Below are 60,948 nucleotides of genomic sequence, written 5' to 3' on the forward strand. Positions count from 1 at the left end.
ATAATTTCATCAACAGACTAAGCAACATAAATACCGTTACAACAATAGAAAGCCTTAAATCTTCTATCAAAAAGAAATGTATCAAAAAAATTAAAGATTAACGATAACTAACCAATGAACCGAATTTAACAAAGGCAATGACATGTGAAGAAATGCCTCTCACTTTGGAAACGTAGGCGAATGTACTCTGTCATGCACCATCAACTTGAAAAAAATTATAAACAGAGAGAAACCTGAATTCAAAATTCAGTTGTTTTTCTCTTCAAAATTGTTTCGTTTCTTTTTTCTTTTTTTGGAAAAAATCTAAGCACTAATATAGAGTGGAAAAGGGAAAATGCACATACAAGCTTTGATATTTCTGAAAAAATGAGGGGATATTCCTAACGTTCATAACCACCTATATATGCTTGGACTTGTCTGTGACTTATCCACAAAACAAGATGTACATATTTCTGGTCAAGCTGCAAGTGTGTGCGTGTTTTTGAAAAGGGTAAAAATTGGATATACAATTTTCTCGTGACACTTATAAAGTGAAGAGTCTGTGCAAGTGTCAAAAGCCAAAGTCATATAAGTTTTGTATTTTGTTCGGCTTGTAAAGATTTCCACTTTAGAAAATGTGAAGTATCACAAGTTATTATCACAAACAGAAGTGGAACATAGGGGCTTGCAAGAAAGAAAATAACCCAGACAGTTGGTGTCATCAAGAGTGCTAGAGACGGTACCCGAACTTGCTTGCTTGCTTACTTGAATTAAAGTGATTTTCATTCTAATGGAGCATGTATCACTGGTTTAATAACGCACCGCGTGATTTTTAATTACTCCTGGGGAAGGAAAGAGAACCTCATCCCCCAGGCTTTTAAGTACTCACAGACTATTTTTAAATTTAGCCACTCAGGTGTAGGACTAACTAGTCCTTAACAACCTGACTGAAAGGCTTTAAACATGAGTGGGAATTGTCTCACCACACACTCATTTTTCTGTCCGAGCTTGGTAAAGGAGGAAAAAGGTGCTCAGCAAGACAGCCATGGATGTTAAGTACTCACCAAAACGCTAGCCCGTACTTATTTCAAATCAAGTCGTGTCACCAAAAAAGACGACGTGTACGACATTAAAGGCATTGTCAAACGCAGAAACGGTAAAGTGGGCAAACGACGTGTCAAAGAAGTCAAAGTACGTTGGAAAGGATATCCGCCCAGTTTTCATTCTTGGATCGACGCTTCGTACGTCATCGACTATAAAAAGAAGTGACCATCATTCCCTTTCACACAGATTCAGCTACTGCGATCACTCCTTCACCCAATTCTTCTCTGCAAGATTTACAAAAACAACCCTTGTGGGTGTGGTATGGAGAACGTGTGCCTAAAACGCAAATCGTCTTTTTCTGAGAAACCTTCGTGGTGTATTGTGTCATCGGTGCAGCCATTGCCAATCTGAGTTTGCAACAAGGAGACAAACAATTGTGGACCATAGTATTGAGCAGTTGCATCAGTTACCTGCTTCCTAATCCCTCCCTGAAATTCTCCTCGAACGGGAACAACGGGAACCTTGTGTCCAGTGTCAGTGTCAGTCACCACTGCAACAACAGCCCCATTTTGGGCGGAGACACTCCTCTGACTTCCAGTAACACATCGGAGAGCCACAAATCTCTGGAATTATGAGCATTAACAACCAATTTTACTTAACCTTACCCAGTGACAGTTCTATGGAGGTGTTTCCCAAGAACACGTTGTGCTGTTACACGGTCAAATTACCTCAGACAATCCAGTTAGATCACGAAGCCCATTGGGAAGTGGCTTTAGTGGAAATCATTCACCCAACACAAATCAAAAACATCACCGAAAAGCAAAACACTTTCGAGGTGGAAATCCTGAATGCCCAATTGGAGGAAGAAATCAATAAAATCGGGTTTATAGGGGACACAAGACCAGTCAACAATCCAGCCTTCTTTATCTACACCTTGAAAATTCCTTCAGGTTATTATTTTAGTGGTGAACATTTGGTGGACACTATTGCGGACAGGTTCAACTTAGCCTTTGGCAAATCACTGAACAGAGCCAAAAAAAGTGTGAAGATTGAGTACCATAAAGTGGCTCATCGTCTCATGATCAAATTTCAAGATACGGACACACTGTCCCTCAGGTTCAATGGTAGTTTGTTTGAAATTTTGGGTGGACATGCAGAAATGGTCGCAAACAATTTGAGCCCCAAGATCAACAGTAATATGGATTTTTACAGAGCTTTTGGAAACCCGGTAGAACTGAACCAAGGACTTAATTTGATCTTTGTGTATTCCGATGTGGTGGAGTACAACGTGGTGGGACACACCTCTGTGCCGTTACTGCGTGTCATTCCTTTCAAAGTGCATAGTACCACAAACAATGACCAGGAAGGTGCAAACACCTATTACGTACACCGTGAATTTGTACATCCTCACTATTTGCCCGTCAGTAAGTCGTATTTAGACACTGTCAACATTTCTATAAAAGGAGATCTGGGACAAAATATTCCATTCTCCAAAGGGAAAGTTACAGTGAAACTCCATTTTCGAAAACGGTTTTCTAACGAATTGTAAGTCAAGACAGCGAGGAGGGACATTTTCACCCTATAAAATCCGGCCAGATGCGTGTGGAATTTCAGTTTGCAGAAAATCTACGCGCAGATAATACGGTGAACGTCATCCTGTATGCTGAATTTGACAATACGATATAAACCAACAGTTTGAGAGAAGTCATTCTAGACTATTAAAAGTCATGGAAGACTTTTATCAATGTTTATATAGTAGGGATTCTTTGGACATGGAATGTGAAGATCCTGAGGAAGGAGAACCCCAAGACAAAGACGAAGAAGTCATCATGATGAAGTCTAGATGGCCAGAACAAGAATCACATTTAGTTTCCTGTTATGCTATAGTCTTGACAGAAAAAAAATTAAGGAATTGATCAAGAAAGATTGCTATGGATGTCATAACGATCATCCCAGTCAAATTCAACACGATAAATGCCTGATGCTGAGTCAAGAAGAAAAATTGGACGAGTATCTGGACGAAGCTTGGAGTCTCATCTCGGAAGAAGACGTGTTACAACAGATGTATAAAGGCTTGCGTGAATATTATTGTCCTCCATTAACAACTCAAGAGATCCATCGCATCGAAGCTCTCTTGGATCAGAGTTGGGAGACAAGGCGAAGAAACGGTTACTTGTCAGACATTTTCAAGCAAAAAGTCAGGATCGAATTGATCACTTATCATTACCTGTGAAGAAAAAACCCACACAAAACAGGGATACCTGGGAACTTTATTACCTTCTGAACCACAGTTCGTACACGGCTTCTTGGAATCCTGTCGTCTGTGCTAAAGATGAACTCCCTCATCGCACACCTCAAAACCATCAAGCTCTTGTGATCAACACGGACGACAGTCATCTCCCAGGAACCCACTGGGTAGCCGTCTACTTTCCTCAAGAAGGATGTGTGGAATATTTCGATTCGTACGGATTGCCCCCTTTGGAAGACGATATCATTGACTTTATGAGAAGAAATGCTCAGACCACCCGATTCAATAATGTGAAATTACAAGGCACAGATTCCTTGGTGTGTGGACAATATTGTGTGCATTTTCTGCATCATCGCAGACTGGGTTATTCTTTAGAACATTTAGTGACTTATTTTGATCGTCATTCTTCTAGAAACGATGAGAAAGTAGATCGATGGTTTTGTGACCATTATGCTTATCTTTTGCCTCTAACTAGGAAACGTAGTGTCCATCAATGGCCTAATGACTTCCAATAGTGGAAATCACAATTTCATTCATAACGTTGTCAGCCCTGTCCAAAATAATGTGTTAGTTGAAAAAAAATGTTTGTGATTTGAAAAAAAATGTTTGGTGTTATATTGTTAGATTATTGTTAAAAATGTTAGAGTTGTTTATTAGTGTTAAGTAATTTTGAATAAAAATGTTGTGTTTTGAAGAAAAAAATGCTTTTGTGGTTTGTTTGGCTATAGGAATCTTGATTCATGCTCATTGACTTCTTACTATCCCTCTCATGACACTCATTGAACGTTGCGGCTCGAAAACCGTGGAGGGATGTTTTCCTTCACGTCCGCGCTTTGACTTTAAAGCCAGGGTAGCCTCCAGTCTAACCATCCTCCTACGAAGATGTGCTCAAGATTAGCCAAGCTGAACGAAGCCTATGTGAATTTGCATAGGGTCATGACAAGTCTGATACCGAGACCTGAAGAGATAGACAATATCATAATGTTGAAAGTCACTGAAGACCTGAAGGAAGAGCTCTTCATGGAGGAATTCAAGAAGGAGAAAGAAGAATGGACGGAGAAGTACAGACTTCATAAACAGCAGAGAGAGCAGCAACAGCAGCAGCAGCATGAACCTGACAGAGGCTTTGTCAACAGTTGTATCGACACCAAAGAGTTCTTCTTCTCTTTCCGAAGAAGCAGACCTTATCCTGTGAGAAAGCCTGTCGTCAGAGGAGGCCGCCATCTTATAACCTAAGCGATCGCCATAGCTTCAAGTTCCCCCCCCCAAAAAAAAAAAAAATTCAGGGCTACCCCATACTCTCGAAAAGAAATAACATTCCATTGCCTATGATATGTTAGTCAGTTAGAACAAAAATACAGAAGTGAGTCTCTCAGCACATGATTTCTTTATCTTGGTTAGAAAGTGTGACTCTAAGTCCTTCGTTTCCGTCGCTTATCAAAATTTTAAAAATAGTAATGTTCTGTAAAAAGTGAGTGAGTGTTTCTTTTAGGTCTGTGCGTTTTTTTTGTTGGTGATAATATGGATAATGTAAGTTCGGGTACAACGAAATTAAAAGAATTAGGCCCAGAACTCGATGTGGAGGGAAGAAATATACGCAACAGCAGCGGGAGCAAGAAATGCAGACCTAGCCAGTTAGCACTCCACCCACCTCGAGAACACAAATAACATCTAGTCAACAATCGACTATACCTAACAAACAACCCTCCCCGGAAAGAGTGGTGGCAAAACAAAGGGCCAATTATGTTAGACAAACGGTATGGCAAACTCAAATGTAATTATAGGAGGCACTACGTTCTTTTCTCACTCCGATACTACAGGCAATCTCAGCTGAAAGAACAACCACAACAACAATAACAGCGACAGACACCATAGCAGCGGATTTGAAACTATCTACCTCAACTGAAGAATTAGTATCAGAACCAGAAGAGGAAATTGAGGCGGTTGAGGAGGAGGAGGGGGACGCTGACCCTCGTTGAGAAGTACACCGAAATGGGGCTAGATCAAACATTGTAAGACGTCAACAAAGCAGGGCAGTTTATTAGAGCCATGCAATACGTTGCCTACAAATCTCTAGACACCTTTACACCAAGACCTTCTAAATGGGGATTATGGGTTAGAGTTCTTCCCCAATTCTACAGACAAGCCTACACTGGATACCCCCTCAGTCAACTGGTAGAAGCCGCTGCTTACATCGCCGCCCATCATGGCTACGCATTTCCTGATATCAAGAATCATGAGACTAGGAGTGCGGGAAAGAACGTGAAAGCAAAAGAGAGACGTGTTACCTTCTAACAGAAAAAACAGCCTTTTTTAGGGCTCCAAAAGGTTGCTTTTTATTAAATAGGGAACCATATTTGGCTTGGTATCCCTCTTTGACTAAACTATTCTCGAAACAAACTTGACCCATTGGAACACCGCAACAAACTTAACTTTTTAAACCTAACAGTGACCAAACTGGTATATGTCGCTTAGACATAATAATTTAAATAAGATCAGTATGGCTATTTTTATGTACACTAAGTACTAATATTAGACAGATATGTTAGGAAGTAGGAAATTTAACAAACTCGTTAGATTTGAACTAATTGCACAGGTGGTTAACACATTATTGGTACTTTTTATTGTCCATTAGCAAAAACGGGACTTGATTTGAAATAAGTACGGGCTAGCGTTTTGGTGAGTACTTAACATCCATGGCTGTCTTGCTGAGCACCTTTTTCCTCCTTTACCAAGCTCGGACAGAAAAATGAGTGTGTGGTGAGACAATTCCCACTCATGTTTAAAGCCTTTCAGTCAGGTTGTTAAGGACTAGTTAGTCCTACACCTGAGTGGCTAAATTTAAAAATAGTCTGTGAGTACTTAAAAGCCTGGGGGATGAGGTTCTCTTTCCTTCCCCAGGAGTAATTAAAAATCACGCGGTGCGTTATTAAACCAGTGATACATGCTCCATTAGAATGAAAATCACTTTAATTCAAGTAAGCAAGCAAGCAAGTTCGGGTACCGTCTCTAGCACTCTTGATGACACCAACTGTCTGGGTTATTTTCTTTCTTGCAAGCCCCTATGTTCCACTTCTGTTTGTGATAATAACTTGTGATACTTCACATTTTCTAAAGTGGAAATCTTTACAAGCCGAACAAAATACAAAACTTATATGACTTTGGCTTTTGACACTTGCACAGACTCTTCACTTTATAAGTGTCACGAGAAAATTGTATATCCAATTTTTACCCTTTTCAAAAACACGCACACACTTGCAGCTTGACCAGAAATATGTACATCTTGTTTTGTGGATAAGTCACAGACAAGTCCAAGCATATATAGGTGGTTATGAACGTTAGGAATATCCCCTCATTTTTTCAGAAATATCAAAGCTTGTATGTGCATTTTCCCTTTTCCACTCTATATTAGTGCTTAGATTTTTTCCAAAAAAAGAAAAAAGAAACGAAACAATTTTGAAGAGAAAAACAACTGAATTTTGAATTCAGGTTTCTCTCTGTTTATAATTTTTTTCAAGTTGATGGTGCATGACAGAGTACATTCGCCTACGTTTCCAAAGTGAGAGGCATTTCTTCACATGTCATTGCCTTTGTTAAATTCGGTTCATTGGTTAGTTATCGTTAATCTTTAATTTTTTTGATACATTTCTTTTTGATAGAAGATTTAAGGCTTTCTATTGTTGTAACGGTATTTATGTTCCTTAGTCTGTTGATGAAATTATCTATAGCAAAGTGCTCAAGATTTTTCAGTTTTTTTTTATTATTTCAAGCCCTACAAAAGGAGACCAAGTTTGTCTTCAAAGACGATTGAAACTCTAAATTACACGGGCGTGAAGGAAGACATCGTTGTGTTCATTCTAATCATGCTTGCCGTATCTCTTTGTGTTTTAGAGGTCATATTTCTTCTTAAGTAAATACATGCATCAATAGACAGACAGATTGGGTCATCATCCTTGAGGTTCACTGTACTTTCGGTTCTTTACTTCATACAAACCCCAAATTTATTAGTTTGAAGAAAAAAAAAGATAACATGCCCCACAATACTGTAACACGTCTGTTCTGACTCTACCGATGTGAGTGTGAGTGTTTATGTTAAAATGTTTAAGTGAGATATAAAAAATGATCAGCTTGAAAACGCGAACCAATACTGTGACGCTCAGTATTTTGATGTGGTAAGAAGAAATGGCACAACACACACAAAGAGGGCTTCTAAGTTCACATGTCAGTCTGTCTGCACTGTAATGGTAACAACGCAAGAACATAGGGATTATTATGCCACACAGTCCTAGAACAAAACAATGCATCACCCGTTGTAAGCCATTTCATTGGCTATACTTATTTTCTTACCGCGTTCACTTCGAATTGACTTGAGTAGCTATTCAGACAGTGACGAGAATGGCCATGCTTTACTGGGTCTATCCTATAGGCGATTTATAAAAAAAATATTTTAAAAAATTGAACTAATGCACGAACAATCGTACCATGGGCGATCCCATGGAAATTGTATCCGCCTTATTGCAAAATACATCAACATTTAATTTAACCGTGCAGATCGCTAGAACAAACCTCTGATAATATACATTTTAGAGATCGTTTCGTCTTGACTACAAAAGTTTTACGCACTTCTTGAACTCATACATTTACGTTGTAGGTGTAAGCCGTCATTCTCAGTTTTCTGGAAGTTCGTTTTTGCGTTTCTCAGATGTGATACTATTTTTTATGGACCGAACGAAATTTCTTTTGGCGTGAATCAGGACTCGTGGTTTAGTGGCATAAATGGAGAGCATTGATTAAAGCTCAGTTATGTCGTCTTCGAAATCGCTGACACGGATTTGAACTAACACTTCAGGTTTTGTGTGAGGCGATACGGTACATCATTGCCTTTTACTTTCTCAATGAAATCGTTTCATCTTATTGCAAAATTACATTTGACTAGGTTTCATACGCAGCAGGTCCCTGTATATAGGGAGAGTGTCTTAGCATCAAGTATTCATTCCACTCTCAAACGATCAAGAAGATGGAAGAGTCAGCTAAAAGTCATACGAAAGCATAATTCACATGCAAAAGTGGCAACAAAACTTACTCTTTTGGTCGTTCATTTGATGAGAATCATACGAAAGTGTGTAAGTGCTAATGAAGTTTGCTATATCTGCAAAGGTAAATGGGTATTTGTCTCCAGAATACCTGCTTCGTCTAAGAAAGAGAGACAAAAGTCAAGATACCTAATATCGTTGTCGGGAGAAAGGACACTGGGATTCAGAGTGCCCTACGAGAAAGAGAAGAAACAGAAACAAAACGAAACAGAGAAGAGGGATTCAGAAGAAGAAGAAATTGAAGATGATGAAGAACTTGTGCCAGTAAAGACATGGAAATGGAAAAATTGACAATGTGAGCCGATGCGTTGGCCCTGATGTGAAATTTCATACTACCTTCTAAAAGAGAATAGACCAGAAAGAAAACGTAAGTGTATCTTAGTCTTGACATTCTATAATAAGGATGGCGTGATTTGTTTTTTACTCACACTTTATGAAATTGTGCTCTTTCACCTATCTCTATCCCTTTGGAACATGTTTTTTTTAGAATTAAAATGAAAGGATGTTTTCCTTCACGCACGCTCTTTAAGCATGCAATTCGGTAAACAATAGTCAGTCTATTCATCCATCATTTTGTGTCTTGATGTTTCCTAAATCACACACTGATGCCATAAAATAACGGGTTAAATGGGTTTTGTAGTGTTGGGGTGGGGTGGGGTGTAGGTGATTGGCAGAATTGGTCATTGCAGGTAAGGGCTTAGGCGCTTTCAAAAAGCTTTTTCTTCTTCACTGTGTTGATGGAATATAATGGGCTATTTTCTTCATTCTATGTTGATAGTATATATATAAAGGGTTATTTCTTCACTCCGTGTGGATAGTGTATAATGGTTTTCTTCTTCCCTCTGTGTGGTTAGTATATTATGGCTCTTTCCTCTTACCTCTTTGAGGATAGTGTAATATTGGGTTATTTATTTCTTCCCTCTGCGTAGATTGTAGATATGGGGTTTATTTTATTTACATCTCACCTCCGTGTGGATAGTAGGTATGGGATTTGTATTCTTCCTTTTCCATGTGTAGATAGTATATTTGGGGTTGTATTATCTCCCTTCTGTGTGGATAGTATATTTGGGGTTTGTTTTTTCCTCTTCCCTGTGTGTGTGTGTGTGTGTGTGTGTGTGTGTGTGTGTGTGTGCGTGTGTCTCTGTGTGTGTGTGTATTCGCGTACGATGTGTAGATCGTATATTTGGTTGTTTTTTCTTCTTCCTCCCGATTGTAGATCATATATTTGGGGTTTGTCCGCGTTAGCGACGTTGTGTGGATAGTATATTTGGGAATTGTATGCGTTCGGGTACGTTTGTATGGAAAGTATATTTGGGGTTTGTATGAGTTCGTGTACGTTTGTATGGATAGTATATTTTGGGGTTTGTATGCGTTTGCGTACGTTTGTGAGGATAGTATATTTGGGGTTTGTATGCGTTCGCGTACGTTTGTGTGGATAGTTTATTTGGGGTTTGTATTATCTCCTTTCTGTGTTGATAGTATATTTGGGGTTTGTTTTCTCCTCTTCCCTCTTTGTGTGTGTGTGTGTGTGTGTTCGCGTACGTTGTGTAGATCGTATATTTGGTATTTTCTTCTTCCTCCCGAGTGTGGATAGTATATTTGGTGTTTGTATGCGTTAGCGACGTTGTGTGGATAGTATTTTGGAGTTTTTATGCGTTAGCGACGTTGTGTGGATAGTATATATGGGGTTTGTACGCGTTAGCGACGTTGTGTGAATAGTATATTTGTGGTTTGTACTTGTTAGCGACGTTGTGTGGATAGTATATTTGGGTTTTTATGCGTTAGCGACGTTGTGTGGATAGTATATTTGGGGTTTGTATGCGTTCGCGTACGTTTGTATGGATAGTATGTTTGGTTTTGTTTTTTTCCTTTTTCCTCTGTGTATGTGTGTGTGTGTGTGTGTGTGTGTGTGTGCGTATGTCTGCGCGCGTTCGTTGTGTGTATGTGTATGTGTTTGTGTATTGGTCTCTGTTTGTTCCTATAAAACTCACTTTATCCCTATCAAATACACTCTACCTACCTATAGTAGCGCGTATTCAGGTCAGCCACTTGCAACACTATTGCCACTTATCCCCTAATGTTCAGTACAGTGACGTCACTGACGCTGGAAATTTTGAGACTATAAATATGGACTTGGGGATTTCCACAGGTTGTAGCTATACATATGTATTAGAGTTCATAAACAGGAACGTCACTCAAGCTGAGGCTATAAAAAGATAGTGGGATTTTCCAAAGGAATAACCCACAAGTTGTAGTATAAATAGATAGTGAGATTTCATAGGAATTTAAGCTGATTATAGCTATAAATAGATACATGGGTGTTTATCCACGATCGTCACACAAGTTGATATTGTAAGTAGTTACTAATTTTATCCATTTTAGTCTAAACCATTGTTACTTAATTTTCCGGGATATGTTTATTTCCCTTTAAATTCTGGGACAATTTCGTCATTTTAGCGTTACTTTTAGTCACATCCATTTTGTCGTTGAGCATTTTCTTGATTATAGCTATTTATAGCATCATTACAATTATGCAAATTTTTGAACACCCCAGCAAGATTTCAGGTCTTGGTAATGCTTTATATATAAATCTCAGGCTTGTACTAGTGTATGTATGTCTCTGTCTCTGTTGTGTTTGACCCTCTACCATCATTGTCCCTAGACAGTCCCACCATGTTCAATTCCCCTTGACGCTATAGAGACCCACCATGTTCAATTTCCATATGTTAAATTCCCTTGAGGCTATATCCCCCCACGGGTTTCCGTAATGTTAAATTTCCCATTGTCCCTAGACAGTCCCACGATCTATTCCCCATGTTAAATTCCCATTGTCCCTAGACAGACCCACACTATAGTCCCCTGTTCCATTCACCTTGTCCCTAGACAAACCCAAACTCTATTCCCATGTTAAATTCCCATTGTCCCTAGACAAGCCCAAACTCTATTCCCCATATTCAATTCCCCTTGTCCCTAGACAAGCCCAAACTCTATTCCCCATGTTAAATTCCCATTGTCCCCAAAGTGCCGGGCCAGTTTTCCCCATGTTAAATTTACATAGTCCCCAAAGTGCCGGTACCCTGTTTTTAATGGTAAGTCCCATTGTCCCTGAATCGCCCCCATATACTACTGACATAGTAAGTATCATACAAAGAAATGTCTATGCAGACGTTGCATGTATGTATTTAAATCTCAGAAACTGTTCACCAGTTATAACATTGACTGTAGTGGTATCAGTGAAAAACTACAGCGCAGAATCATGCCAGAGCCCGGTAAAAGCACTGTCAAATTTACTGAAGAACAGCAAAAGATGAAAATCCCGTACATCATCTACGCGAATGTTGAATAACTGAATGTTTTAGTGGCAGACGCTCATACTCCCATCTCTGATAATGATATCGATCAGACTGTGCAAATCGCTGAACAAGTCCCATGCGGGTTTTGTTATGTAGCAGTTCGATCTGACGGATGTATTGGTGCAAGAGTTTGTAAAATGATGTATTTGTGGTATAATTTCAAAGTGCTTTCTTTCTTAGTCAGCGTGACACATAAATGTTAAGGTTGCTAGATTTGTGGCTCAGGGATAGTACTGCCGTATTTGGTGTCTTTTATTTCCTAGATTTTCTTGACTTCATCTTTATTTTATTATATTTTATATTTTTTGTATTTGAAACTATAGTTGATCCTTTATCAATGACCATGCACAATAGACATTTCATTATTTTAAAAGATTCTAGCCCCCCCCCCCCACATGTTTATTGTAATTAAATTTGCATATTTGTTAGAACATTGTTAATGTTTTCTTTTTTAATGTATGAAATGTTAAATAGTGGTTTTATATTGAGTGAAAGGTCACCCGCATACCTCACTCACACACGCACACACACACACACACACACACAAACACACACAAACACCTCTTTATTTGATATAAAAATCTAATTAACGTGGTAATACAAGTAGGTCAGCTTAAAATTCAGCGTAACAATACAACAAATATTTACACAAATTAGCTTTCAAAACACCTTCGGCATTTGATTAGGTTCTCAAAGAAACACTCGCGGATATATGTGTTACGGTAGGTTGACATAGTTCACGTTAAGAGAGGGAACAATATAACTTTTTGTCAGGAACTATCAACTGATGGAGTTTGTGTCCGTGATGATGATTCCATCGCAAATGGCTTTGCCAGATACTATGAGGACATTCACACGCCGAATTTTAACCATAGTTTTGAGGGAAACTTTTATGAATTTATAGAGAGAGAATTAAATCGGGGTCTACAGGACGGAGTAAGCCATATAGAGGCCTTACAGACCAGTATCAGTTTAAACGAAGTAAGAGAAATCATTAAAAGTCTAAAGAAATCAAAAGCATCGGGCCATGATCAAATTTTTAGTGAACGTTTGATCTATGGCAGCGACTCCCTCATCGAGTGTATGACAATTTTATTTACTCGGATGATTGATCAATCTTACGTACCTGTAGATTGCAAAAACGAGTTAGCAATACCACTGTACAAAGGTAACAGAAAATCAAAGAATTCCCTCGAAAGCTACAGGCCTGTTACTTTACTGCCTGCTATTTACAAAACCTTTGAGAAAATTATTCATGAACGTTTGGTAACTTGGCTCAAAGATACTAATTCTAGTATACCCAGTTCACACCAACATGGTTACCAAAAAGGTTTAGGCTGCACAACAGCGAGTTTTATGCTGTTGCAATCAGTACAATATAATGTAAACATGGGTTCACGGGTTTTTGCTGCTTTTCTTGATACAAAAAAGGCATTTGATACCGTGTGGCACAAAGGACTGCTTTTTAAATTATTCACGTTGGGAATTACGGGTAAATCCCTTTTGATATTTTCTAACATGTATACAAATTTACAGAGTAAAGTTCTTGTAAATGGGCTATTTTCAGATTGGTTCTCAATTGGCCAAGGAGTGAGACAAGGGGGTGTTTTGTAAACCTTGATGTACACAATATTTATAAATGACTTGCTGCTACAGTTAGAAAATAGTGGATTTGGAGCAAAAGATTGGATCCTTAGCTGTGGGAAATCCAACCCTAGCTGATGATATTTCACTTTTGGCTATATATCCTAGCAATCTACAAAAGCTGTTAGATATAGCATACGACTACAGTAATAAGTGGCGATTCGAGCTTAGTGTCACAAAGTCATACATTATTATTTTCGGTCCCCAATACAATAATTATATCAGTATGAAATGGTATCTTGGCCCGTCATGTTTGCCGGTTACTGATTCGGCAACACACCTGGGTCACCGGATTAACTCAAAGCTGACGTCGCATGACGCAATACTCGATCCATGCAAAAAACGGGAAAAATCTTTTCACGATCTGTTTGGTATTGGCATTATACCGAATGGTTCAAATCCTTTGATTGCTGCAAATGTAATTAAAAAGGTAATTTTCCCTTCAATTTTTATGGAAGTGAATTATGGTGTAACATTTCAAAAAATGATCTCGTTTTATTGGATAAAACTCTGAGGTATTTTGCCAAACATTTGCAAGGTTTTCCAATACAAACAAGATCAGGCATTGCCCTGGGAATGTTAGGATGGACATCAGCGCAGTCCGAAATTGATAGCAGATTTTTTTTTTACACAGATTGTGTTTGATGCCTAACAATGTACATAATAAACGTGTGTTAAACGTTGCATTATTTCACTTCATTTTGAGCGAATGCGTGTCAAGCTACGGGTTAATTTCAAATTTATATTATACCTCAAAGAAGTTTGACTTGCTCGGGTATCTAACTGATTATTTGCATCATTCTGAAATTCCAGATAAACATAATTGGAAAGAAATTGTAAGGTCAAAAATTGTTGGTCTTGAAAATAGCCTCTGGAGAGTTCGTATGTCTAATCAAGCAGATTTTGATAGATTCTCTTCGATACACGAATACTTACGACCTGCCTCAGTGTGGCAGTCGGCTAAAACCAGACAACATACTAAGGTATTTACATATGTAGCTAAACTATGGGCTGCTGTTCCACAAACACAGCTTGATATGTGTATTAGATGTGGGAATGTTTATGCAGACTTGATACTTCATTGTTGTGTTAGTTGTCCTTATATGTGGAACTTTATAAATTCTTTCTGGGATTTCCTTACTGATAAATTTCCCCTGAGCCTGCACATTACGTTGTTTAATGCAGAAGATGAGCTGCAACTACAATATCTTTTAGGTAAAAGATTACCATCAGGAGTAACCGACAAAGAAAACCCCAAGCTTTTCGTCCTGTAAGCAGCATACTTTGTCATGCAGTGTGCAGTTATCTTCTGTAAATAAGGTACTGAAACTTGCAACTTATGCAGTTGACGAATACTTTTTTGACTGATAATGTGTAAGAATTTGTATTATAATATATATAAAAAAATTGTTTGTTTTTTTAAAAAAATAAATAATATTTATTGATTGTATTCAGATGATTTATTCTTATATCATGTAATCTTCCATGGAAGGAAATAAAGATGATGATGATGATCAACACACTTAAACCGAACTAAAAATCTTATTTAATTGGTATTTATTTATTATAGTGCTGCCTCAGTTAAGCGTTAGTGACATTTTCATTATCAAAATTTCGTTGCATACGGTTATTTACGGTGTTTGGATAGACATTCTAACAAAATACATGCCATCGTATTACAAATTGATAATTACGTAACGTTGATTAAAATTTACAGGTCATATCAACCGTTTTCGACGATAAAATGAGCAATATATCAAGGTTTCAATACCAGTTTTGACAAGGATTTCCTTCATGTTTAAACAATAGGGGAAAATTTGTTGGTACTTTCTAGTGAAAAAATGGGATCCACAACTGACACCTCGTTTTGAACGGGTTCGCGAGTTATCAGGGAGCGGGTTATCGAGGGAGTGTTTTGCGTGTATGTGTGTGTGTATATATATATATATATATATATATATATATATATATATATATATATATATATAATTGAGAAGATATGGTCTTATACAATGCAATACAATTATATCAACATTCAATATTTACATTCTTACCTAAACATTTTGCGGGATATATTAGGTCTAATAGGGAATCTAGGCAAGCCGATGCATGTGCATTACATATCTCGGGTCATGACAGAGATACGACGCAATAACATTTAAACCGAGTTGTTATCAATAATAAATGAATAATCGATTTCTCTTGCTTGCCAAAATGCAACTACAATAAACTGGTTATTTAACTTCCTCTGTCCAAGGTAAACGTGTTTATTGCTACATGAGAGAATGTCGTAGCAATCACTACTCTTTCCATTTCTTTTGATTCGTGTAAGTTTAACTAACTGAATAATTAAAAAAATGGAAGTAATTTAAGAACCATATTCCTGGTCAACAGAGTACACTTCTTGTCCACGACATTTAAGAACCACATTCCTAGTCAACAGAGTATATTTCATTTCGAGATATTTTTGGGGGGGTCATGTTTGCAATTTTATTTTGGGTAGTAAAATAGTATTTAGGCTTAGAGCAGACTGCATACCAGAGATGTGGATGAGTAATCGTCAAACAAAGCCTAAAAACGTGTTTTATTGAGCACAGCGATGTTACGCAGAGTGAGAGGGCGGGACACAGAGCCTTTCACGACAAATATTAGTATGGGCGGAATCAAGCTGTGGGTAGCTTTCAGAGGCGATGACTGGGGGTTTTGTTTAGTGGATGCATAAAAGGAGTGTTCGGGCACAGCTGGTGCCAGAAGGCTTTTCAAGACGAATAATGGTTGCCTGGGGTTAATGGTATACGGGACATAATGTTTTTTGGACGAATAATAGAACTTTTATAGCAGGGTGATGGTACATGCGGGGGTTATCAAGCTTGTTAAGATGGGTAAATGACCAATCGGAATGTTCATTACTGGGGACATTTTGACGATTATTGATGCTCGTCTAATATCAGTGAGATTCATAGGTCGAGTATTAGGTAGGGGAAAGTTTGAAAAGACGATGGTTGCTTGACTCTATGTGACATGGAAATCATTCCTTGACGATTTTAATGCTAGTCACGAGAGTTTTATTTAGGACGAGTAATACTGCGTTTACTATAAAGCGTTTTTATATGGATACAATAGGTTTGACTACCAGGCTTTGGTATGCAAGCGCCTTATGCCATTTTACTTCTAGAAACCAATTTATGCCGTACGGTGGTACGCGTACTTCGTCCTAGACGAAGAGGGTTCCGTATGCCAGGTTGGAGTAGTCGTCTTTACGAACTATTTTCGACGAGCGCTATAGCAAACGAGTCATTATCCTCAGAAGGGGAAAAATACAAATCCATGACACTGTTGGAATAGCGGGGCTTATTTGAGGTCGAGGAGAGAGCCATAAGCAGCATTGACAATCTATGCCACTTTTGCCCATTGTTTTGTAGGGTTACCATGCTTTCATTTACCCCATTTTGTCATGCAACAAATTCAGGCGAGCAGCCTTTTGGCCTTGTGGGCACTCTAGGCTCTCGTTTGGTTGGGAGGTGGGTGTCCATATACCAGGCGAAGTAATCATTTTTGCGAATGGTTTACGCTATCACCCCTTTCGGACCTGCTTTTCCTATGGCATTACTGTGGTCTAAACTATAGTCAAAGTGTCTTTACCCCCAGGTAGTTCAGAAATTGCGGGGCGCTTGCTGCGGGCTTTTCCAAAGACTTGGTCACGCAAATAGTATTGGAAACAACTTTCCATATAATGATGACGGACATCGACAAATGTGTCTATTCCGTTGCCTCCCCGAGCATTTCTCCAGTATTTAGTAGGTGGTTTGTGTTTCGGTCTTCTCGATGTCTTATTCGATTCTATATTGTTGGAAAGTATCTCCACTTCGTCCCGATCTTCGGTTTGAGACATCTTGGTGATTTACTGAAAATTGTGTTTGAACCTTGTATTATACTTCCCCGAAGCAATAAATCGCATATACATTAACTCTATGTTTGTACTTTTTATTTTACTTCCCCGAAGTAGTAAATCGCATGTACATTAACTCTGGTTATCAGCGCGTTTTATATATAGTGTATACAATCGGATATTCTGTCTATTTAATATCCAGTTGTCAACTGCAGATTATTTACAAGGACTCACAGGTACACACACTCTCTCTCTCTCTCTCTCTCTCTCTCTCTCTCTCTCTCTCTCTCTCTCTCTCCTATACATTATAATCAGAGATATACATTACCCAGAAATTTACAATTCGACCCGAGAACAAAGGGAGCATCTGAACTGTCATGAGTGAGTGAAATGTGACGTAACCGTTCGAGACTGCACTAGTGGCTGGCATTTAAGTTCCTGGCGATTCCAGTTCCAAATCAAATCTTTTTATGAGCTATTTTAAAAATCTTTACATCTCTTTCCTTTCTTAACAAAGTAAAACCACTTACTTTGTATGCTGAAAGTATATGTATGGTTAAATTGATAATTTATACGTACAGGCTTGACGCCCGGTTCCGGTAGGTAAACACATTTCGCTTACTTGCCATACAAATGTCTAATTTAATCATCATATGTCTTCTCATAATTAATCTTGGAAATCTTTGGAATAATTTCAACATGTTATTGATTAAATATATTTAGTTTTAAAACAAAAATTCCAGGCTTGAAGGATTTTCTTCGGTATCAAAGACAACCATTAAAAGGATAAAACCCCAATCAAAAATTGAGTCAATCACCGATTCGAACGTGTCAGATAGCGATGCTTGATTGGTTGAATGCCATGGACGGTGTCATGTCCAAATTATCAAAGGTTTAAAATGACGCTTATTTGTCACAACTTCTCTCGTAGAAGATATGCTCAGGATATTTGGGAAAATATGCGTTTTGAATGAGTAATTCGAACTAGGGGTGGGGGAGGATTTATAATATTATATATTATATTTTTTCTCCAAAACCCCCGATATGTTACGTCAGGACTGGGGCCCGTGGTGGTCAAATGAAGTGGTCTAAAGCGCTCTTTTTTACATACACTCACACATTTCAACGTTGATATGCGAGAAAGCTTGCTGTTAGCTTCCCGTAAATCGGTGATTCATCCCAGTATCTTTCCGTGTTCATCTCCCATCACATATCCTGGAGGCCATGTATAATATCATGTGTTACAAAACCAAGTTCAACCCAACAAAATACATTAAAAAAAGCAACAAGTCTGTAGCACACCCAAAATTAATTTCAGAAGAAAGAAAAAGCACGGATTAAAATTTCCAATGTTTGTTCTCGGCGATCTTCATGTCACTGAAGGGGAATTTATTTAATATTACCGAACTGACCATTTTTAAAAATCAAAATAAGACGTGATAATCCTAGATTTGTTCAAGTGAATAAAAACAGCATTTAAAACCTTTATCACCTTTTTCTTTCCTACGTATGATAATTTGGAATAGAGTGGGGTTGGGTCTCCTCGGATCATGGCGGCAAACCGGGCAAACTAATCATTGCACGTTACGTTCGTAATCGTCGGGCATTTTGAATTCACGTGTCGACTTCCTCATTCCATGTATGCATCGTCTGCTTTAGGCCAATAGAAAATTAACCGTGCTATCTTTACAATTATCTGATAACTAGAAAGGCGAGGCGAGTACGTTATTACGTAAGCGCTTACATGCAGTACGGTCTCATTGGACAAATGTTTTGGTTAATTTTTCTCGAACTTGGACAGATTGCAGAAAAATGAGAGTATTTTCTACATTAAAGATCCAAATAAAAATTAATCAATGTTTTTTGTTGAAAGCATGCTTGTCTGATTTTGATTAAGGTATTCAGGTTAATTCGTTATACAACTGATGGTTATTTACACTGAACCAATTTTGCCCAACCCCCTCATTTATACGTTCATTTTTGACAGTAAAAAATTGTTTTGAATAATTTCAGGCGACAAATAGGGTTAAACAATCAGTATGGGCCGCGTGCGTTTTAAAAGTTTACATGTATTATTGGTATGCTTCTAATCACTCTTTAACCATCTCAATTTCGGGATATGTTCTTTTACGAAGAGTTTTGCTTGGTAAACTCTAAGTCAATCCGTTTCTCAATTCCGAGAGAGAGAGAGAGACAGAGAGAGAGAGAGAGAGAGAGAGAGAGAAGAAAGGAAGGAAGTTCAAGTCATTTAATGTAGTGTCACTCGATGATGAAGACGTGACAACATTCTTGGGGAATTGAAGGTACTCGGGATCGAGCTGCAAAAGACAGAGCCTGCTTGAGTTTCTGGCTAGCAAAACTTTATTGAAATACTCAACATGTAAACTTACATTTCAATATCAAACTACAACAAGCTCAATTTTCGAATATAAGAAATACATATAAAACTACGATATTCTTTCACTTACCAACATCATACTTGTATAATATCTGCCGTTTAGAATGTAATACAGATAATTAAATATCGAATAAATTCACGATAGCAAAAGAATCTAAAATTCAATATTTCAGACTAATACCGTAATTGAAATATATTTTACTGAATTTATTCTAAAAAATCAACATATTAAACTCTATTATATAAAGAGTATTTTATTTCTAAATTAACTATTACTGAGTATGAAGTTGGTAGCGAACGTTGCTTTTACTAAAATCAATAATATAGTTATAAGTAAATATAAGTTCTTCAAACAATTAAACTTTCCGATACATTATATTAAGGAATAGCAAGAAAATATTTAAATAATCTAATGTTTAAACATACTGATGTTAGGTTAACATCTTAACACTAAAAATTCTTATACTATGAAAAATTATACATAGATCATAATCCTACTTGTAAAGACAAAAGTCTATTTGAGCTTCTGGCCAGCAAAACTGGTGTCGACCCGCGGCTGGGCTTAATATACCCGCTTTCTTAAGACAACGCCAAATATGGCGTGTTCTTTAGCTCTTGCGTTTGGCCAGAATCTCAAAGCGAGGCTTCGTAGTCTCTTACAGATTATTGTCTAGGTCTATGTACATTATTACGTAAGTACTTATGCAAGATCAGCACATTTGCCCTCCATAAGAATTTTTGGAATCTGTCTAGTTCGCTATTTTTATAACCTGATGAATGTACTCTCTTCCTGCTGAGTCTGAGATACAAGTAATGTTTTGTATAAGACGGTTCGTACTTGATCATAATAGCGTAATCATTGTTGAATAGTAGGATACGAATAAATGGATTAAATCTCAATATATTTTAGTAGAAGATTACTTCCAATATGATTTATCAATTTACTTCTAATACAATTTAATCAAAACTTACTCTTAACACAATTTAAAGGAATTTTCAATCTTGTTACTTGTACTGAAAAATTCTGTCCTAATAGTTCCACTGTTGCAGAGATATATAAATATGTAAACCATGTCGGCTGTTCATTTGTTGAAACACGTCAGAAACACAATTATAAGCGGCACCTCCAACGGCTTCTACGAAAAGTGTCACTAAACATGCATAACAAGCATCAGCAGTTTGTGGTTTCTTTCGAAACAAAACCGAACCCTAGCCGAAATCGATGAAACTAAATGTGTAGTTGTTCATATTTACGCGTCCTTGTACCTAAAGCCTTGACCTTGTACCTAAAACACAATATCCAGGAGTCCTAGGTTTTCATGCGCATATCCTTTTCAGAAATTTACTCCCTATTCAGTGACATATCTCCTTTGAACTAATGAATTAATTATTTTCACAAAGCATGCATCTTCTCATATTCTTCCCGTCATGATTTTGATTACACGACAGGTTCTCCGAAAGTTCGCTAATTACAGTTGTTTGGACGCAACTGGCAGGCGGAATCGGATCACACTTTTTTTTTCCTGTTCGGTCTCTACAATTGTTTCTCAGTACTGATGGTTCCACTGTGTCCAAATCCAAATAATCTAAAGTACCTTAAAAGATGAGCTCATTGTGAAGTCTTGTATTATGTTATCCGGCATGTTTTTTGAAAGACTGGACTGTAAACAAAGCAATCTGCAAAGGGTGACAGATTTTAATTTCTCATTACGCACTTTTCACTTTCGCCTAACATACACAAGACAAACACGTCATAAACTCATACTATAAAGAATGAACAATTACCTTTAAATGAATAACAAGAATGTCTGAATCTAACTCTTGTATCACCAAAATTAGAGAGGATAAAAATGCTGTAAAAAAGAATGTGCCTAAGATCTTTTGAACTGAACGGGAAATAACACCCTAAACAAAATGTTTCCGGTCCGCCGACCATAACAGATTTCTTTGCTGACCAAGCACTTTTTTCCACCAGGGTTGAAAAAAATAAAACAAAAATCCCGAAATTGATTATATATACTGTCTAAAAGAAAAACTACCTGGCCTAAGTTTAAACCAGTACAATGTTTTTTTGACGCTAATAATTGAGACCGAGTCCATGCGTTTACTCTTTCCTGTCACACCGTTTATACATATGCTGCGCTACAAAATAAATAATATTACAAAGCGACATCAATGGCACGCACATAATGCAAGAGTATAACTAAAAGAAAAATATATAAACTTAATTTAACATTCCTGAAAGCTTTTCTAATATTCTTAATGTTGGTTTTGGGAGAGATTTTGTCTCAGTAGCTAACAGAACTAAACTGCGAGGATTCATATTAGCATTATAAAGAAAGTGTTTACTTGTAAGCAAACATATTAGAAAAATATTAGATTCGGTTTTTTACCTATTTTTCAAACATAATTACCAAGATGAATATGCAGACCTTCAATCCTTGAATGTTTTGGAACTTCATCCTTCCATTTGCCTAAAAGTACAAATAACTCGGGAGAAAAATCATACATTTACAGGAAAGCTGCAATCGTCAATAAAGCTATTAGATGATAGGGGCCAACCCTTACCCCTTTCCCCCTTTAATTTGAAAAACATTAACAGTCTTACTCTGATTTCCAGACGGAAAGAACTAAATAATCTTTCCATCATATCCATCTAAGCCTAAAACAAACAAAAAATATCATTGGTTTATCTTTAGACTGGTGTCTCCCTAATAAATGTCAATATCTTATTAATGAAATCGTGTGTGTGTGGCTTTAAAATTTGGTAAGACAGATTTAAGGCCTAATAGATGTGACCTCATGGGCAGTTTGAAATATTGTATTTACGTTGGAAATGGGATTAAAATCTTGCTTAAAAAACAAATATTGTATTTACGTTGGTAATGGGATTAAAATCTTGCTTAAAAAACAAATATTGTATTTACGTTGGTAATGGGATTAAAATCTTGCTTAAAAAACAAATATTGTATTTACGTTGGTAATGGGATTAAAATCTTGCTTAAAAAAACAAATATTGTATTTACGTTGGTAATGGGATTAAAATCTTGCTTAAAAAACAAATATTGTATTTACGTTGGTAATGGGATTAAAATCTTGCTTAAAAAACAAATATTGTATTTACGTTGGTAATGGGATTAAAACCTTGCTTAAAAAACAAATATTGTATTTACGTTGGTAATGGGATTAAAACCTTGCTTAAAAAACAAATATTGTATTTACGTTGGTAATGGGATTAAAACCTTGCTTAAAAAACAAATAATGAGACGTATATGAAGAACTTAATATCGTTTTTAGGCAAGTTCTATTTTATCAGCTTCCATAGCAACAGTTAAAACTCCATATCAGCTTCCATAGCAACAGTTAAAACTCCATATCAGCTTCCATAGCAACAGTTAAAACTCCATATCAACTTGGCAGAAAAAACAGCACGTTCTTACACACAGCCCCCCCCCCCACGAAACCAATAATAAAAACACAATAGTAACATAGTTTATCAAAGTATTGGAATAAATATTTATTATTTCATAACATACAAACAAAAAAGGTATGTATCTTGTCACCACGACAGATAGAGGAGAAACTTGTCTAATTTTCACCAAGACAAACTTCATTCAATGTTGTCAAACTTGCAAGAAACTTTCAATGTGACGTTGTTTCGTATAACCTCCACAGCAACAAAGTATATTTTTTTTTATATCAGTCAGGTAGAAACTTGTTTTTAAACTAATATGGCAATTCAAGTCAAACTTTACAATTAGAAGAAATATCTTGTACATTTTTCTACAATTGCTGTACGCGTGGAGGACAAGAAACTGTCTGCTAAGGGACCAGTCAATTATTTCGCCAGCGGGGGAGGTGGGTGGAATGGGCATCTTGAATTTATTTTCAAACCAGAAATATTTTTTACCTGTTACCTCAAGATAGCTAATTCTTTTCAACTAAAATAAATTGATATATTATATTCTTCTTCCACAAATTAGAGCGAGATTTCTTAAAAGCTTACTGAAGGCTGGAAATTTGTCGATTTGGGGTTGAAATATCCCAGACCCCTCCCCCTGAAAATTAGATGGGTAGTCCTTGAGTTTAATGCAATCAGGAGAAAAATCTCTGAAAGAAGTTTAACCAGCAGCTTACCGTTAGTCTGTACTGTTATTTCAGTCGAAGCCTAGTAAACCAAACTTGGTTCTTTAAAAGCATGTTTCGTTTACTCCTTGACAATTCCCTTCATTTTCAGGAGTCAGGAGTTACGTCCTGTTCCTACTATTTCCTTTTATCATGCCATTAAGTTAGCGATATGTGGGATTTACTTTGTCGATCTATTTATGTGGTCCATAAAATTCGTATTTGTTCCTGCCAAAACTCTCACACATTTTCGCTTATTAACATTACACTTGCACTATGAGTAAATTTGGGAGGAGTGTGTGTATAAAATGAGTATATAAATAAACGGATATAGGGCTCATTCTTCTATTTTGAGAGAGAGAGAGAGAGAGAAAGCGAGAGAGAGAGAGATAATGATGTAAACTTTAAATAGGTAACACTTGGAGATGACCCAATTATACAAATAACTACTTGCTTTATCCACTATTTTAAATCTGCAGATACAAACTGCTTTACTTCAAGGAGAGTACATTACTGTGTGTTAAAACTATTTCATCTCATCAGCTACAGCAGTAAATGGTCTTTTCATTTGCAAATAAATTAACGTGAAAGCTTCAACATCGACTCTCAATCAGTTTATGCCTTAGCTTTGATCTGCCATGAGGAAAGCCCTAAGTACGTCGAGGTTGGGCCGTCTTGAATGCGATTGTCAGCTTTACCACATTGAACCACTGGGGCTCGTATCGCTGCTTACAATTGACCTGTCATACATGTGCTATCTAATAACTACAAGGGAGGACACTTCTCTCTTTTCTCGAGAAGCCCATTTAAGAATAAACGCTGTTGTTTCAAGCTGCATTACGCGTAGCGTAAAAAGTTTGAAACCAATGTATATAGCTCAGGCATTTGATTTTGTATGCGTATCCAAAACGCGCTGAATGGAATATCACTGGCCAACTGAAAATAAATTATACATCAATGCAGGACATCATTTTCTTTTAACCAATGAGAGGACAGTATTCCGTTCAGCGGGATCTCACTTGCATATTAAGCGGGCGCGATCATGGCCATGTCGAGTAGTAGTGTGGGAAAATGGTCTGGCATTCCTTAAAAGTATGATAGTAAGCCAAACTTTGGATATACATACAAAGTCGAATGCCTGAGCTAAACGTCGGTATCAAATTTGTTACACTACGCGAAATGTAGCTTGAAATAACAGCGTTTATTCTTAAATGGGTCGCGTGAGAAAGGAGAGAAGTGTCCTCCGTTGTAGTTATTATATAGTACATGTATGACATGTCAATTGCAAAGGAAAAATACGAGCCACTGTGGATTGAACATAACCTCTGGCCGACAAGGTGGGGGGGGGGGGTGGAGGGGGGGGGGGCAACCGGGGATATATCCCCGTGGCCCGGGCTCGTAAGGGGGCCCGGGCCGAACAACACTTTTTAATTTGATGAAAGAAAATATTTTGCTTGAACAAGAACTAGGAGAGCCCCGGGTGTTTCTTGCTCCATGGCCCGTGATCGCTCTGTACGGCCCTGCATAATCTTAATGTCAGGATTTGTCGACATTTCGAATCAAACAGAGAGAATGAAAGCAAAATTAAAAATGTATACAGTAGGCCCCTTTAAGTTTAAAATTACATTGTTTTGGTTTGCGTTCTGGAAAGGAAACAATGACATTTAAAGGTAATGATGACAGCCTGAGTTTCCGTTGACGGTCCTGAGTTCATATTCCAATCCAAGCTTTGTAAATTTTGTTTGATAGAAATTTTCCCTCATTTAATTCTTATCTATAATACGTACTATTAAATGTGAACCGTAATTGTACATGTATTGCCTTGAAACAGTAGGGGAAGAAACTCATTCAAGAAAAATACTGAAAGGATCCGAAACACGAAACTGAAAGTGTCTTCGTTGAGGTTTCCTTCGACGGTTTTGTAAACCTTCATTTTATTAGCCACCGTCTTAGAATTTAACCAATAGCTCTTCTCCATACATTAAATTGGTTTTGGTGGGAATTCCCATTGCGAGAGAACGTGGTTTGTAAGTAAGTTGATCTGCAATTTCCTGCTCATGAAATTTTAAAGTTGTAGTCTCAGCAGCGTGATATGGTTGATGGATTGAATCATATTATGGTATTTTCTTCCAAAATCATAAAAATCTATTATGCATGTAACGTTGGTAAAATACCGTAAGCTCACGTTTATAGTGTCTTAACGACATGAAATAGTAACATTGATTTGCCGCCAGTTGTCAAATTATGTAAAGACACAAGTTATGTTGAAGTATTGCATTTCTTACATAACTTTTAACGAAGGTTCAAGATCAAATGATAAGACGGAAAAAATGTAGCGTAAAAAAATAGCGCAGCTTTATAGTACGGTATTAGTTTCAATTCTACTTGAAAATTTTGCAAGCAAATTTTATTTAGTAGATTTATTTTCCACTTAAATGCTCAATATCAAACGATAACTTTTGTAAGATATGAGGGAAAAACAAAACAGTGTTAAAGAATGTCATGGCTTGAACGCTTTGTCCTTTTTTTTTTCTCATCCAGTCTTGACTACTGTTACAAATAATGAGATTTTTATAATGGGAATTTAAAATATTTTTTCTCTCATAATTTTGACACTGTTTAATTATGGCCTCATATAAAATAACATTTTGCTTGAGTACAAATTTATTTGAAGCAAAACTTGTTTGATTATCTTTTCATATCTTAAAGAAGTTTATGTCTTAAACTAGTTCGCCCAAAAGTAACAAAACATTAAGCAATTGCCATAATTTTAAGATATAAAAATATAGAAATTTTCAGTCAAAAAGATGCTGCATTTTAGAAACAGCTGAATCATCTTTATCCATGTGCCAAATTTGGATTGTTTGTCTAAAAAAACAAAAAAAAACAATTTTTGACTGCTCCAGTGGTCTGGTGGTTAGAGTGTCTGCCTCGGATGCAGGAGGTTGTGAGTTTGAACCCTGGCCGAGTCTTACCAAAAACTTATAAAAATGGTACTAGCAGCTGTCTTGCTTGGCACTCAGCATTGAGAGGTTAGTATTAGGATTGGTCCGCCTGGTGTCAGGTTAATGTGAATGGGTGGGACATCATGCTGCATGCGTGCAGCATGATGCCCCAGTGCTAGACATGACTATAAAACTCTCACACTGCAGACATCATAGCAATATGACTGAACAATTGTTAAAGCTACATTAAGAATCCAAAACACACACAGATAAAAACAAAAAAAACACAAAAAAAACTTGAGGATATGATACCATATTTTGACACAAAATTAGGTAATTGCAATATAAGTTAAGTTGACATTATTACAAAAGGTATTCCCAAAGAGCTGTTAACCTAATCATAGAAAAGCTTGACATTGCTTTAAGGAAGTGTCTATTCATCATCTGTGTAGTGAATTTTACAAAGACTATTTCCCGCTGCAGTGTACCCACTGTAGCAAAACTATCTGCATGGCAACCAGTGAATCCATTAGGGACAAGTCCAAATTACTCTGAATTGCATAAATTCATCACATGATAGGGGCTTATTAAGATGAAACTACCTTCTTTATTCCATCTACGTGGGTCAGTTGTGCAGTGCATGATGGGCTATAGATTGTGGTCAGTATAACTGGTGGAGGAATAGGTAAGAACCACTGACCCACAGGAAGTTACTGGCAAGCATTCTCTCATACTGGCCGAACCAAAGACTTGAACAGGTGCAGACAGCTTATCTAATTTTTTTTATTTTTTATGTTATTTTATTTGTTTTTCATAGTTTTTTTATTGCAGTATCAAGGAGATAACATTAAAAACATTATAAAACTAAAATAAAGCCAAATCACAACTTGTCTCATTTGATTTCTGACTTAAATATGGTAAAAGTGATGTGATGTGATTTTGATTTTTAACATAGCTTTAACAATTTTTCAGTCATATCGTTACAATGTCTGCAATGTTTATAGTGATGTCTAGCACTGGGGCCCCATGCTGCAGACATGTAGCATGATGTCCCACCCAGTCACATTATCCTGACACCAGGCCGACCATTCCTAATACTAACCTCTTAATGCTGAGCGCCAAGCGAGGCAGCTGTTAGTACCATTTTTGTAAGTCTCTGGTATGACTTGGCTGGGGATCGAACCCACAACCTCCTGCATCCGAGGTGGATGCTCTAACCGGAGCAGTGATAAAAGTTAAGCATTTTTTTAAAGCAGACTTTAATGTAATCAGCAATCCTTTTAATGATCTTTTTTTATTGCTTCTCTTCCTAGAAACCTTTTAAACTTCTTATTTACTGATGATTGTCATCGTATGTGACCATTGGAGACTATATGTGTTATACCATTTACTGCTGATCACCATCATATCTGACCTTTGAAGACTATATTTGTTATACCATTTACTGCTGATCACCATTATGTCTTTTCCGGATCACTGCCGTGTCACCTCTGTTTACGTGGGTTTGAGTCCAAGGCTCAGCTAGCATGGGTATGTGGGAAAGCCTACCAGTAACTTCTCGTGGGTTGGTGGTTCTTCCTTGGGTTTTCCAGGGTTCTTCCTCCACCAGTTATACTGGCCGCCATGTATAGCCTATCTTGTGCTGAAAAATGGCGTTAAACCCTAGAACAACAACAACCATTATGTCTAACCTTTGGAGACTCTATAGGTGGCACTCTACAGTTTCGCATTTTGCATCAGGTTAGGTTCAGGTTAGGATTTTAAAGAAAAAGAATTTCCCTAACTTTCTTCACTGGTTATACTGGCTATTTAAAAAAAGACCTTGTATATCTTAGGTATAATTCAAAGAACCTTTAATTCCCTTTATTTTGTGTATGATTGATGGGTGTAATATGGGTTATAGAGTATACAGCTTGGCCTTACTCCAGATGTGCACCTTTTAAAAAAGTGCTAGCTCCACTTTGTCGTTTTCACTTCCTGAACTTCAGAGGTAAAGTGTATAAAGAAGAGCCGATATCTTTTTTTACATTTTATATATTTGGTAATTCATTCATTGCACTTTCAAAAACTGGTATTGTCTAGTCTGGCAAAATTAATTTTCCCTATTTTATTAGCTGCTATGGATAGTGTACTTTAGACTAATCCAGGCTGAGTTTTTAGCACAAGGAAGCAGCCATTTTAGTTAACAGTGTGCGTAGATCATGTACACTTTCTAAAAGTACAGTATCCAAAGAAATATCATCAACATTACATTAATGTAGCATAGAGGTATGCAACCATTCTCTTCATTGTGCATATTTTAAATGCAAACAACTTCACCTTACATACATCACTCTCATAAAAGTACATAATAACTGGTGAGTGCCCCCTTAATATATGTTATACAATTTACTGTTGATCACCATTATGTATGACCTTTGAAGACTCTAGATCTGTTTAGTTGTCCAAATGAAAATGCATGCACACGGGAAGCAAAATGATTATTACTACTACTTTTACATCAATCACAGTAACCAAAAGGAAGAAGATGTTGTAGGGTTTAACGCCATTTTCAGCACAAGATAGGCTATACATGGCGGCCAGTATAATTGGTGGAGGAAGAACCCTGGAAAACCCCGGGAAGAACCACCGACCCACGAGAAGCTACTGGCAAGCTTTCTCACGTACCAACGTTAGCTGAGGCTGGACTCGAACTCACGCAGACAGGGGTGAGATGGCAGTGATCCGTAACAGCGAACGCTTTAGACCACTCGGCCACTCGGGGCCCCAAAGGAAGAAGAGAGTTTACTACTAGTATTACATCAATCACAGTAACCAAAAGGAAGAAGAAGAGAGTTTCAGCAAGAAAAAATCATGACATTTATTTGTATTCTTTCTTTTCCTTTTCAGCCCTTTTGAAATGTTTTCATGTGGTGATATTACCTGATTGAACATTGTGACCTTTGGAGTTCATTTACCAAACATGGGTATTTAAAGATCACACATATGCACACACACACACACACACTTGTTTGTCAAAGGCATGCTCATGAAATACACATACAATTTAGCAACAAAAACATGAAATGCTACTAATATGTATATATATGTTCGTATATATGATATATATATATATATATATATATATATACAGACAGATAATAATGCTTGATTTATCTTGATTGATCAAACTATAAGGAAAGACAAATTAAACATTACCATACTACTCCTTACAATTTAGTCAGAACAAATTTAATCTATTCATATATATATATATAATATATTTTTTATATTTATTTGAAGATGAAAGTCATATCCTGTAGTATAGCTTTCGCTTTCACTTTTTATATTTTTTGCATGTATCACTTGCCATGTATAATTTTGTAGTGTTTTCTTTTGTCAGTAACTCGTAGTTCCAAAAGCACTAAGGCATGTTTACACTAGCTTTACATACTTTTTTATCCGTTTGTTTCATATAATTATGTAATCACTCGGTAACAGTTGTTTTTTGATTGTCTTGCCTTTTTATACAGTTTGTGAGTCGAAAGCACTCAAGCTAATTAAAAACTAGTTTTGTATATATGATCCATCCAAGTTTTAGCCACATGGCAAATATTAGGATAATTTGCTATTTATCTGTATGTGGAAAAAAGTACTTTTACATTCAGTTATATTTCAAAAACAGAAATTGGGCCATCTAAACATAAAAGTCATATCAGGCTGGTGACATAATTATTTTCATGATGACAAAAAACATTTTTTGAATAACTGGTAAATATTTTTGGAAACCAAAATTTAATAAAAGTAAAGAACGGAGCAGAATTAAGACAGAATTATGACAAAGTATGTTGTAATAAGAATAATAAAAATGTGATATTGTTATCAATAAGTACCTATTATGCGCAAATCAAAATTAACAATGAATTCTTTTAAGCAGATGACGCTCCTGAGTCCGATATTGAGGAGTATTCCTCCATGGAACAACCTCCTTTGATAAAGCAACTGAAGACCATTCTTGCAGAGTATCCAGATGATGGGCAGATTATAAAGGTAATTCTCCCTATCCATCAATACCCACTGGTACCATCGCACACATACACACACACACATACATACATACACACACACACATAAACACACTATTTACCATATATCTTGGGACACAATGAAACAAATGTTTTCCAATCCCCACGTCTTAGGTTAAACTTTATGTTACCTTGATTGATTGTCACAGAACTTACTGACATGAAACAAACTGTTGAATTTACTGTGTGCTGCCCCCCCACGTTACAGTAAAGTAGGTAAATATAATACTTATTTGATTTCACACTGAAATAAACCTTGAATTGTTATTAGTTTTAGATTTTTTTCTTCAAAAGCAATGTATGTGCAAAAGAGGTGTATTTTCCTATTCAAAATTGTTTGGCTGTTGCATAGCATACATATCCATAGTGTGTATCAGCATGTTTTTGGCATCCACAGTTCTGCTTTATCATGGGCCGAGTCATATCTAACTGAAAGAAAACAAATTGTTTAAATAAATTTCATAGGTGTCAACTCCTTGAGATGAAAACCTTACAAAGACCAAAAAAACTTGCATGAAAACAGTTTTAAAACAGCAAATGCTATATACAAAGTATTTTTAAACACATTTATAAATTATTTTCATTTCTGAAACTTTTTTCGTTCTTTTTACTTATAACACTATCATCTTCCTGCTTTGGCTAAGCAAAGAAGCTTTTGATGGATGCTCCCTAATTCATTTCAAAATTTCTTTCATGCAGTTTTGTCCTGAAATGTTCCCCTTCAGATCATATATGCTCAACACCACCACTTAAGTGTCTTTACTGTATATTTTATAAAGAGCATGTGAAGATCCTAACTTGGATACATCTACAATGCCAGGGAAGACTTTAATCCAATCAGCCTGAAACTTGCCACAACCTCGGTCAGTGTCTTCAAGCTTGCATTTCTTTGAGTTAGGCTCAGCAATTTGATTGATTGAATATTACAGCTAGATGAGACAAATAAAAATAAAAAATTTGAAATGCATATTTAACATGTGATATAGGTAAATCTCCCGATTACATATGTGTTACAAATTTATATTTTTCCTCATAAACCCCAAGATATTAAGCTATGAACTCTCAAAAAATTGAAATCTAGAATTAAACAAAATTGACACAGTAGCAGACAAGTTCATGCCTCGCAAGCTGTTGATCGTTTTTATTAAAATGGCATATCTGGTGTTTGAAAAGTTATGAATTTGCTATATGGTATGCTGATTTTGGTCACAAACATGATATAAATTGGCAGTGTTACATGCTTTCGAAATAGGAGAACGACGTCACTATCTGTACTACGTCCGTCATTATGGCAATGCATCTTCAATTTTGCATTACGTATCTGACAAACTTAACTCAAAACTATAACAACACGATAAGGGGGCAGGGACCAGTTTTTGTGTACAAATTTATTGCCACAATCAGCGACCTAGTTTGAAAAATCATTAGAAAAATAAAATACACAAGTGAGGTCAAAAAGGTCCATATTTTTTATATCTATATTAAAACAAGCATACAGATATTATCCACTTGACCAAAAGAATTTAATGGCAGTTCATAGCAGAAGTTTATGCACACCAACCTCAAATTTCTAACTGAAATTTTCATGTATGATGGTCATTTTTGACACCATGTGATGATCAGAGTGCAAACACAGGCCCTTTTCCTAGATGACAATTCTGCAAAACAGTGTGTACTAAACAGGCTGATAGAATTACAAATAGTTTTCATCCAAGCCGTTTTTTAGATATTCTATTTGCCCCAAACCCTTGTGTTTACTGCAATGGGAGGCTAGCTCTTCTTCCTTTCCAACTATTGGTATCTCACTATCAACATACTACAGAGTAACTAAGGAAGGTGTACATGCCTGACATCAATTTCAAGACTAACACAAGCCCGAAACATCTAGATCATAAATATATCCATATTTTTAAATAGTAAACAATAATAGCTGAAAAATCACACCATAGCCTTAAGTTAAGAAATTTGCCAGGGGCCAATTTACGAAAAACTGGACCCTGCCACCTAAAATGCTGGTGCTAAAATCAGTAGACTATTTAGTATATTGTTAAAATTTTAATAAATCGACTTTTTCTTCACACAGAAAAGTTGATGAGGACGGTTACACCAAAATGACTGCCACACTATGTAAAGTATGAATATTGATACAAACTCTATGCATTTGATAGTAATAAGTATGAATAATAAAAGAATAATGTATAAAATAAGAAAACATACTTACTACACAGGTAGTTACTCAATAAAAGAAATTAAGCGTCAAATTTTAGAGTGATAAACAACAAGATCTTCACACGCAGGAGTTGAACCATGAATGAAACTCGTTTCATTATCAAAGGAAAAGCAGTTTTGAGTATGATTGGATTGGTTGTTTTGGGCCACCCTAGTCTCACTGAATTCTTGTTCTAAAAAGAAATTATGCTGTAAGTCCCGGATACACAAAAAACAAAAAAACAAAAACTTTTATACAACAAAACCATACAAAACGGTTTTATGGCTGTACACTGACGTAAAAGGAAAAAACATACAAATTGCAGGTAAATCGTACAAGTTGACACCTATGACATTTTTAACATACCGGCCCAGGTAATCTTTGTTATGGTGTCCCATGTGGTTCTACTCTAGGACAAATTCTCTTTATTCTATACACACAGCCCCTATCAAGTATTTTTAAATCACATCCTGTGTCCAACCAGTTCGTGATGGCACTCAACTGTACAAATCTAGCTGTTCAAATGATGTTACTTCCACCATCTAAAGCATAGATAAGTGCGTCTCTGGTGCCAAGTCATGGATGAGGTGTAATAAGCTACCTATGAGATAATGATCACATTCAAGAGTGCTCTCTCTCAAGACACAAAGAGACCATGATCACATTCAAGAGTGCTCTCAAGTCACAAAGAGACCATGATATCATTCAAGAGTGTTCTCTCTCAAGTCACAAAGAGATAATGATATCATTCAAGAGTGCTCTCTGAAGACAGAAAGAGACCATGATCACATTCAAGAGTGCTCTCTCTCATGACACAAAGAGACCATGATCACATTCAAGAGTGCTCTCTCTCAAGACACAAAGAGACCATGATCACATTCAAGAGTGCTCTCTCTCAAGACAAATGGACCATGATCACATTCAAGAGTGCTCTCTCTCTCAAGACACAAAGAGACGATGATCACATTCAAGAGTGCTCTCAAGACAAAAAGAGACCATGATCACATTCAAGAGTGCTCTCAGGTCACAAAGAGACCATGATATCATTCAAGAGTGTTCTCTCTCAAGTCACAAATAGACCATGATATCATTCAAGAGTGATCTCTCAAGACACGAAGAGACCATGATCACATTCAAGAATGTTCTCTCTCAAGACACAGATGGACCATGATCACATTCAAGAGTGCTCTCTCTCAAGACAAATGGACCATGATCACATTCAAGAGTGCTATCTCTCAAGACACAAAGAGACGATGATCACATTCAAGAGTGCTCTCAAGACAAAAAGAGACCATGATCACATTCAAGAGTGCTCTCAGGTCACAAAGAGACCATGATATCATTCAAGAGTGTTCTCTCTCAAGTCACAAAGAGATCATGATATCATTCAAGAGTGCTCTCTCTCAAGACACAAAGAGACCATGATCACATTCAAGAGTGTTCTCTTTCAAGTCACAAAGAGATCATGATATCATTCAAGAGTGCTTTCTCAAGACACAGCAAGAATAAATTCGACATTTATCCATTGGTCATTACTTTAGGTTTAAACTATTATAAATTCATTTTTTATTTTGTTTATTGTTTTTTTTTTAAGGTTATTATTATAAACCCATTTATGTGTTAGATGTTCTATTTTGTGTGTTAATTCATTAGTTTGAGACATTTTCATGTGTTTTTTTTGTTGTTTGATTTCTGTATGCAAACTGTTCTTATGCTATTATGTACGAACTTGATGTTGTAAAGTGATAAAAGCTTTTTTATTAGATTAATCACTCTAATTAAGTCATTATCATTATTATTATTATTATTATTATTATCACTTATATTGAGTAAGAACCATGACAGCTTGTTAACTAACATGAAGCTGTATAAATTAATCATATTTCGATTTGAACATGCTATTAAACTGAAAATTGGATCCAACCAAATCACAAATAAGAGAGAGAAAAATGACAATTGCATCAAGGCATATGCAATCATGCATTTGACAGAGTATGGTGCAAAAATAACCAAGAGTATATTATGCCTAAGTTAACAAAACAATAATTCAATATAAAAAATAATTAAGTACATTTGCTGTGAGTGCAGAGGACAGTAGTTCTGCTAGTGTAGGTTGAGGAAGGATTCTTAAAGACAATTATTGCTGTGTATGCTATTGTAACGTAAAACCTTGCTGTGTATGCTATTGTAACGTAAAACCTTGCTGTGTATGCTATTGTAACGTAAAACCTTGCTGTGTATGCTATTGTAACGTAAAACCTTGCTGTGTATGCTGTTGTAACGTAAAACCTTGCTGTGTATGCTATTGTAACATAAAACCTTGCTGTGTATGCTGTTGTAACGTAAAACCTTGCTGTGTATGCTATTGTAACGTAAAACCTTGCTGTGTATGCTATTGTAACGTAAAACCTTGCTGTGTATGCTATTGTAACGTAAAACCTTGCGTCGTGACTAAAACACTGGCAGAGAGACATAGACTTGTTTCAACTTGGTCTTTCAAGTAAAAATATTTTTTTATTTACAAAACAAGCCAACCCTGGATGCAGATTTGGATTCTTTTAAGTAAGCCAATTTTTTTTTAAAAAACACAAAAGTATGTTGACCTATGGAAGCAGACCTATGGTTTCTTTTTACCATGATTCATAGGAATTTTGAAAATAATGAAACCATGGAACAGTTGGGGATCTGTAATTGACACTTTGAGCATACAAGCATTTGCCATTGCTTAATAGATTTCATAATGTGTACAGCTTGATCATACTAAGATACATACTTATATACTTGATGTACATACTTACATACTTGGCACTGAGTAAGTATTGGGTATCACAATTCACAGCTCAATCATTAGTTGGGAAAACAAAACAAGTGCTGCCATCTAAGGGCTTTGCACTGGCAGATAACTAAGGAAGTATTATTTGGGAATTAGACCTGACTTATAAAAAAGGCAAATATAAATCAAATCAGAATTTTTATTTCATCAACCACAACATAGCAGTACACTAAATACAATAGAAATGTGAGGCATTCAGACTTAAACAACAATGGAAGCAATACTCTTACGAGTAGTCATCTGAGGGTATAAAAATTGATGATCACTCCATTTAGTGGCAGGTAACGTTAAAATTTAATATTTTAAATTATTGACAAATTAAAACCCAAGGAAACATAAATCTTAGTATCGTGTATTGATTACTATAATGTAACGTATAAATGCAGTGCATACCATAGTCTTTGTGCATATCTGATGGGAAAAGTGCCATTATAGTGTACAAATATTGAATTTAAAGTATATTGAACATAATGCAAAATCTGGAGTTAATCCTTAATCCATAAAATTTACATAATTATGTTCTTCAAAAATTTGTATTTAGGCAGAAAGATTGGAAAAACACTGACATTTTTTAAATTAAATTTAAGTTCTAGTGCATTTTTGGGGCTGAAATTTTCAAATGGTTTCATTTTTAAATCCTACAATAGATACCCTTATTATTCATTTTAACAGTTAATCGTCAATATTTTGATTGGAATGACATCCCAAAATTTGCACTAAAAAACAGAGATTTGTCCCAGAACATAGAGTGCACAAAAATGTTACTTTCAAAATTAATTTATGGTGTCCAGCCAAATACAGTAAATATGACAGATACATACCCACACAGTCCCACTGATTATCTTTCCCATTGTTCATGCTTGAAAATGTGATCGTCAGTTATATTTTTTAGGGAAAGTAAAAAGTCACATTTAATTTATTTCTTATTATCTTAAACACAAATGTATACATTACATATAATTAGGTCCCCTCTCTATGACGAAGTGTAGCGGTTTAATATTGATATCATCCGTCCCTGAACACTTTGGTTTGATGCAAGATTGCTTTACCGGAAAGTGTTAGAATCTACATGAGTTTGTTATACACTTTACATGAGTTTGTTATACACTTTACCTGAGTTTGTTATACACTTTACATGAGTTTGTTATACACTTTACATGAATTTGTTATACGATTTACATGAGTTTTTTATAGACTTTACATGAGTTTGTTATAGACTTTATGTGAGTTTGTTACACACTTTACACGAGTTTGTTATACACTTTACATGAGTTTGTTATACAATTTACATGAGTTTGTTATAGACTTTACAGGAGTTTGTTATAGACTTTACATGAGTTTTTTATATAATTTATTTTGATAATATCCTGGTTGAGTTTGATTTTTGCCATTAGAAGAGTTCAGTCCAACAAATTTCTTTCCTCCTAAATTTGGATTCTAAAGTTACTTTGTGAAGAACTTTTAAGTTTAACTATGTTGGCATGCAGGTTTGTATTGATAATACGAGGTTTGATTTTTAACATTTTTACATTCAACAACATTTACATGAGTTACTTGCCCTTTTCCCTGGCTTTGCTTTGCACAATATAACTTTAACGAATTATGTTATAGCTCAACAAACTTTGTACTTGGCTCTATATTGTCCGTTTCTAGAGTTCCATATCATGTACAGAAGTTATGCACCTTTTCTGTCCATTTGTCTGATTCTGGTTTCCATAGCATTACATTATCATGGATTGTTGGATTATAACTTAAATATGGAAGCCATATTGATATAGATGGGACCTTGAATGGGCTTAATTTTTAGTCTTCCACGCTATCATGTAGAATAGATATAATGCCTGTTTGCCATCGTAACAAATTTTGGTCTGTATCCTAACTTTACTAAAAAGGTTGATTTCAGCCAATTTAAAAAACACATTTATCTTGATTACACATTGAACGAATTGGATTTCAGTTACTCAACAACATAATTTCAAGGCATTATGATCACTAAATGCCCATCATCTACTAACTTTGATTTCCCAACACAGATTCCTGTTTAAGCCACTGAGAAACAGATAGCACCAAAATAGTTTGGCATCCATCGCTAATTGCTGTAGTCGGTGTCTTTAAGGAATATGTAACAAGCTTTTTCCAAGGAAAAAAAGGGTCACTCTAACATCATTTGTAAAGAGACTTAAGTGTCAATCTTCTATTTATCCTCTCTCTCTCTCTCTTTAAATATATATAGAGCAAGAGAGTATTCTAGGTTATGTGATATTCTAATGGTAAAAGAAGTATGAAAAGTTCATGATGAAATTATCTGTAAATAATTGTACATTTTTTAGATTGATGCACTGCATATTTTTATGCAAGGCATGCATACATGTATTCTAATACCTCGTCACTCATTCTTGTATTACTACTTTCAGGAACTACTTCAGAATGCAGAGGATGCTGGTGCAAGTGAGGTCAAGATCCTCTATGATGAACGCTGTATCAATACACAAGAGAACAAAAGAAGCAAATATCGAAAGTTATTTAGTGTAAGGTGTAAAATTTAAAAACATAACCATGATAATAAAAGAATAATTTTTTTGAAAAGTGCATAAACATTGTTTTTCTGCACCTCGTCCAAAAAATAATAATGTCAAAAACATGCAGATTTGTAGCTGAGGTCAGAAGTAAATTAACACAATTTCATTCATTCAGAAATAATTAATATTTCCAAGTGACACCTGCTGACTACAAAAACTGGATATTATTAAACATGTCAGCTTTTATAACAATCATTTTTCAGTTATGAGTTCATTGACACTGTTTAGTGGGACATACATGGGGTTTTGATGTCTTATTCAGTCTTAGCCTTAACGCTTGAACTTTTTAATTTGGGGGCTGTGGTAGCTGATCATCAGATTTGTAATCCAAGGGTCACTGGTACCCACTTAGGAGAACATGGGTCGGCTGCCTTTGTGTGTCCTTGGAAAGGCAGAAGTTCCAATTTTGTTGACAAGATATAGTCTAATAAAGGACTGAAATTGCTGTTTGCTGTTAAAGACCAATATGTTTTTCATTATGATTATTATTACAGGGACCTGCACTCTGCGTCTTTAACAATGCTACCTTCAGTGATTCAGACTGGTTGGGAATAAAAATGATATACAGCAGTGTCAAGGAAGAGGATCCACTCAAAGTAGGACGATTTGGACTGGGATTTAAGTCTATTTTTCACATCACAGGTAATGTTGTTTTTAAATACTTTTAAAGCAGAAATACTAAAGAAGGAACAACTCCATGCTTTATTTTTGAATTAGATGTGCCCCCCCAACCCCAGCCCCCCACAAATTTGGTTCCCTAGACTGCCAGTCATGATATTATACTTTAGAGTTGTTGTTCACCTTCACATATATATCAGTTCCTAAAATCTTTTTTCAGGTGGTTTAGGCAGAGAAAGCATAAGCTAGGCTCTTGACATCTGTATGAGTATCAGAACACATGTAAGCAGGGTTGCATCTAGGATGCGTGATTGTGCAAATCCCCCCCCCCCCACCAGTGTAAGATTTCCTGCAAGATCTTTAATCCTAGACGGGCAATATTGTGCAAAAAAATAAGAATTGTGAGCATTTTTTTGTGTTAAGAATGCGTTATTTTATTGTATTATTTTGTGTTAAGAATGCGTTATTTTATTGTATTTTTTTGTGTTAAGAATGCGTTATTTTATTGTATTTTTTGTGTTAAGAATGCATTATTTTATTGTATTTTTTGTGTTAAGAATGCGTTATTTTATTGTATTTTTTTGCGCTGTAAAATTCCCAGTTGTCACTCTCATTGAATATGTTGTACTTGTATATTTGTAAATACGTCACATATATCTGTGTCATGTGCTCAATTCTGATTGGTTAATAACAAATGTCAGAAGAGCACGTTTAATGTGGAGACTGGCTTGGCGGGACAATGTGTTAAATGGCTAAATCAGTTAAAACTCGGACACTTTTTCATTATTTTAGCAGTAACACTTCTAATAACAGTCACGGTGCAGAAATTTCTGTCAATAGACACAATGACAGCAAACAAACACTTCCTCAGGCTAATCCCATATCGGACGATGCTAGTGATGATGTGCTTAAAGATGGCGGCGATGAAACTAAGGGTCCATTTAACGCCAAGAAAAAAAGAACTCTTTCAATTCAGACTGGAAACAAAATCAACCATAGCTGGAAATGGATAAAAAAATGAGATGTTTTGCAGATGGTGTATAAAAACTGACAAAAAAAAAATTCTTTCACACTTGGAAATGCTAATTTCAGGACATCAACCCTTGACAGGCATGATGAATTACCAGCTCACAAACAGGCGATTTAGGATTTGAAACTAAGTAAAAATCATAAAACTACATGCATGGCAGCTATCAGCAAGAAATCTGAATCAATTATTCATACTATGTCAGTTGCCTATTACTTGGTAAAGGAGAATATTGCTTCTCTAAAATATGGCTAACTGTTGGATTTTGTTTACTTTCTGGGTGTTGATGTTGGCAACATGAGAGTAGGAGGAAATGCAACATATTGGTCAAGGACTTCGGTAGAGGAATTTCAGGTAAGTTCTTTTATTTTATTTACATTTTTTCTGTTGAAAATTAGATAGAAAAATGGTGTATACTAACAAGCAACCAAAACATGATCAGTTAGGTTCTGATCAGTGAATATCTTGTGGAATCCCTGTGTTACTAAAAATAGTACCTAGCAATGTGATCGGCCAATGAAATTGCATTCGGTAGCAAGTCGTAACTTCCTGTTTAATGGTGGATAATGTTTTATTGATCAGTCTGGGTTATTGGTACCTGTTTCTTTTTTGATGAAATTCTTTCCTGTCTAGACAGGTCACATTTCAGTATCACTGCAACGAGTTTTCTTATGTTTGAAATGATGATACAGTTGCTGTTGTTTGAATTATTTCCTGAGCATGTAAGGAGTTGCTGTCAACATCGTGATACAGTACAGTAGTCTAATCCCACCACCTGAATCTTGTATAATGCTTTAGTAAATAAGTTATTATTTTCTCTGATGATCATTGCGGCAAATGACATTGACCCTGATCTGCTTATATCACAACTGTGCGTATGTAGGGACCCGTCAATGACATATATACACGTAATACCAGTGTTTTTTGTTCTTAAAATCATCATATACAGGCAGGCATAATCATTTTCTTCATTACTATAATTGAATGACTTTAATTAATAGAGAGAGAGACTAGTGCCATATTATTTTGGCATTTAAACACTTTGATGGGATTTCTTAAAACGACCAAATTATCACAAGGCAACATCATTAGACACTTCATGGTCTTAGGTTAAGGTTCTTGCACAATTTGCATCTGATTTTGGTCATTTTACTTTGGTTTTTTAATATAATGTATTTGTTTTACATTTCTCAAATATTTTAAAAATAATAAAATAATAATAATAATGATAATAAAATACTTGTATATTTTGATTTATCATCGAGCTTTATTTTTTTCCCAGGATTGCATAGCAACGGTGATAGAATCTGAGTTAATGCAGAAAGTATGATGTAGTCCAATCATTAGCATCATAATTGATGAGAGTACAGACATTTAAAAACCAAGAAGGTGACCCAAAACATGTTTTGACCATGGTCTCTTGCTAAGACTATCGTTATAAGAGAAATGTACCCTAGAGACAAAATGTGCAGACTCTGGCAGATTGTACATCAACATCATGCAGACACATTTCCAGGTCTTCTTCAGTTAACATCAGTGGCCATGGTTTTGCCACAGCATGCTGCTGGCTGTGAGAGAGGATTCAGCAATCAAAATCAAACCAAAACTGCAAGAAGTCATCTAGAAGAAAGGGTTCTAAACAGACTCATGATCATTTCAATTGAACAACATCCTCTGAGAGACTTCAACTTTAACAAGGCGTTGGTAGAGTGGAGGATGAGGAAGGCCAGGAGGCTATTTAGGAAATAGTGATCATATTTGCAGAATAATGCAGTCATAATTACAGTCTGTTTGGATGCAGATATATATATTCCAGTAAAAAGTTAACTGTTATAGACACTGTATATATATATATATACTTTCCCTAATTCATTTTGAGCTTTGGACTTTTCCTTAAGAATTATTTATTTTGTCTTCCATGAAAGGAAATTATGTGCTCTTCTGATCTTTCTTGGTATGGATTTGTAACCAATCAGAAATTAGCATGTGACCCACAGGAAGTACATGACACCTTTTTAAGATTGGCCAGAGGAGTGACACTATTTGCAGTCTATGGTTTGATTCTTTAATGGTTAGTGTGTAGATAGAATGTTATTAGAAAACATAAGACTTTGATTTCAGTTTTAAGTTTTATACTATAATGTACAGAAGACATGAAATGCATTTAATGCACTTATTATACTTGCTATTGCTCTTTTTGAATACATTGAGGTTTTTTCCCCACCATACTGGAAGCCCCCTCCCCCCTTATGACTATGTTGGCCCTCCCTTTTTTCAGATTCAGTGGGGGCAAGTACCCACATTTGTCAAATCCTAGATGCAATCCTGATGTAAGAGATCTTAACACGTAAGAAATCTAAACATGTGTAAGAGATCTGAACACGTAAGAAATCTGAACATGTGTAAGAGATCTGATCAAATGTAAGAAATCTGAACATGTGTAAGAGATCTGAACACATGTAAGAAATCTAAACATGTGTAAGAGATCTGAGCAAATGTAAGATATTTGAATAAGTGTAAGAGATCTTAACACATGTAAGACATCTGAACATGAGTAAGAGATCTGAACACATTTGAGAGCACATTGTAGAGTAAGAGCAACACACCTGAAAGTGCAGCATACTAGGCTTTATTTTGCATGTTTTACTGATGTCACTCTCATAGGTATTATACCTGCCTTGTTACAGACCACCCTGTTATCTTGAGTGGCGATAGGATTCTCTTCATGGATCCTCACAGAAGTGCAGACTGTGTGTGTTTGACAATCAAGCTGTCCAAACTGCAGAAATGGAAGAAATTGAACATTGAGGATTTTCTTTTGACTCTTGATGGAACATTTGGTGTTTCTAGAGAGATTTTAGAGATGGGGAGGTATGATGGAACTTTATTTTGGTTTCCCTTCAGATCTGAGGCTTCAAAACTGTCAGACACCATGTACAGTAGAGAGAAAGTAATTGATCTGTTCACTTCTTTTCGAGCTGAAGCCTCAAGCATGTTGATCTTTTTAACACATTTAATGAAAGTTTCTTTGCATGAAAGAAAGAGTGATTCAAGCACAATCAACTTGCAATTCACACTAGAACTTGTAAAAAACATAGATGAAGTGAGAGAATCCAGAAAAACCTTTTCAACAAAGATCAGAAATTTAGATAGGTATGTCTCAGAGAGCTCGATTGACTCTAGATACCCGCTGTCTGTCTGCACTAAATCTTTCGATGGTGACTGGGCCGTAGATGAAATAACTACTGATTGGATGGTGACTAATTACTACAAGGGAGGGAAAATATCTGAAGAACTTCAAAAACTTATTCTGGATGACTCTTTTGGTTACAGGCCTTTAGTTGGTGTGGCTGCCTTGATGGGTAAAAACTTTGGGTTCAAAGGTCATGTATTTTGCTTCCTGCCACTACCACAGAAGACAAAGAGTGTGACAGGGTTGCCAGTACATGTCAATGGATTCTTTGCATTGAGCCAGAACAGGCGCCACATCAAATGGCCTTCAGCTGAGCAAGATGTGTTGCACATACATGGGGACAAATCATTGGTGTGGAATGAAAAGCTCGTAACAGAGGTACTGCCGGATGCATATGAAATTCTTATAACAGAGGTGATTAATCATGCCATGAAAAAAGGAAATCCAGACGACCTTGTTCAATGTGTTTATGCATCAATTCCATCAGCTGACAAGGTTGTCGATGAATGGAATGCTATACTGCTAAGTCTGTCTGGGAAAATAATGATAAATCCCACTTTAATGACTGTGAACAAGACTGGAGAGAAGAGTTGGATTACCTGCTCAGAAGCATTTTTTGCCACATTCTGTAAGCACACTAACTTAAAAAAAGCAGTGAAGTCGACCATAGTCAGGGTTTTACAGATGTATGGTAAGAGGTATGTGGATGTACCTTTGCATGTGTTTGAGTTCTTCTCAAAATTCAGTGACAAATCCACAGATTTGAATCCACAGAGTTTTGCTGCTGTGTTGAAAGAGGATTCAATCTATATGTCATTGTCAAGGGAAGACAAGCTCAATGTTCTTGACTTCCTTACTCAAGACCGTCATTATCAGTTTCTAGAAGGCTTACAGCTCCTACCCCTACAAGACTGTACCTTTGGCACATTCATTTCCAAACCCTCAGGATCTGACAAAGTTTTGCTTTGCAGCAAGGAGGATATAGAACTCTTTCCAGGGCTGGAGAAAAAGTTTGTCTATATAGGATATGAAAATCAATGGTTTGAGTCGCATCTGCAAGTTATGGTCAAACAAGGTATGGAATATACATTTTATTTAATAAATGTCAATTTTTGTATTGCATTATTTTATGGTGAACTTTGCATTTTGTATTTGAAAATAACAGCATTTATCCATATTGAAGTTGAAAGACGAAGGAAATTCCAAGTATGTATTAAATTGTAATTTTTCACATGACATAAAAAATTTTTGTAGCCTCTTGATTGGAAATAATGTAAATGATAATTATTATCTAATGTGATCACAAAGACAAAGTTTACAATTTAGTATGTCCCAGACTATCACCAATTTCGATAACTTTTATTTTAATCATCTCTTGTGACAATGGTTTTATATTATTAATGGTGATTGCATTGAAATAATATTGATTTAAATTGTGCAAGCACAATGACATTTATATCAGTTTAAATTATGCCAGGGGCAGGCACAGTGACATGTTGAATAAATTGTGCCAGGTGCAGACACTGTGACATTTGTGTCAATTTAAATTATGCCAATTGTGCAGGCACAATGACATTTTTATGAATAAGTTGTAATGCTTTTTAAAAAAATCTTATGTGCTTATGTTGTTCTTTTTCTGTACAGTTACGGGAGAGAGTAGTTGTTATTTTGGGTTCAATGCCATTTCTAAGTGCAACATAGGTTATACATGGCGGCCAGTGTAATTAGTGTAGGAAGAATCTAGGAAAGCCCCAGTAAGAACCACCAACTCATGGGAAGCTGCTGGCAAGCTCTCTTGCATACCCACACTGGCTGAGCTTGAGACTCAAAAGAGGTGAGATGGCTGTGATTGTTGAGAGAGAGTGCTCTTGACGTCTTGGCAACTCAGGGCCCCCATAGGAGGTAGAGTTGAAAATCTGTAAGCATTGACTGCTGCACTTAGAATTGACAGCTAGAAAGAGAGAGAGCTCTTTCCAAAGAAATTCACATCCTAATTTTTGTCCACTTCATAATAGTTTCTGTTTTTGAGATATCTGTAACAAACATTTGACAATGGCAATTGATGCTTGGAAAATTTAAATTTGTAAAACTCAAAGTACTTTGATATTGTCTTTTCTTCTCATTTGTGTGTAAAAATGCAAACATTCTTTCCTAAGAGCAACTAATTTGGATAAATTAGGCTCACAAAATTCTTTGTTATTTATGAATTTTTGTTAATGAGTTCGTGTTTTACCTTTATTATCTAGGTTTATTCCAGATAGAATTTATGGATGAAGGAAATTTCCGGACCCTGCTGGAAGAAGTGACACAAGGGCATTTTGGTTCTGTCCAATCAAGAATAGTAAATCCATTTTCTATTTTGGCTGGCAGCTGGACTCAAAGTGTGTGGGAACATATTTTCTCACACAAATACAACATTGATCACTTTAAAAACATGCCACTGATTCCTTTGCTTAAAAATGGTTCCTGGTCTGATGTTCAAGAAATTGAAATGTATCGGCTGACAGACTTTCTGATTGTAAAGCAGATACAAGACATACCAAGTTTACATGATGGTGTCTACAGATGCATGGAGATCTTATCTGTGAAGGTTCTTCCCTCCATTCCATTGTGGCTTCAGACATCAGAGATAACACAGCACATCCATTATTCCACAGTAAATGGAGTAATTGAACTGTTGGGAAGGATTAACTGCTGTCCTGAAAGACAAGAGTTAATAGATGCTTTCAACAGCTTGTGTGTAGAAGAGGACAAGAAGGAATTTGCAAGTTTTATAGCAGGTTGCACATCGTGGAAGCCAGACAGCAGGAACTTAGTGATGTGTCTTAAGATATTTAAGAACAGTGTCTCACATAGTAGGAATGTGTCAGTTCAAGAGAATGCCACAGTCATTACAACTGAAAAATATCCTGTGAAGTTTCATCGGCCATTTATCATTGGAAGCCTTGAAGAATGTCGCCTGGGTTGTGCACTGGGAGCAAAGGAAATGGACAGAAATAGTTTGATTATGGAGACATTGCAAATGATGCAGGGTGAAAACTACAGTTTTTCCGAGAAGCAAATGTTCATGCAATACTTCATACAACATATTGGAGAGTTTGAGCAAGACAAAAATATGATAAACATGGCCAGTAGAGTTGCTTTTCTTGAATCCAATATTACTCATGCAATTTCTAAACCAGTAGATCTATTCGACCCATTGGATTCTCGGTTGCTTGAATTGTTTCAGGGTGAAAATCGCTTTCCAGCAGAAAAATGTTTCCAGACAAGTTCAGAAATTGTGGCCCTAAAGAAATTTGGTTTGAGGACATACAGTGATGTGTCAGTAATAGAGTTATATGAAACGGCTCATGTTATCGAAAGCTGGTGCGAAAGTGAAAAAGACTGGCATATGGTTCATGAAAAAGCAAAATGGTTTCTAGAGATTTTGAAGGACAAACCAGCACTCCTGAACAGTCATCTGCATGAATATACACTGAAGTCAAAGTTAATGGACATAAGGTGCATGCTACATTCTGTAACAAAAGATCCTGGCTTTCCAAGTGTGTTGCCATGGTTCCAGCAGCAAATGATATTGAGCAAGCCATCAGAATTACGACTCATCAAGTTTTCTCAACTGCTCGGATCAGTGATGCCGCTGATTGACTGTCAAAGCAAGGAGCTGGCGGAAGCATTTGGCTGGAATCTAAAACCTCCATGAGATAAAGTTTTGGAACAATTTAGATTGCTGATAAATGTTTACAAGAGTAGTTATAAGCCAGAATTGCTACCTGTCATAAAAGAAATATACCAGGAGCTAAACACGTATAGCACTCACAACTTATTGTCTGATCCAAACTTTCAAATCCTTCTCCAGAGTGGTTGTATTTGGAGAGGAGATGGGTTTTTATCCCCACAAGAGATTTTTCTTGAATCCAAGACAAAAGACCTTGACCTTACTCCTTATTTATACAAGCTTCCTGAGGAGTTCAAATGGTTAGACTCGTTCTTTCTGAAACTAGGCTGCAACAAGGAACAAAATATTGATGTTCTTCTGAAAACACAGATCATGATCAAAGAAAAGTATGAATTGGGACAAAATTCTGATGATGACATAAGGAGAGATCTATCAATAGTAATCAGCATCCTCAACCATCTGAGACAGGAAAAGAGCAAGATCCAGGACCGGTTGCATGAGATCCTTTTCCCCATTCATTGTGACGATCAGTCAACACTAGTCTTGAAACCAGTACCAGAGTGCACATATTGTGATGCACAGTGGCTACGAGAAATGACAGAAGACGATGAAGATGACGAAAATGTATACTATGTTCATGAGGATGTATCAAATATGACAGCAGAAGAGTTGGGTGTAAAATCTCTGACACAGCAGCTTTTATCAGACACTGAAGATCTTGTCATGGAAAAATGGGGTCAGGAGGAACCACTCACAACAAGATTACACCATTTACTAAAGGAGGGATACCAGGATGGATTGTCCGTTCCAAAAGAGATAGTGCAAAATGCTGATGATGCTGGAGCAAAGTGTGTTTATTTTCTTTATGATGAAAGAGAAAATGAAGATGCAAAGATGAACCTTTTGGACAAGGGTATGGCAGAATGTCAAGGACCAGCAATCTGGGCATACAATGATGCACAATTTCAGATGAAAGACTTTAAGAACATCACAAAGTTAAATGCAGCAACAAAGAAAGAAGATACAGAAACAATTGGAAAGTTTGGTTTAGGATTTTGTTCGGTGTATAATCTGACTGATGTGCCAAGTTTAATCAGTGGTAGCAATATTGTAATTTTTGATCCACACAAATCTCACCTTGGTAAAGCCTTACCTGAATCGAGTTCAGGTATGAAAATTGACTTTGGAAAGGTAAAAAATCTAAAAATGATGAAGCGCCTTAAAAATCAGTTTAAGCCATTTCAGAATGTCTTCGGATGCAATATATCATGCAATTTTCAGGGTACTCTCTTTCGTTTTCCACTTCGGACTGCCTCTCAAGCTAAGAAGAGTCAAATATGTGACAAGTACTATTCAAGGAAAGAATGTCTTGAACTTTTGTACATGACAATAATAGCTGCTGGAAATTTGCTGCTTTTCACTCAGCACATCCAGGAGATTAAAATCTTTCATCTCCCTGCAGATTGTGAGGATCCAAAGGATGCAAAACCAATATATTCCATGAGCAAGAAGCTTTTTCACAAACATACGCAAGATTCAGATGAAGAAAATATTCTTTCACGGGTATCAAAACTGAAGTTGGCTGGTAAGCTGGGTTCAGATCCATTGAAATGGTTACAAAAAATTATGATCAGCGAGAGTTTAGAGCTGTATGCTGGATCACTTATTCCCTCACTGACCAAAGAGGCTGGTATGTCAGTTAATGTTTCATGGCTCATATCTTGGGCAACAGGAACAGGTGACACCCTTACAGAAACATTTCTTGACATTGCAGGGCTGCTTCCTCTCAGTGCTGTTGCTGTGCCATTTGAAATGCGAGGCACTGAATTCTATCCAGTTCAGATGGAGGATTTGCCATTTGGATTTTACAAAAATGGCCATTTATTTAGTTTCTTACCTCTTCCCATTTCTTGCGGATTACCAGTACACGTAAATGGTTGTTTTGCTGTTACATCAGACCGTCGACAATTGATCACAGTGACAGAAGATGACAAAAAGGTCCATTGCAGCAGCTGGAATAAGGCTTTGATTGAAGATGCTTTGGTGAATGCATATATCAATTTGTTAGAAGGAATACGAGAAAATAGCCCTCCCCAGGAATACAAATACTACTCCCTGTGGCCTCTGGAATGCCAAAACGCTGAAATTCCTATTAAAAAATATTTCATCAAGAAATTAGTACAGCTTGAATCAAGACTATTTCAAAGGGATGCACATTGGCAAAGCTTTGAAAAGTGTGTCTTTTTGGATCCAGGTCTCCGAAATGACAGCAACATTGGAGAAATAGCATTTGAAACATTGCTGGTCTTTTATTCTGAAGTGGACTCTGTTGTCATGGAATTGCCTGATCATGTGATGACAAATATTGAAGCCTATTATCCAAATGAGTTGAGGAATAAAGTTGTGTCCAAAGAACAATTTTTCTTGGATGTCTTTCTCCCTAACATAGAGAAAGATTTTTGGACCCAATCAGAGATATATCTTGAGAAGAGGGACAAACTTGTTATAAATGCTTTGGAATCAGAAAATGAAGTAGTGAATAAAGCTTTGTCCAATACAAGATGCATTCCATCTGAACCCAATGGTGCTCTGAAACGTCCTGCAGAACTTGTTAATCCAATTGGTCATTTGAGTGATTTGTTTAGTACAAAGGAGGAGGTTTTTCCACGCGGGAATGAAATCTTTCGGAACAGAAAAATCCTTGAGCTTCTCATAGGATTAGGCATGATGGATAAATATCTACTTTTAAATTCTCTTGAAGAAAGGTGCCAATCAGTTGTTGAGACTGCACAAACATGTGGACACTGTGCAATCATACGTTGCTCAAAGATATTGAAATACCTTAGTGGAGACAGTGTTAAGGAAAGACTTGGTAAAAACCAGGAACAACTTCATGCTGTTAGAAATATCCCATTTTTGCCTGTTCGTAAGAAGCCATCCCACTGGAACTTTACATGGCAAGGAAATGCAGAGGAACTTACTGCCCCAAAGACATGTGAAAGGGATCATCCTTCAAAACCGATTAGACTAGACTCAGCTGCAAATCTTTTCCGGCAGTGCACTGAAAAACTTGTTGGCTGTGTTGAGTTAGTCTTAGATGAAGCATCAATTACTGAAGCAGAGCCAAGTATCTGGTCTCTTGATGTCTGCCAAATCCTAGGATTGAAAGGATCAAAGAAGAAGGATGTTCCATTTGAGTCAGTTATAAGGCATTTGAAGACCATTGCACAAGATTACAGTAATATGACAATGGAAGATACAAATAACTGTAAGGCTGTCATGGATGAGATCTATTCATTTCTGGATAGAATGTGTGAAAAGTCAGAGGAAACCAGAAATGCATGTTTTCAAGATTTATCAGAAGAAAAAGTCATCTTAATTGGGCATCAAATGTTGGATCCTTCAAAAGTTGCCTTTAATTTGAAACATGACTGCTTACCAGTTCTTTTCAGTCTACAGAATAGTGACTTGGCAAAATATAAGCACTTTTTTAAAGCCATCGGAGTAAAAGAGCGTTTTGATGTTTGCAGCATGGTGACAGTCCTTGGAAATAAAAGGAGACAATGGGGACCGAATCCATTATCAGTAGAGGATGTTGACCTTGTCCATGGCCTTTTGTCTGTATTACGAGATTCAAAGATAAATGAAAGTGTTAAATACACAGATGAGCATCTCCAGAGAAACATTTTTGCTCCAGATACAGATAGGATATTGAGAGAAACAAGTTCTTTGTGTCTTGATGACAGTGAATATGAAACAGGTCCACATACAAAAACAATCCACAGCAAATTTTCTCCAGAGTTGGCTTTAGCTTTGGGTGTGAAAACAAAGAGAGGAATGTGCTTTGATGAACTTTCTTTCCTCATCCCAGGTGGCCAGAAGGAAAAGTTGGTTACCCGATTAAGAGGAATTCTCTCTGCTTATCCATGTGATGATGGAATATTGAGGGAATTATTACAGAATGCTGATGATGCACAGGCGACAGAGATTCATTTCATTAAAGACTATCGCACGCATGCATGTGAAAAGATATTTGATGAGAAGTATGCACCTCTTCAAGGCCCAGCTCTGTGTGTGTTTAATAATAGTGCCTTCACAAAACAAGATATAGAGGGAATTCATGATTTAGGCCATGGAAACAAGCGTGATGACCCATTGAAAACTGGACAGTATGGAGTTGGTTTCAATGCTGTATACCACTTTACAGATGCTCCATCCTTTCTGACAAAGGGTCCAGGGCTTGAACATGGTGAAATATTGTGTGTGTTTGACCCAACATGTCAGTATTTACCAAAAGTAACTGAACAAAACCCAGGCGTGCAGTGTTTAGTGGGACAGATTAGAAAGAATTACCCTGATGTATTGACAGGCTACCTAGAAACAGACTTATTTAAATCGAAAGATGGGACTATGTTTCGGTTTCCTCTTCGAAATGAAGGAATTACTTTCATGAGCACTGTATCTTCTGAAAAAGTGGACAAAGAAAAAGTCAATGAGATATTAGACAGGTTTTGTGTTGATTGTTTTGATGCACTTCTTTTTGTTAAACATGTCTCTCAGATAACAGTCTCCAATATTTCTTCAGGGAAACTCCAAGAAGAATACAAAGTAGAATCAATGATTTCACATGATGACAAGAAGAAGAGAGAGGAATTCTTCCAGTATGTCAGGACCATCACCTTGAGATATAAACAAGACAGAGCTGGCGTTGTTAATTTGCCATCGAGAGAAGTTGGATACACAATGACTGTCTCAGACAGCAAAGGGAGATCAAAGTCCTTCTATATTGTACAGAGAATAGGATTCAATGAAGGATTTAATTCACCAGATACTGTGGTGCATGCACTGCAAGAAAACAATTTGGGACAACTTCCTTTTGGTGGAGTTGCAGTCATCATGCCAAATACAGAAAAGTTGATCAAAGTGCCAGAAAATGAAAGAAAATATACAGACACTCACTACAAGATGAATAGTGTCAAGCCAAATAAACTTAAAGGCAGAGCTTTTTGTTTCCTTCCCCTGCCATTAAGAACTGGATTACCATGCCATATCAATGGACATTTTGTTTTAGACCATGAAGCAAGGCGATCACTCTGGAAAGAAGAAAAAGGCTATCGTCATGATTGGAACCATATGCTTTTCAGAAGCATTATATCACCTGCATTTGTTTCAGCTCTTTTGTTCATGAAGCAGTATATTTTTGAACGAAATTACAAGAGATGCCCTCTTGTTTTTTATAGCTTGCTGCAGGAGTTTCATTCTTATTTTCCTTTGATTGATGAGGCTGAGGAAGCTGACTGGAAATCAGTAGTTAAAGACATGTATTGTCTTCTAGTCAAAGATGAGATACCAGTATTCCCCATTCTACGACCTTTGCGATGTACTAGCCAGGAAGGTATTGTTGATGAGGAAATAGAGTTAGATTGGAGTGCTCTTCAAATTGCTGAGCATTACTTTCCAGCTTATTTTTATAAAGTATGGTCTCCTATGGTGGATGTCTTGAAAAATTTGGGAATGAAACTTATTAATTGTCCACTCCCAATCAGAAGATCTTTAAAAGCATCTGCAGTCAAAGTTAAAAAACTGAGCCCTGCAGTTGTGGTGAAATTCGTCAAGTCCTACACTTCATCAGCCAAAGACAGATGCAGATTAGAGGTTAATTTGCACATCTCCAACACGAAGCTTGAAAATGTTGAAAATGTACGGATGCTGCTTGAGTATGTTCAGAAGCTCAAAAACTTCCAAGAAGAAGTTAACCAGCTACCCCTCCTTGTCACACGTGATGGCATTTTAAGAGCATTTTCATCACACGAATCCATCGTCTGCTCCAAATTTTGGAATCTCTTCCCCAACTCTCCAGAACATTTTTTGCATTGTGAGTTGATACACTTTTGCCAGTCAATAGATTTCAGGAAGAGTGAAGTTGTATGTGACCTTTGTGTACAAGAGTTTGTAAAGCTTTTGCCTTCATCACTGTCTCCTCAGCAATTTAATGGAAGAGATGTATTGTGCAATATTCTTTCAACTGAAATTCCAAATGCATATTGGATTACACATTTTTGGGAATTCATTCATGAAGCATCTCAGAGATGTTCACAATATGGGATAATATCTCTTGATTATAAAGTCCTAGACAAAAATATTGAAGCCTTTAGTCAATGGAGCCTTTTGCCAGTTAAACAAAGTGACAAAAACACTCTTATGTTGAGACCCATCAACAAAGGGTACACATTACTTGATCTTTGGTCCTTTGATGGGAATTCTGACATAAGAAAAGCACTTGAAGTCCTAGACCTGCCACAGCTTTGTACAAGCATGTTTTTTGACAATAAATTGACCTCTTTAATGGGGATGTTATGCTACCTTGTAGCATCAAAAAGAAAACCATTGGAATTCTTAAATTGTCTGTACTATCACAAAGATAAAATCAGGAATGCACAGTTGACACCTGAGCAGTGTAATTCAATTCTTGTATTTTTCTCACAACAATTGAAGGAAATTGTACAAGAAGACACAAAATGGTGGATTCGGGATAGGTTGAAGGCATTGCCTTTGCATGTAACACAACAGGAAACACCTACAAGTCTTGATGGAGATGAAAATGTGTTGGTTCTTCCATCAGGTATGCCAACTGAGGGTCTGGATGCCTGGGCACATAATACTGGACATATTCTTCTTCAGCACAACAAGGATCTCGAGGAGCTACACAATTTACTTCATTGCACATTTGCCAGTGTGATCGATGTGTACTCTTCCAAGATTTTACCTAGACTTCAGTCTCTTCCAGAATGTCATTATCTTCGACATTTATGGTTTATAAAAGACAAACTTCTGTGTAAATCATTCAACCAAGCAACATTTGGTACAGGACAACAAAAGTTGATATTGATTCTGAAATCAACTGCTTTTCTTGCAACAAATGATGGAATGAAACTTGCCTCTGATTTCTATGATCCCCATCAGAAGGTTTTTGCATGCATGTGTGATGAAGATGATTTCCCTCCAAGCCCATTTGGTGATGAGCAGTGGATTGAATTTATGAAACACGCAGGATTAAAAACACAAGTTACAGAGACTATGTTGGTTGAATTTGCAGAGAAACTGACCAGAGAAGGAGCACACTGCATTACAGAGAATATTGTCAATAAATCAAAAACACTTGTGGAATATTTATGGAGCACATCTACTCTTTCTTGGGAAACTAGTGTGATTAAGAGATTGTCAAGGATAAAGTTTATTCCACCCCATGTTGTATCCAGCAAATTGTCATTGCTGTACAAACAGTATTCGGAAAATGAAAGTCTTATATGCTTTTCAGAATCCATAGCACCATCTTTTGAATCTTTGTGCTGGACAAGCATGAATTTGCTTCCAAAGTGGGCCTGTCCAGAATCAGACAGAAAGGATGAAATCTTGCAAAATCTGGGAGTTCAAAGTAAGCCACCCATAGTCAGAGTGGTTGCACACTGTCAGAATATTTTTAATGTTCAGAAGAATAGCAAAGTTTATCAGAAGTCTTGGTTTAAAAGTCTTGTTGATAAGATCTATGCATATTTATCTGATCATAGACATGAAGATCCAAGGCTGAAAGAAAAACTGAAGCATACACCAGTTGTTTTTCTGCCTGAGAATAAATTGCTTTTACCTGCAAGAAACATAGTTATTGAACTAAGGAAAGAAGAGATGGTAGAACCTTACCTGTACATGGCATCGGAATATTATAGAAGGTACAAAGATTTCTTCATTTTTCTTGGTGCCTCAGAAAAAGTTACGCTGAATCACTACTTTAGAGTTTTGGAATCTTTATATAAAAAACAGACAGATCATGGTAAGAGGCTTCTTCCCCCTGAGATGATAATTGTCCGAAAAGCTATAAAAAACATTGTGGAGTTGCTAATGAACAGATCAACAAATCAAACAGATCTCAACGTAGGAACCCTGTATTTACCTGACAAATTTGAAAGACTGAAAGATGCACGGTGCTTGATTGTGGCAGATAAAGTTCTTTTTGAGAAAAGACTGTTACAATACAAATTAGAATACTTTATTGGTTTCAGGGAGATTCGCCTGGATCTGCCAGATCCTAGACCAGTCATTAAAGCATTACCTGATACTTGCAGACCGAAACTTCTGACCGAAGTAGTAAAAGAACAGGTTGACATGACCCAGATGATTGAAGTAGCGAGTGATGTTGCTGAAAACCTTGAGCGTTTCTTCCATTCAATAGAATTTGTGCAGGGCATTCTAAGATTAGTAAAACACGAGAAAACCCAAAGTGATGAAACTTTCACAAAAGAAGATGCAGAGAAAGTCTATTGTAACATAAAAAACTCGAAGATAACACAGGTAGAAGGATTGAACACATTTTTATATATCAATGAAGAAAGAATTGAAAGCTCAAAATGGAGTAAACTGTGGTTTGTTGCTGAAAAGCTGAATGAAAACAGGCAGAACTTTACATTGTATTTCCAAGTCCATGAAAAAAAGGAAAGAAATATGGAGAACAACCTGATCGTGAGACACAATGGTGTTATTGGCTTGATCCAGAGGTGCATAGACAACTCTGTTCATAATCGAACCGACATGCTATATGCTATCGTAGATTGTTTGCAAGACAGGTATCAAATCAGCAATATATTAGACATGTTTGATATTGATCCATATGATCTTCCACAAAATATTCCATGTTCCATATTTCCATGCCCTGGAACATATGTTCCTGAAGAATTCCATGTTTTCCTTGAACAAGGATTTTCAGAGTTCGAGCAGCATGAGTATGATTCTGTGGCGTATGAACTTGAAGATGACCTTAACGATTTAGATACTGATGCAACAGTCTTCATCTATGTTAGAATTATTAAGATGGTGGAGTCAACCGAACCAAGTGAAACTGGAATTACGACACGTTACGAAATAGATATTGGTGATCCTGAGAGGGGTCATATCATTGTATATGCATATAAATTGTTTAAGTTTGAGAGAAAAGAAGTCTCAAGAACACAAGAACTTTTATCTTCTGATAGTGTAATCCCTGGTACTCTTCCTCTTGACCATACTTGCTGCAGAATTAGGAGTATTCTTAGAGAAGCATGGGCCCTGTCAAGAGAAGAACGTCGAAGAATCTTGAGACGCCTTCTGTTGAGATGGCATCCAGATAAAAATATTGGTCAGGAAGACTACTGCAAGAAGATATTTATTTATATCAAAGAGGTGGTGTCAAGATTGGATGATGGGAGATCAGTAGATGACGAAAACATAAATGTTACTAACAATGCGGGAAGTAGCACCTTTACTGGTACAGAATATGAGAATCTGGGCAGAAGAGTAAACAGAATGAGTGCGCAGTACAGTGAACAATACAGTTGGCACGAAAACGTTTACTATGAAACACACTCAAGAGGACACCATACATGTCGATCATCATATTTTTCCATCCCAGATATACATAATGCTCGACGCTGGATACAGCAGGCAAAGAAAGACCTTTCCTCAGCAAAGACTTTCCGTCCCTCAGCTGGTGATGTTCCAGCTTTCAACTGGATATGCTACATGTGCCATCAGGTAAATTATTTTCCAGACATATGTTCACTCCTAAAATGTAATTAGAAGTAGAATCTAGAGAGTTGAATGTGCTCTGACAAATTTGTATGTCAAAACTCTTACCAAAAAAAACAATTAAAGCAAATAAGAGCTTTCTGTTTCAATTTATGCTTGGGACAGTTGTAGATTGGTTCATAAGCAATATGGTTTTTGCAGCAAAAAAAGCTTGTTTCATACAACTAGTGGTATTTGGGCTAAGAGTGTTTAAAAAATGTATTAATTTATGAATTGGTCCTAAACTCAACATAAACTTACATTCATTAAATAATGGTGACATTTTTATTTTAGCGAGACATTTTACCTGTACATGTATTATTATTGCATCATTAAAATTCATACAAAACCAAATTTTAAAAGTACTACATTTTAAACCATCAACTTTAATGCATCTGACTGTTTACAGTTATGGCTTGGAAAAAATATATTTTATTGGCCTAAATAACTTGACTGTTATGACATTTTTAGATTGCAAAACAGAAAGGAAAAGAAAAATTGATGTCCAAATATAGTGCAGTAATCTTGTAAATTTGTATCTGCCAAATATCCACTGGTCTTTTTAATCCGATTCAGATTCACCGGTTAAGCAACTATCCCCTTATTAAGTGCAAGGTACATGTTTTCAGGAATTTAGCTATCTGAACACGGAGAATAAAAGCTTAATAATGTTTCATTTGGAAAAAAGTTGTCAGATATTCTTTCAGAGATGATTTAACAATTATTTTACACATTTCTTTGTATGGTATAAGGATATAAACTTAATTTGTTTAGAGTTTAATTTTTGAGGGATAACAAATCGTCTAATTTACCTATATATCGAACATGAATAGCAATTTAGTCACCTTTATTCCATGCTGATAACTGTAAGTTTATTCCTTGCTGATAACTGTAAGGAGAGGTTTTGAAAGAGTCAAGTGGTCTAAAGCGCTCTCCATTACGGATCACTGCCATTTCACCTAAGTCTGCGTAGGTTTGAGTCTCGGATTCAGCAAATGTGGGTATGTGAGAAAGCTTGCCAGTAGCTTCTTGTGGGTCGGTGATTCTTTCTAGGGTTTTCCACGGTTCTTCCTCCACCATTAATACTGGCTGCCATGTATAACCTATCATGTGCTGAAAAATGGTATTAAACCCTAAAACAACAACATCAATAGGTCTTGGTTTTGGATGTTGTTGTTGTTGTGGGGTTTAGCGCCATTTTTCAGCACAAGATAGGCTATACATGGTGGCCAGTATTAATGATGGAGGAGGAACCCGAGATAACTCCAGAAAGTACCACTGACCCACAAGAAGCTACTGGCAAGCTTTCTCACATACCCACATAGGCCAAACCCTAGACTCGAACCCACGCAGACAGAGGTGAGATGGCAGTGATCCATAACGGCAGTGATCCATAACGGTGAGTGTTTTAGACCACTCGGGGCCCCAAGATCTTGGGCTTCGTATTTTAAAGATCTGCCATGATTGTACATCTTCGCATGCTGTCTTGTACTTCATTTGAAGTAATGGAAGGGGTATCTGTTATCAACTCCTTCAACATAGTTCTTACTTATCTGCAGAATCTAGAGTTGGTATAATAATAAATGTCCCTAATACTTGTGTACCTACCAAATCCAGACATTAGTTTCTCATCTTGAAAGTAGGGTTACAGTGGATTAGGTCATAATATTTTGTCCGACTTCTGATTGTTTATAACTCCTGATAGCTGTACATAATGCTTTAAGTACATTTAATCTGATAAATTTCCTGTTTCAAAATCATTTCCAACATTTTGAAAATATAATTGATCATTATTAAGGGCTCATTTATTCATTTATTCACCAATATATGGCAGTGTTGAGAATATTTTCATACCGATAGAATTTGAACTGTTTTACGTAAAGTTTATAAACAATTTTCTATACTAACATTTATATCATTTTGAACTAAATTAATGTCCACATGATTTATTTATTCTTCCTCTTTTTTGAAAACAAAGGCCGCTGAGAAAGCTCTGAAAGCTGCCGTATATGCAAAAGATGCAAACAAAGTGGATCTGAAAAGTCACAATCTTGCCGCCATAGCTTCGAATGGTGAGTTAAGCAGTGATTGTGTCCAGATTGTGAGAGAACTAGAGCATTGTCTGCATGAGCACACCAGAATGAGGTATCCAGATTCTGTTTCTAGGAGACAGATTCCAGCAGACATTTATACAGACGTACAAGCTACAGCTGCTTTGGAAATTGCAGAGAGGTTGATTGTATTAGTGGATCAAAACTACATAAATTGAATGGTGCATCTCAGATATTGTACATGTTGGTATATGTTACCAAAATGTAAAACAGATTTTAATTTAAGCATATATTTGTCCAAAACTTGTTCACATTGCCAATTTTGATTATTCTTTTTTAGAGTACTGTCCTCCCATTACATGTTTGCTGTTTATATTTTTTCAGTGATGGGATACATGGGCCCATAGGACTTGTTTGATTGGAATATATCTAACACACTGTTAAGAGGCAATAATACAAGTACTCCTTGAGATAAGTAAACTGCGACATACGTAAACTCACATATATAATGAAACGTAAATGGGCACAGACTGTTTTTAATCTTCAAATCGAGTGCACCCATAGTGTATTCTTCTGCTTCTCCTCTTGTGTACATGTGTAAGTATTTTTGTTGTGTTTTGTTAAAGTTACTATTCACTGTGATGTCAAAACCATATGTAGCCTTGGAAAACCCAACTTTTGTAAAACCGACATATGTAGGAATGTAACCCTTACATTTCTAGGAAGCACATGTACATGAATTTATTTTTCTTTGTATACCTGCCATATGATGGACTGTATTATATGTATTATGTAATAATGTTTACATTGCATCTCTCCCTCTATTACCTACTTCATACCTGCATAATAACCTGAATTCTTCACCATTTACTGTTACCTGCCAGTGTATATCTACTGTTTCCTGCCCATGTAGATCTACTGTTACCTGCCAATGTAGATCTGCTGTTACCTGCCAATGTATATCTACTGTTACCTGCCCATGTAGATCTACTGTTACTTGCCGATGTAGATCTCTTGCACATGGAGTAAGGAACAAGCTTATCAATTTTGGGGTTAAAGGTTGCTGAGACTGAAAGCTCAAGAACATATCTCTACATCACAGACCTGGACCAAACCTTGTAGTACTTGTGGCAAGGAAGAAGCCTATTTACCTTGGTGTCAACCATCTGGATAACTCTGATTGAAAGAAGAAAAATGGTTTCTTTACATTAACTTTAGTTAGCTTGCACTTGGAATAAGTCTTATATTTGGGATCAGAATGCCAAGAGGTCATAGTTTTGTTTATTATTATGCTGGTGTTGCCATTATTCATGGTTCTCTTGATTTTGTTGTTGTTAGCTGGGCAGCATAACATTATTTTGTTAGCAGATCCCTGTTTATGACATCTTTGTTTCTCTTTGCAAATTTGATGACAAGCTGTCATAATACCAAATCTTGATAGAATACTTTCTAGATGGGAGTAGGGTTTTGAGAAATAAATATTTGTATATGTTTGTTGATATGGTCAAAAGATTTTTGTTGTAGCCATTATGTGAACTGTTGTAAACATGGTCTCAAAATTGCTTTCAAAAAAGTATTACTTAATTTTAAAAAATCATAATGTACATTGTTGTGATCTATTTCGTACTATAAACAGCACAGTATATATAAAGCATATCAAGCAGTAATATTACATAGCAAACATTGCCGTATTAAATACTTTTCAGTATACATTGAAAATACATATAATGTATCACTTACGAAATAAGGGTATCAAATATTTATTTTGGATCTTAAGTGTTTTGGTAATCACACCTTCGGTTCACTGTTTCAATGTAAATTTTGAAGTTCATGTACTTTCTTTTCATTTGTATATCAATATTGCTTAATGGTGTTTTCTTTGAACAGAACTTATTATGTTCTGTATATATAAATAATACATGAAGTTCTTTTCTCTTTGTAACAATATTTTTAATTTTTTTAATTTGATTTAGAAAGCCATGTAACAACTTTGCATATGAATAAAAATGTAATTTGTTACAACTGTGTGAATAATGTAGAGAATATATATGTGTAAGGCACTTTTTTTATTCTTCAATTTTACCTTTACCTGTTTATTGTTGAAATTACGTTCAGGTGGAAGAAGTAAATGAGCATTATATGATCTTCTTCATTCCACTAAATGCTTGATATGTAACATTCCACTAAATGCTTGATATGTAATTATCAAAGATATATGAACTTGTCTGCTCATTTTTTTAACGTCAGAGGATCAAATTCATAATTTATAGTACTGTCAAATGTTTTGTGATAATACTTCAGTATAAACAATATGCAAATTGTTTCATACATCATGCTATGAAAATATCAATAGCAGCATAATCAGTCTGTTTATGAACACCCAATA

At 36.3% G+C, this 60,948-nt stretch overlaps 1 protein-coding gene across 1 annotated transcript; it reads left to right on the forward strand.

Moving 5' to 3' along the window:
• Positions 1-25,430: 25,430 nt before the first annotated feature.
• Positions 25,431-60,358, forward strand: LOC149783068 (sacsin-like). The gene is made up of 9 exons (XM_089933341.1): positions 25,431-25,443; positions 30,635-30,747; positions 38,239-38,352; positions 38,898-39,045; positions 42,736-44,316; positions 45,488-46,742; positions 46,965-51,830; positions 51,891-56,478; positions 58,490-60,358. Exons 1-9 carry the CDS (start codon positions 25,431-25,433, stop codon positions 58,778-58,780), a joined length of 12,969 nt encoding a protein of 4,322 aa, XP_089789467.1. The 3' UTR covers positions 58,781-60,358.
• The last annotated feature ends 590 nt before the right edge of the window (positions 60,359-60,948 follow it).

Source organism: Sinohyriopsis cumingii, chromosome 14 (genome assembly GCF_028554795.1).
Source record: "Sinohyriopsis cumingii isolate HCF-2022 chromosome 14, ASM2855479v2, whole genome shotgun sequence".
Taxonomy (NCBI): Eukaryota; Metazoa; Mollusca; class Bivalvia; order Unionida; family Unionidae; genus Sinohyriopsis; species Sinohyriopsis cumingii.

Excerpts from the sequence above, each read along its gene's own strand:
- LOC149783068 (XM_089933341.1), top strand. Across the intron at positions 30,748-38,238 it reads ATGATGGGCAGATTATAAAG|GAACTACTTCAGAATGCAGA; the intron begins GTAATTCTCCCT and ends TACTACTTTCAG. Across the intron at positions 46,743-46,964 it reads TCAAAGTTAATGGACATAAG|ATTGCTGATAAATGTTTACA; the intron begins GTGCATGCTACA and ends GGAACAATTTAG.